Source organism: Rattus rattus, chromosome 10, assembly GCF_011064425.1.
Source record: "Rattus rattus isolate New Zealand chromosome 10, Rrattus_CSIRO_v1, whole genome shotgun sequence".
Classification (NCBI taxonomy): domain Eukaryota; kingdom Metazoa; phylum Chordata; class Mammalia; order Rodentia; family Muridae; genus Rattus; species Rattus rattus.
This window is the reverse complement of record NC_046163.1, coordinates 88,036,128-88,108,216: the sequence shown is the minus strand read 5'-3', so window position 1 is coordinate 88,108,216 and position 72,089 is coordinate 88,036,128. Positions and strand designations below refer to the sequence as shown.

Here is a 72,089-nt window from a genome sequence, read left to right as displayed (position 1 = left end):
AGCATCGTCTACTCCCTAATGTCAATGAGATTGCTTCAAGTTTCTCTTAATTTAGTTTGATGTTGGCTACTGTTTTGCTGTATATTATGTTTACTATGTTTATGTAAGGACCTTGAGTTCCTGATCTTTCTAAGACTTTCACCATGAAGGGGTGTTGAATTTTGTCAAGGCTTTCTCAGCATTTAATGAGATGATCGCGTTATTTCCCCCTCTGAGTTTGTTTATATAGTGGATTATATTGATGGACTTTCATATATTGAACCATTTATGCATCCCTGTGATGAAGACCACTTTATAAAGGTGGATGAATATTTTGATGTGTTCCTGGATTCATGATATTTTTGAGTATTTTTGCATTGATATTCATGAGGAAAATTGGTCTGAAGTTCTCTTCCATGTTGTATCTTTGTGTTGTTTTGGTATGAGTACAATTGTGGCTTCTTAAAACAAATTATATAGTGTGTTCTTTCTGTTTCAATTCTATGGAATAGTTTGAAGAGTGTTAGGTCTTCCTTGAGGTCTGATAGAATTTGCCACTAAACCTATGTGGTCCTGGGCATTTTTTTCTGGTTGCGAGACTTTTGATGACTGCTTCTATTTCTTTATGGGTTATGGAACTGTTTAGATAGTTTAATCTGATCATTATTTAACTTTGGTACATGATATGTCTAGAAAATTATCCATTTCATCCAGATTTTCCAGTTTTACTGAGTATAGGTTTTTGTAGTAGGATGTGAGGATTTATTTTTAATTTTCTCAGATTCAATTGTTATTTCAGCCTTTCCATTTCTGATATTGGATATTTGGACACTGTCTCTGTGCTCTCTGGTTAGTCTGGCTAAAGGTTTATTCATCTTTTTTATTTTCTAAAAGAACCAGCTCCTTGTTTTGTTGATTCTCTGTATAGTTCTTTTTCTTTCTATTTGGTTGATTGCACCTCTGAGTTTGATTATTTCCTGCCATCTGCTCTTCTTGGGTGTATTTGCTTCTTTTTGTGTTAGAGCTTTCAGGTGAACTGCCAGGTGGCTAGTGTACTCTCTCTCCAGTTTCTTTTGGAGACACTCAAAGGTATAAGTTTTACTCTTAGCACTGGTTTTATTGTGTTCCATAAGTTTTGGTATGTTGTGCCTTCACTTTTATTAAATTATAGAAAGTCTTTAATATTTTTTCTTGATCAAGTTTGAAATTTGCAAGTTCATTTGGAAGAATAGAAATCCCAGGATAGCAAAAACTATTCTCAACAATAAAAGTCCTTTTGGAGGAATCACCTTCCCAAACCTCAAGCTGTATTATGGACTTACAATGATAAAAAATTGTATGGCATTGGTAAATAGACTGGCAGGTAGATCAATGGATTAGTCGAAGAGTCAGAAATGAACCCACACATCTATGTTCACTTGATCTTTGACAAATGTGATGAAACCATTCAGTGAAAAGAACAAAGTATTTTCAATGAATGGTGCTGCTTCAACTGGTCATCAGCATGTAGAAGAATGTAAGTCAAACCATTCTTATCACATTGTACCAAGCTCAAGTCCAAGTGAATAAAGCACATTTGCATAAAAGCAGATATACTGAAATTAATAAAAGAGAAAGTGGGGGTGAACCTCAAATATATGGGCACAGATGAAAATGTCATGAACAGACTGGCTTTTACTCTAAGATCAAAAATAAGCCAATTGGATGTTGAAAATTTCAAAGCTTCTGTAAGGCAAAGGGCACTCTTAATAGGACAAAATGGCAAACAATGGATTGGGTAAAGATCTTTAGCTATCCTATATCTGACAGAGAACTAACTAATATATACAAAGAACTTAAGAAGTTAGACTCCAGACAAACAAATAATCCTATGAAAATGGGGTATAGTGCTAAACAAAGAATTCTCAGCTGAACAATATTTAACAGCCACTAAACACTTAAGAAATGTTCAACATCCTTGTTCATCAGGGAAATACAAATCAAAATAACCCTGAGATTCTACCTCACACTAGTCAGAATAGCTAAGATCAAAAATTCATATAACAGCAAATGCTGGTGAGGATATGGAGAAAGAGGAATACACCTACACTGTTGGTGGGATTGCAAGCTGTTACAACCACTCTGGAAATCAGTCTGGAGGTTCCTCAGAAAATTGGACATAGTACTACCTGAGGACCGAGCCACCACTCCTGGGCACAGACTAAAAATGATGCTCTAGCATATAAAGAGGAAACCTGCTCCATTATGTTCATAGCAGCCTTATTAATAATAGCCAGAAGCTGGAAAGAACCCAGATATCCTTCAACAGAGTAATGGATACAGAAAATGTAGTACATTTAAATAGTGAAGTACTACTCAGCAGTTTACAGAGGGGAAATACTGAATGGGAATAACATTTGAAATAGAAATAAAGAAAATACCCAATAAAAGGAAGAAAATAAATAAAATTAAGAAAAAATAAACTTGTGTCCATCTAAAAAATTAGACAAATATGGGTAGATTATTGAATCTACTCTTGAACCAAAATTAATATTTTATAGACATACTCTTACATTGATACAGAATTTTGTATATTGCTTTAAAATAGTTTCTTTTTGATACATTGTTATGCTATTTTGATACATATATGTACACGTAATGTGGTATTTGAGGTATTAAACTTACATAATTTTTAAAGAAGCAATATAAAGTTCTATTTCTTTTGCAAACTATTATGAATTATTAGGTATGGTTAACAAATACAAGTTAATAGTAAAAGTTATGGCCATATTAAATACTGGTCTAGTTAATTACAATAAAATATTTTAACAATTACTCAGCTAGTAAATAGTGAAGAACAAGCAATGTTTGACACATAAGATACACTATGGATCAATCATTGTTCTTCAAAAACCTCAGAGATCCACAGAATATGGCATTTAATGATGATATATTAACCAAAGGAGTTTTTGACACACAGGCATTTTCCTGGCATTGCCCCCAATCCACATCAAAGAAGACAATGGACACCAAAGAATCTCTATTTGGAGATGGTTTCAAATGTGGCAAGCTGCCACAAAAGCAAGGCAAAATACCTTGACTTCTTAATGCAGACAAAATACTACCCAAAATGGGCACTCATAATGCAAAAGAATTGACTGCTAGACTCTGCGAAGACAGGGTAAGCAACTCCTTCATTATTCCTGAGTCAGATAAGATCTGTCAGATATTCTCAGCTAGAAGGTTGAATATAGATGCTCCAACATTATAGAGAATCTTGAAGACTGTCCAAGCAAGCAGCCATTTTGTTAATTTTTAGTCTTGAAAGCTATGTATCTGAACTTCCTATATACTCTGGTAATATTTATTCCTTCTCAGGACTCTGATGGGTCTGAAGATTAGATAGTCATAGACTTACTGTATGTTTAAATTGATAAGTTTTCAGAAGATTTTTTTAAGATGGTAATTTAGATTTAGATACAGAACTCTGAACTACCAAGATAGGATAGGTGATAGAATACTATAATTTGCCAAATATAAATGGAATGTATATTTGAATTGTAAATCTTACCAACTAGTTTTCATAATTATTATTATTATTGTATCAAACTCATATTTGAAAGAAAAGGGGTCTTTCATTGAATCAAAAAAGAGATACAGAGAATATCTTATATTTGTTTGGGTGTGGCACCTGTCAATAATAAATCTAATTGCTTATGGCTTAGGCAGGAAATAAGAGGCAGAGCATCCAGAAGTATAAGGGACAGAGAGAGAAAGAGGGTGAGGCAGGGGGAGAAGGAGAAGAAGAGAGAAAGAGAGAGGGAGAGGGAGAGAGAGAGAGAGAGCAGGAGAGAGAGAGTGATGGGAAGAGGGAGACTGGGAAAGGGAGATGGAGGGGGAGACAGAGGCATGGAGAAAGAGACAGATATGGAGATTGAGAATTCTGGGATAGAGCCTGGCATGTGAAGATCAGCTCATGAAGATATGACAAGATGGACATAAATACAGATAACTACATGATACATGATATCCTAAATACAGATAACTAGCCATGTGGCATAATGAAGGTATGAATAATTGGATTATCTAAATTATAACCAAGTCAGAGGACAGCCAGGATACATGACACAGATATTTGTAAATGTATTTTGACTCTGAGTCTTATTTTTGAGAAAATGGGGGTGTGACGAAGAACCAGACCTAACTTCTACATTTGTAGTATATTAGGGACTCTTTTGCTTATATGTCCAGGAGCTATATAGCTGTATCTTCAGGTAGAACTCTTTCCAATCTTATTAGAAACCAGCAGATGAATTTCCAGAGTGGTCATACAAATCTTTATTCCCACCAGAAATGGAGGAGTATTTCACATCTTTTCCCCTTATTTCACATCTTTGTCAGCCTGTGCTGTCCCTTGAGTTTGTTCTTAGCCATCCTGAGAGGAATAATATAGAATATCAGAGTCAGTTTGATTTTCATTTCCCTGATGACTAAGGAATTTGATGATTTCCTTAAGTGTCTTTCAACATTTGAGATTCCTCTGTTCATTATTCTCTTTTTAGCTATATACTATGTACTACATTTTAAAATTGGGTTATTTGGGTTGTTGGTCTCTAACTTCTTGAGTGCTTTATATATTTTGGGTATTAGCCCAAATTCTGGGTATTAGTAAGAAGTGGGGTTACTGAAGATGTTTTCCGAATCTATAGGGTATCATTTTGTCCTAATGTCCTTTGCTTCACAGTAGCTTAACAACGTTATAGGGTTCCACTTATCATTTTTTTGATCTTCAACTCTGAGACATTGGTGTTCTGTTCAGGAAATTGTGTCCTGTACCAATGAGTTCAAAAGCTACTTCCCATTTTGTCTTTCATTAGATTTTATGTTGAGGTCTTTGATACACTTGGACTTGAATTCTGTACTGGGTGGAAATATGAATCTATTTCCATTCTTCTACATTCAGAAATGAAGTTAGATCAGTACTATTTGTTGATTTTTTTTCCATTTTATGATCTGGATTTCTTCTTCAAAAATCAAGCATTCCTAGGTATGTAGGTTTATTTCACAGCCTTTGATTCTATTCCATAAATCAACCTGTCTGTTTCTACAAAAATACCTTACAGTTTTCAATCAATATTACTCTATAATAGAGTTTGAGATCAGGAAAGGGGATTCCTCTAGTTTTGCGGTTTTTTTTTTTTTTTGAATTTTTATTTTTTTACTTTTAAGGATTGTTATAGCTATCCTGAGATTTTTGTTTTCTCATATAAAGTTGAGAACTGCTTTTTAAAATTCTGTAAAATGAGAGGGGCAGACACGCTTGGGAAGCCAGACGAGACTACATTCTGCCCACATTTCTGAATCCAGTGGAAAACACCTAACACCATCTGGGACCCCGGTACATGGGGGCTCCCAGAAAAGGCTGCGCAGGCCCTCCTGGTTGCTACCCTCACAGAGAGCTCAAAAGCAACCATCCATGAGCAAACTAGAGCCACGGGAACAGAGGTAAGACCAACATTTCTGCTCCAAGAGACCTGTCTGGTGGACTCAGGACACAGGTCCACAGAAGCAGCTGAAGACCTGTGGACAGGAAAGACTACATGCCGGAAAGCAGAACACTCTGTTCCCATAACTGGCTGAAAGAAAACAGGAAAATGGGTCTGCAGCACTCCTGACACACAGGCCTATAGGACAGTCTAGCCATTGTCAGAAATAGCAGAGCAAGGTAACACCAGAGACAACCTGATGGCGAGAGGCAAGAGCAGGCACCAAGCAACAGAAACCAATAATACATTGCATCATCGGAGCCCAATTCTCCCACCAAAGCAAACACTGAATATACAAACACACCAGAGAGCAAGATCTAGATTTAAAATAATATTTTATCATGATGCTGGAGGACTTCAAGAAAGACATGAAGAACTCCCTTAGAGAAACATAGGAAAACATAAATAAACAAGTAGAAGCCTACAGAGAGGAATCACAAAAATCCCTGAAAGAATTCCAGGAAAACACAACAAACAGTTGAAGGAATTAAAAATGGAAATAGAAGCAATGAAGAAAGAACACAGGGAAACAGCCCTGGATATAGAAAACCAAAGGAAGAGACAAGGAGCCATAGATACAAGCATCACCAATAGAATACAAGAGATAGAAGAGAGAATCAAAGTAGCAGAAGATTCCATAGAAATCATCAACACAACTGTCAAAGATAATGTAAAACGAAAAAAGCTACTGGTACAAAATATAAAAGAAATCAAGGATTCAATGAGAAGATCAAACCTAAGGATAATAGGTATAGAAGAGAGTGAAGACTCCCAGCTCAAAGGACCAGTACATATCTTCAACAAAATCATAGAAGAAAACTTCCCTAACCTAAAGAAAGAGATGCCCATAAACATACAAGAAGCCTACAGAACTCCAAATATATTGGACCAGAAAAGAAACTCTTCCCATCACATAACAGTCAAAACACCAAATTCACAAAATAAAGAAAGAATATTAAAAGCAGTAAGGGAAAAAGGTCAAGTAACATATAAAGGCAGACCGATCAGAATCACACCAGACTTCTCGCCAGAGACTATGAAAGCCTAAAGATCCTGGACAGATGTTATACAGACCCAAAGAGAACACAAATGCCAGCCCAGGTTACTGTATCCTGCAAAACTCTCAACATAGGTGGAGAAACCAAGATATTCCATGACAAAACCAAATTTACACAGTATCTTTCAACAAATCCAGCTCTACAGAGGATAAAAATGGTAAAGCCCAACATAAGGAGGCAACCTACACCCTAGAAAAAACAAGAAACTAAACATCATGGCAACAAACAAAGAGAAGAAAAGCACACAAACATAACCTCACATCCAAATATGAATATATCAGGAAACAATAATCACTATTTCTTAATATCTCTAAGCATCAATGGTCTCAACTCCCCAATAAAAAGACAGATTAGCAAACTGGAATCGCAATGAGGGCCCTGCATTCTGCTGCCTACAGGAAACACACCTTAGAGACAAAGACAGACACTACCTCAGAGTCAAAGGCAAGAAAACAACTTTCAAAGCAAATGGTCTGAATAAGAAAGCTGGACTAGGCATTCTAATATCGAATGAAATCGATTTTCAAGTAAAAGTCATCAAAAAAGATAAGGAAGGATACTTCGTATTCATCAAAGGAAAAAACCAAGATGAACTCTCAATCCTAAATATCTATGCTCCAAATACAAGAGCACTTACATACATAAAAGAAACCTTACTAAAGCTCAAGACACACATTGCACCTCACACAAAAGTAGTAGGAGATATCAACACCCCATTCTCATCAATGAACAGGTCATGGAAACAGTAATTAAACAGAGACGTAGACAGACTAAGAGAAGTCATGAACCAAATGGACTTAACAGATATTTATAAAACATTCTGTCCTAAAGCAAAAGGTTATACATTCTTCTCAGCTCCTCATGGTACTTTCTCCAAAATTGACCATATAATTGGTCAAAAAACAGGCCTCAACAGATACAGAAAGATAGAAACAATCCCATGTGTCCTATCCGACCACCACGGCCTAAAGCTGGTCTTCAATAACAAAAAGGGAAGAACGTACACATATACATGGAAGTTGAACAATGCTCTACTCAACAATAACCTGGTCAAGGAAGAAATAAAGAAAGAAATTAAAGACTTCTTAGAATTTAATGAAAATGAAGGTACAACATACCCAAACTTATGGAACACAATGAAAGCTGTGCTAAGAGGAAAACCCAGAGCTCTGCGTGCCTGCAGAAAGAAACAGGAGAGAGCATATATCACCAGCTTGACAGCACACCTAAAAGCTCTAGAACAAAAAGAAGCAAATACACCCAGGAGGAGTAGAAGGCAGGAAATAATCAAACTCAGAGCGGAAATCAACCAAGTAGAAACAAAAAGGACCATAGAAAGAATCAAGAGAACCAAAAGTTGGTTCTTTGAGAAAATCAACAAGATAGATAAACCCTTAGCCAGACTAATGAGAGGACACAGAGAGTGTGTCTAAATTAACAAAATCAGAAATGAAAAGTGAGACATAACTACAGAATCAGAGGAAATGCAAAAAATCATCTGATCATACTACAAAAGCCTATGTTAAACAGAATTGGAAAATCTGCGGTCAATGGACAATATCCTAGACAGACACCAGGTACCAGAGTTAAATCAGGAACAGGTAAACCACTTAAAAAACCCCATTACTCCTAACGAAATAGAAGCAGTCATTAAAGGTCTCCCAATCAAAAAGAGCTCAGGTACAGATGGGTTTAGTGCAGAATTCTATCAGACCTTCATAGAGACTTCATACCCATTCTATCCAAACTATTCCACAAAATTGAAACAGATGGAGCACTACCGAATTCCTTCTATGAAGCCACAATTACTCCTACACATAAACCAAAGACTCAACAAAGAAAGAGAACTTCATATCAATTTCCCTCATGAATATCGGCACAAAAAATATTCAATAAAATTCTGGCAAACCGAATCCGAGAGCACATCAAAACAGTCATCCATCATGATCAAGAAAGCTTCATCCCAAGTATGCAGGGATGGTTTAATATAAGGAAAACCATCAACATGATCCATTATATAAACAAACTGAAAGAACAAAATCACATGATCATTTCATTAGATGCTGAGAAAGCATTTGACAAAATTCAACACCCCTTCATGATAAAAGTCCTGGAAATAATAGGAATTCAAGGCTCATACCTAAACATAGTAAAAGCCATATAGAGCAAATCAGTCGCGAACATTAAACTAAATGGAGAGAACATTGAAGCAAACCCACTAAAATCAGGGACTATACAAGGCTGCCTACTTTCTCCCTACTTATTCAGTATAGTTCTTGAAGTTCTAGCCAGAGCAATCAGACAACAAAAGGAGATCAAGGGGATACAATTGGAAAAGAAGGAGTCAAAATACCACTATTTGCAGATGATATGATAGTATATTTAAGTGATCCCAAAAGTTCCACCAGAAAACTACTAAATCAACTTCAGTAAACTGGCTGGGTATAAAGTTAACTCAAATAAATCAGTAGCCTTCCTCTACACAAAAGAGAAACAAGCCAAGAAAGAAATAGGGAAACGAAACCCTTCATAATATACCCAAACAATATAAAATACCTCGGTATGACTTTAAACAAGTAAGTTAAAGATCTGTACAATAAGAACTTCAAGACTCTGAAGAAAGAAAGAAATTGAAGAAGACCTCAGAAGATCAAAAGATCTCCCATGCTCATGGATTGGCAGGATTAATATAGTAAAAATGACCATTTTGCCAAAAGCGATCTACAGATTTAATGCAATTCCCATCAAAATACCAATCCAATTCTTCAAAGAGTTAGCAAATACATCTGGAATAACAAAAAACCCAGGATAGCTAAAACTATCCTCAATAATAAAAGGACTTCTGGGGGATCACTATCCCTGAACTCAAGCAGTATTACAGAGCAATAGTGATAAAAACTGCATGGTTGTGGTACAGAGACAAACAGATAAACCAGTGGAATAGAATTGAAGACCCAGAAATGAACCCACACACATATGGTCACTTGATTTTTGACAAAGGAGCCAAAACCATCCAATGGAAAAAAGATAGCATTTTCAGCAAATGGTGCTGGTTCTACTAGAGGTCAACATATTGAAGAATGCAGATCGATCCTTGCTTATCGCCCTCTACAAAGCTTAAGTCCAAGTGAATCAAGGACCTCCACATAAAACCAGATACACTCAAACTAATAGAAGAAAAAGTGGGGAAGCATCTCAAACACATGGTCACTGGAGAAAATTTCCTGAACAAAATACCAATGGCTTATGCTCTAAGATCAAGAATCATAAATTGGATCTCATAAAACTGCAAACCTTCTGTAAGGCAAAGAATAATGTGGTTAGGACAAAACGACAACCAACAGATTGGGAAAAGATCTTTACCAATCCTACAACAAATAGAGGGCTTATATCCAAAATATACAAAGAACTCAAGAAGTTAGACTGCAGGGAGACAAATAACCCTATTAAAAAAATGGATTTCAGAACTAAACAAAGAATTCACAGCTGAGGAATGCAGAATGGTTGAGAAACACCTAAAGAAATGTTCAACATCTTTAGTCATAAGGGAAATGCAAATCAAAACAACCCTGAGATTTCACCTCACACCAATGAGAATGGCTAAGATAAAAACTCAGGTGACAACAAATGTTGGGGAGGATGTGGAAATAGAGGAACACTCCTACATTGTTGGTGGGATTGCAGACTGGTACAACCATTCTGGAAATCAGTCTGGAGGTTCCTCAGAAAATTGGACATTTTACTACCTGAGGACCCAGCTATACCCCTCTTGGGCATATACCCAATAGAGGCCCCAACATATAACAAAGACACGTGCTCCACTATGTTCATAGCAGCCTTATTTATAATATCCAGAAGCTGGAAGGAACCCAGATGCCCTTCAACAGAGGAATGGATACAGAAAATGTGGTACATATACACAACGGAATATTACACAGCTATCAAATACAATGACTTTATGAAATTCATAGGCAAATGGATGGAACTGGAAAATATCATCCTGAGTGAGGTAACCCAATCACAGAAAAACACACATGGTATGCACTCATTGATAAGTGCATATTAGCCCAAAAGCTTGAATTGCCCTTGATGCACAGAACACATTAAGCTCAAGGGGGATGACCAAAATGGGAATGCTTCACTCCTTCTTTAAAAGGGGAACAAGAAAACCCTTGGGAGGGAAGAGAGAGGCAAAGTTTAGAACAGAGACAGAAGGAACACCCATTCAGAGTCTGCCCCACATGTGACCCATACATATACAGCCACCCAATTAGACAAGATGGATGAAGCAAAGAAGTGCCGGCTGACAGGAACGAGATGTAGTTCTCTCCTGAGTGACTCAGCCAGAATACAACAAATACATAGGCAAATGCCAGCAGCAAACCACTGAACTGAGAATGGAACCCCCGTTGAAGGAATCAGAGAAATGACAGGAAGAGCTTGAAGGGGCTCGAGACCCCATATGTACAACAATGCCAACCAACCAGAGCTTACAGGGACTAAGTCACTACCCAAAGACTATACATGGACTGACCCTGGGCTCCAACCTAATAGGTAGCAATGAATAGCCTAGTAAGAGCACCAGTGGAAGGGGAAGCCCTTGGTCCTGCCAAGACTGAACCTCCAGTGAACGTGATCGTTGGTGGAGTGCGGTAATGATCAGAGGTTGGGGAGGGGAATACCAGTATAGAAGGGGAGGGGGAGGGGTTAGGTGGATGTTGGCTGGAAACCGGGAAAGGGAATAACAATTGAAATGTAAATAAGAAATACTCAATTTAATAAAGATAAAAAAATTTTGTAAAACACTGAGTTGAGATATTGATAGTAATTGTACTACATCTGTTGGTTGCTTTTGATAAGATGGTCATTTCACTCTGTATATGCTATGAATCCATAAGCATGAAGAGTACTTCACATCTTCAGATATTTTCTTCAATTTTTTTCTGACACTTGAAATTCTTGTGCTAGATTGATTAGAGTTACACCTGATAATTTACATCATTTGTCACAATAGTAAAATGTGATGTTTTCTAAATTCTTTTTCAGCCTATTTATGCTTTGTATAATGAAGGGATACTGATTTTCTTTTAGTTTACTTTGTATCCAATTTATTTGCTGAAGCTGTTTATAAGCAGTACCAGTTTTCTGGTAGAATGTTGAGGCCTCTTTTGTATACTATTATATCATCTGAATATACAGGGATATTTTGATTTTATTACTTCTAATCTAGAATCCCTTGATATCTGCTAGTGGTCTTATTGCTCTAGCCAGAACTTTAAGTACTATGTTGAATACATAGAATATACTATCATTGAGAATTGGCTGCTCTCTCTTTTCCCTGAATTTAGTGGTATTGCTTTATTTATCTCTACCATATTTGATGTTGGCTCTTGACTGCTGTATATTGCTTTTATTATGTGTTGGTGTGTGTGATATATCCCTGATCTTTCGAAGATATTTAATCCTGCCTCCCTGCTGGCTCCTGTTGGATAAATGATGTGTATTGTCTGTACTTGGTGCACCAAGCTGTCCATGTCTGTCAGTTTATGTCTGTGATTTTTGTTTACACGAATAACCAATTCTTGGTACCGTGTCGTTGCAGGCATGGGGCACCGACAAATGGAGGTTCCACTGAGATTTGAACTTTGAATCCAGTGATCCGAGATCGGGAAAGACAAGGTCTCCTGATGGACGTCCCGGGAAGCCGGCGCAGAAGCAGGGACGTATTGGGGTAAGATGGGCTAGAAAAGTCCTGGATGATTTGGGCTAGTGTGAGTAAAACTTGTAATAAAAAAGGCACAAGGTAATGGTAAAGTGTTTTTGCATATGCGTTCTTTTAGAGTTATGTTTTAGTCTTTGGACCCTGACTAGAGATAGTTGATGCCCTAGATATGAAAGAAAAGGAATGGGTTTAAGAGAAACAGTCCTCCTGGACTCTCTGCAGATGCTTTGGAGAAAGAGAAAAACTTTCAGAGCTCTCCTAGGAAGAGAAGGAAGGCAGGAGATGTCCTGCCTCTCTGCTGGCTCCTATTGGAGAAATGATGTGTATTGTCTGTCCTTGGTGCACCAAGCTGTCCATGTCTGCCAGTTTATGTCTGTGGTTTTTGTTTACACGAATAACCTGTGTGTGTGTGTGTGTGTGTGTGTGTGTGTGTGTGTGTGTGTGTGTGTTTCTTGTCAGTGCGGGCATGGGGCACTGACATTTAACATGATGTGGTTTTAGATTGTGTCACAGGCATTTATAGTGACTTTTTTACTTTCAGTTTGTTGATATGTTGGATGATCGTGATGGATTTTTATATATTGAACTATCCCCGTGGATTCGGTGTATAGTATTTTTGTTTACTTGGATTTTGTTTGCATTTTTCTTGAGTATTTTGTATGAATCCTCATAGGTGAAATTGGTCAAAAGTTTTCTAATTTTGTTGAGTCTTCATGTGCTCTCGCTGTCAGGGTGATGGTTTTATAGACTGAATTAGGTAATGTTCATTCTGTTTCTATTTTCTGGAATAGCTTGAAGATTATTGGTATTATCTTTTCTTTGAAAGTCTGGTAGAACTCTGAACCAAAACAATCTGGACCTGGGTTTGTTTTGTTTGTGTGTGTGTGTGTGTGTGTGTGTGTGTGTGTGTGTGTGTGTGTGTGTGTGGTGTATTTTGGGATTTTTCTTTATTTATTTTCGTTTGTTTGCCTGGTTGCTTGGTTGAAACATATTAACAATTATGCCATTGGGTCATATGAAACAGTAGTTCATTAGCCTGCTTTAAACTCCCTGCTGGCAGCTTTTTTGCACGCTTCTTGTTCTAATATTCTGGATTCAGGTGTGAAAGACAAACATATATAGCCTTTTATTTTTATATGTTCTAAGCAGCTCAGTGGCTGAACCACTTCCTACACTTCAGTGTTGCTAATGATTCCACTCTGATACTTCTCAGTTATTACTTATTAAAATCTGTATTTCATCTTTGTTACCTGAGACCCAGTCAAGGGAGGTGCTCCTGTGGCTGCTCTTCCCCAGATCTTACATGGCTGCTTCTCTGTCTTCCATAATTCCCATGCTTGCAATCTATTCCTTCCCTGTCATGGCAATACTAAAACTTCCTATTTCCAGTGGTTCTTTTGCTTAGGAATCTAAAGTTGCATCTCTGCCTCCCTGCCCAGCAACTGCCTGGTGGAAACTTTATTTACCAATTAGAAGCAACTTGGGGCGGGGGAAAGACTCTCAGCATCTTATAGACAGTTGTGCGAGTTCTCTTACAATTTTAAGAGCTGATTAATACAAATATCAATAGAACCAATTCACAAGTTATGATTAATGATAAACTGTGTGCAATTATCCTTCTTTTTTGTATTGTAAAATGGTAAATGGTCAAGTGTTTTGACTTTTACTCTTGTTGGGACATTGTATATGTATTGAGTATTTCTACTGAGAAGTATCTATCATTGGCAGAAGAATTGACCCTTGTTTTGGATGATGCTATAGAACAAATTACTTATTTGAGTTTATTCTGAGTATGTTGTCTAAACTCCAGTTATAAAGAATTACATGCTTACTGGATGATCTTTTCATTCTTCTGGTTCTTGGATAGAGGTTTTCTTCCATTATCAACATTTCAACATTTATTTTCAGGTTTCTTATGAAGTATCGTTACTTTTGCTACATTTACTTTCCTCTTGACAGATGTATTTGTTAAAATCTTTGTTCCTTGTTAGCTAACCCAGTAACCTACAATTTTGATTTCTAATACCCAGAGTTTTTCAGCTTTCAATAACATCTTTTTTCAGGATGATGCTTAGTTGATATTATTTTTGCCATAACTGTAGTCATTGTAATAAGCTTTACAAAAGCAAGTTCTGCCAATATAGCATTTGTTAAAATTACCAATTCTGTTGTGTAGGATGGATGCTGGAGTTTATGATATGGAAAAATGCCAATGTATTATATATTTGAATTTATTATAATAAGAAGTTTAAATATTCATATATTAGAAATAAAATGGTAATGATAATGAGATTATTGAATTGAGAATCACTTTGTACTAACTACCTCGTGATATATGTGTGCATCAAACTTCAAATATTACATTAATAATGATTTTTTAAAAAGTAAAAGAGTAAAAGAAGCACAACTGGAGATACTCAGATTGTAGAATCAACATGTGATTTCTTAATATACAAAACTATAAAATTTGTCAGAAGACATAATATAAGTATAATTTTAAAAAGACATGAATTTTTTTCTTTATTGAGTATTTCTTATTTACAGTTCAATTGTCATTCCCTTTCCCGGTTACCAGGCCAAAATCCCCCTAACACCTCCCCCTCCCCATCAATGTGGGTGATCCCCTCCTCATTCTCCCCCATTACCGCTTGCCCCACAACAATCATGTTCACTGGGGGTTCAGTTTTGGCAGGACCAAGGGCTTCCCCTTCCACTGGTGCTCTTACTAGGCTATTCATTGCTACCTATGAGGTTGGAGCCCAGGGTCAGTCCATGTATAATCTTTGGGTAGTGGCTTAGTCCCTGGAAGCTCTGGTTGGTTGGCATTGTTATTCATATGGGGTCTCAAGCCCCTTCAAGGTCTTCCAATCCTTTCTCTGATTCCTTCAATGGGGGTACCATTCTCAGTTCAGTGGTTTGCTGCTGGCATTCGCCTATGTATTTGCTGTATTCTGGCTGTGTCTCTCAGGAGAGATCTGCATCCGGTTCCTGTCTGCCTGCACTTCTTTGCTTCATCCACCTTATCTACTTGTGTGGCTGTATATGTATGGGCCACATGTGGGGCAGGCTCTGAATGGTTTTTGTTTCTGCCACTGTTTTAAACTTTGCCTCCCTATTCCCTCCCAAGTGTATTCTTGTTCCCCTTTTAAAGAAGGAGTGAAGCGTACACAAGTTGTTCATCTCTCTTGAGTTTCATGTGTTCTGTGCATCTAGGGCAATTCAAGCATTTGGGCTAATAGCCACTTATCAATGAGTGCATATCATGTGTGTTTTTCTGTGATTGGGTTACCTCACTCAGGATGATATTTTCCAGTTCCATCCATTTGCCTATGAATTTCATAAAGTCATTGTTTTTGATAGCTGAGTAATATTCCATTGTGTAGACGTACCACATTTTCTGTATCCATTCCTCTGTTGAAGGGCATCTGGGTTCTTTACAGCTCTGGCTATTATAAATAAGGCTGCTATGAACATAGTGGAGCACGTGTCTTTGTTATATGTTGGGGCCTCTATTGGGTATATGCCCAAGAGGGGTATAGCTGGATCCTCAGGCAGTTCAATGTCCAATTTTCTGAGGAACCTCCAGACTGATTTCCAGAATGGTTGTACCAGTCTGAAATCCCACCAACAATGGAGGAGTGTTCTTCTTTCTCTACATCCTCGGCAGCATTTGCTGTCACCTGAATTTTTGATCTTAGCCATTCTCACTGGTATGAGGTGAAATCTCAGGGTTGTTTTGATTTGCATTTCCCTTATGACTAAAGATGTTGAACATTTCTTTAGGTGTTTCTCAACCATTCTGCATTCCTCAGCTGTGAATTCTTTGTTTAGCTCTTTACCCCATCTTTTAATAGGGTTATTTGTCTCCCTGCAGTCTAACTTCTTGAGTTCTTTGTATATTTTGGATATAAGTCCTATATCAGTTGGAAGATTGGTAAAGATCTTTTCCCAATCTGTTGGTTGTTGTTTTGTCCTAACAACATTGTCCTTTGCCTTACAGAAGATTTACTCTTGTATGAGATCCCATTTGTCGATTCTTTATCTTAGAGCATTAGTAATTAATCTGGAATGGCCAAAATCGTTTTTGAGTGGCCATATTTGGATTGGTGGTCATGGGTTCTGTAAGCACGCATACTTATCAATCGAGGAGGAGCGTGCCAGTGAGTAGTTTCCATTTACAGCTTCTATATCAGCTTTTACCTTCAGGAAAATGTCTTTTTTGAGTGCCTTTCCTGATTTCTTTTGATGATTAATAGTGCTGTGGAAATACACATGAAATAAACCCTGTCTTCTTCCAGCTACCTATGTTTGTGGGGTTGCATAACAGCAATAATAATAGTAACCAAGACAAATATGAACAAATTAAAAGCAATAATTGAAAACATTGGATAAATATGACTCTGGATGTGGAAAAACAGATCAATTGAACAAAAATAGTATCCTATAGCGTACTCACTATTGGGCACTCAATACATAGAGATAGGCTTTGTAAGGTACATGCAAAGATTTCTTACTTTCTTCACGATGAATGTATAAAACATTGAAAATTACTTTTCTGTAAAGAAACTAGCATTGTAAGGCATGGAAATTTAAATGTATCATATCAGGTATGGATACTGTTATACTAATGGGTATTTAAACAGGAAACACTACATAGAGTCAAGCCAATAACCAGCCACTGAGAAGGAGATTATGAGAAAGAGGAAGACATCTGTTCAAAATACTTTCATGAAGGCATTTATATGTTGCTGGTGAAATATATGTATAGTCTCAAAAGGAATGGCTTACCTAAAAGAAATGAGAAAAAATGTGAGGATAGTGATAATGTAACATCATTTATATCATCAGTTTGTTAACCTCTGGCAAGGGTTTCAAATCAGGAATAGGGACAAAAAAAGCTTTAATGGTATGAATAATCTGTGTCTGAACTGAGGTGCTTTAAGGAAGTTTTACATAATCTAAAATGAAGGTTAATTGTGGATTGACGTTTTCCAAATAAAACATATCTATAGCTACTTTCAAATGTTTATTTTAATAACTATCCAACACAAGGATTAATTTGAATGTTTGTTTGAACTCAAAGTCAATCTACATCCTAATGGAAAATGAATAACAAGTAGCCACTGTGCATAGTAAGAAAATGAAGAGAGAAATTAGCTCATAAAGGTACTCATGCCATCTCATTCTTTCTTAATGAAAGAATTTTTAATGGTATAACTATGCTATAAATTTTCCTGCCGTTGCTTAAAATCATGAACTAGATAATTGTTTTATGCTATAGTCTAAGGATAACAATGTACAATAAAAAGTAAACAAACTTTCAAATATATTATGGATTTTTCAAAAATTCAAAAAATCAAAGAGATCATATTACATAAAGAAGTAAAGAATTTTTAGAAAAAAATATAAATATATATATATAAATGTATATATGCATATATAAAATGTGTGTCTGAGTGTGTGAGCATGTGTTGAACTTCTATAATAAGGAATAATAAACACATTTATTTGCTAACATATTTAACTACAAAAAGTAAAAAGATTTTAAATTAGTTTATTTTAAAAAGCAATTTAAACATCTTCCTTCTAGTCTGCAACACTGTCCAGGTCAAAAAGAACACTCCTAACCCACTTCCACACCCAAGAATCAGCCTATCTTCCAGGAAGTCTGTTGTAACCAGTATCACAGATGAGACTCCTACCCCATTACCTGCCCCAGCTGACACACCCATTGAGCGAAGTGGATGCAAGACCTATTGTTACTGCCTAAGACACATCTTTCTTCCACATTGCAACTCAAGCTAGGGCAAATTAGACATTCCTGATGCTCTCCCATAACCCAGAGCATGTCTGTGTACAAATAGGTCTGCTGTAACAAGGGACACAGGAGACCTGCCATAATTAGGGAAACAGGAGGCCCCCCTAACAAAAGAAAGCCCTGTTTGCATCCTAGGAGTCCTGCTATAATACAGATCACAGAGCTCTACCTCCATACAAGGGGGTACAGGCTTCAGTGAGAGACAACCAAGCCAGTTAACACCAGAGATAATCAGATGGCGAAAGGCAAGTGCAAGAATATGAGTAACAGGAACCAATGCAACTTGGCACAAACAGTACCCAGTTTTCTCAGTACAGCAAGCCCTGGATACCTTAACACATGAAAATAATATTCTGACCAAAAATACCATCTAATGAAGATGATAGAAGCCTTTAAGCAAGACATAAATAACTCCATTAAAGAAATACAGAAGGACATGGGTAAACAGATAGAAGCCTGGTTTCTAGCTGGTGCCTGAAACTCGAAAATCATGGCCCATAGCTACTTGCTCCCAAACCCCATGGGAAAGAGAGCTCATTGCCCATACATGTGGGCACACCTGAGACTGCAGGACAGGAGAGTCCGCCACTTCTGCCCACATTTTCTCATATCCCTGACCCAAGAGGAAACTGTATAGGGCCTCTGGGAACAGGAACAGAGGGGCATTCAAGCTGCAGGTGCCCTGCGGTCCAGACTGCACCTGAATCTGAAGAGACCCAGTCAAATAGTTTCATGCACCCAAATCCCATGGGAGGGAGAGCTAGACCTTCAGAGGGGCAGACATGCCTGGGAAACCAGAGGAGACTACTCTCTGCCCACATTTCTGACTCTAAACAAAATCGCCTAGTACCATCTGGGCCCCCTGTGCACAGGGACCTCGGAGAAGGAGGGGCAGGCCCTTCTGGTTGATGCCCTCATGGAGAGCTGAAATCGAGCCCTAAGGAGCGACTTCAGGCCCGAGACCAGAGGTAAGACCAAATTTTCTGCTCCAAGTGACCTGCCTGGCAGACTCAGGACACAGGCCCACAGGAACAGCTGAAAGCCAGTAGACAGGAACAACTACACACCTGAAAGCAGAACACTCTGTTCCCATAACTGACTGAAGGAAAACATTAAGACAGGTCTACAGCATTCCTGATACACAGGCCAGTAAGACACTCAAACCACTGCTGGAAATAACAGAACAAGGTAACACCAGAGACAACCTGATGGTGAAGGCAAGCACAGGAACCCAATCAACAGAAACCAAGACTACATTGCATCATCTGAGCCCATTTCTCCCACAATAGCAAACACTGAATATCCAAACACACCAGAAAAGCAAGATCTAGATTCAAAATCACATTTGATCATGATGATGGAGGACTTTGAGAAAGACATAAAGAACTTCCTTAGAGAAATACAGGAAAACACAAATAAACAAGTAGAAGACCTTAAAGAAGAAACACAAAAATCCCTGAAAGAATTACAGGAAAAAAAAAAAAAACAATCAAACGGGTGAAGCAATTGAAAATGGAAATAGAAACGATAAAGAAAGCACAAAGGGAGAGAACCCTGGACAAAGAAAACCAAAGGAAGAATCAAGGAGCCGTAGATACAAGCATCACCACCAGAACACAAGAGATAGAAGAGAGAATCTCAGGAGCAGAAGATTCCATAGAAATCATCAACACAACTGTCAAAGATGTTGTAAAACAGAAAAAAGCTACTGGCCCAAAAACATACAGGAAATCCAGGACACAGTGAGAAGATCAAACCTAAGGATAATAGGTATAGAAGAGAGTGAAGACTCCCAGCTCAAAGGACCAGTAAATATCAACAATATCATAGAAGAAAACTTCCCTAACCTAAAGAAAGAGATGCCCATAATCATACAAGAAACCTACAGAACTCCAAATAGATTGGACCAGAAAAGAAACCCCTCCCACCACATAATAGTGAAAATGCCAAATGCACAAAACAAAGAAAGAATATTAAAAGCAGTAAGGGGAAAATATCAAGTAACATATAAAGGCAGACCTATCAGAATTACACCAGATTTCTCACCAGAGACTATGAAAGCCAGAAGATCCTGGACAGATGTCATCCCGACCCTAAGAGAACACAAATGCCAGCCCAGGTTACTGTGTCCAGCAAAACCCTCAATTAACATAGTTGAAGAAACCAAGATATTCCATGACAAAAACAAATTTACACAATATCTCTCCACAAATCCAACCCTACAAAGGATAATAAATGGTAAAACCCAACACAAGGAGGCAAGCTGCACCCTAGAAAAATCAAGAAACTAATTGTTTTGAAAGAAAACAATGAAGAGACAAGCACACAAACATAATCTCACCTCCAAATGCAAAGATAACATAAAACAACAATCACTATTCCTTAGTATCTCTCAACATGAATGGACTGAATTCCCTAATAAAAAGACACAGATTAACAAACTGGATACATAATGAGGACCCAGCATTTTGCTGCCTACATGAAACACACTTCAGAGACAAAGACAGACACTACCTTAGAGTAAAAGGCTAGAAAACCACTGTCCAAGCAAATGGTTTGAAGAAGCAAGCTGAAGTAGCCATTGTAATGTCGAATATAATTAATTTTCAACCAAAAGTTATCAAAAAGATAAGGAAGGACACTTCATATTCATCAAAGAAAAAAATCTCCCAAATGAACTCTCAATCCTAAATATCTATGCTGCAAATACAGTGGCATCTACATACATAAAAGAAACCTTACTAAAGCTCAAAGCATACATTGCACCTCACACAATAATAGTAGGAGATTTCAATACCCCACTCTCATCAATGAACAGGTCATGGAAACAGAAATTAAACAGAGACATAGACTAAAAGAAGTCATGAACCAAATTGATTTAATAGATATTTATACAACATTCTATCAAATATATATATATATATATATATATATATATATATATATATATATATATACCTTCTTCTCACCACCTCATGCTACTTCCTCCAAAACTGACCAAAAAATTGGTGTGCATAATTTGTGCATTTGGTCTTTTGACTATTATGTGATGGGAGGAGTTTCTTTTCTGGTCTAATCTATTTGGAGTTCTGTAGGCTTCTTGTTAGTTTATAGGCATCTCTTTCCTTAGGTTAGGGAAGTTTTCTTCTATGATATTGATATTGTTGAAGATATTTATTGGTCCTTTGAGTTGTGAGTCTTCACTCTCTCCTATACCTATCATTGACTTTGTGAAATTCATAGGCAAATGGATCGAATTGGAAAATATCATCCTGAGTGAGGTAACCCAGTCACAGAAAAACACACATGGTATACACTCATTGATATTAGCCCAAATGCTTGAATTACCCTAGATACACAGAGCTCATGAAACCCAAGAAGGATGACCAAAATGCGGATGCTTCACTCCTTCTTTAAAAGGGGAACAAGAATACCCTTGGCAGGGAATAAGGAGGCAAAGTTTAGAACAGAGGCAGAAGGAACACCCATTCAGAGCCTGCCCCACATGTGGCCCATACATATACTAGATAAGATGGATGAAGCAAAGAAGTGCAGGCTGACAGGAACCTGATGTAGATATCTCCCGAGAGACACAGTCAGAATACAGCAAATACATAGGTGAATGCCATCATTAAACCACTGAACTGAGAATGGTACCCCTGTTGAAGGAATCAGAGAAAGGATTGAAAGATCTGAAGGGGCTTGATACCCCATATGAACAAGAACACCAGAAAACCAGAGGTTCCAGGGACTAAAGATGAACTGACCCATGTCTCCAACTGCATGTGTAGCAGAGGATAGTCTTATTGGGCACCAGTGGAAGGGGAATCCATTGGCCCTACCATGGTTGGATCCCCAGTACAGGGGAATGTTGGGGGAGTGGTGGTAAGGCAGGTAGGATGGTGGGAGCACCCTTATAGGCATAGGGGGAAGGGATAAGTGGCTTATAGACAGGAAACCAGGAAAAGCAATAACATTTGAAATGTTATTAATAACATAAATATATCCAATCAGTAAATAAATATATATGTAAGTAAATAAATATATCCAATTTAAAAAAAAAGAACTTACAGGGTAACCACCATCCCTGACTTCAAGGTGTATGATAAATAAAACAGTAATTTAAAAAAGACCCACATGGTATTTGTACAAGGACAATCAATCAATGGAATAGAATTGATGCCCCATAAATAAACCCACACATCTATGAACATTTGATCTTTGACAAACAAGCCAAAAAAAAAATACAGTGGAAAAGAGAAAGAATCTTCAACAAATGGTACATTTTAGTATCTAATGAGATAATCATAAAATTTTTTTCTTTTGTGTTTGTTTATATGTGCAGTCTGGACGTAGAAAGATCCAAATTGGTCCACTTTTATCCTTGTGCAATGTTTAAATCAAAGTGGATTAAGGACCTACAAACACACACACACACACACACACACACACCAAAACAAAACAAGATACACTGCATCTAATGGAAGAGAATGTTGTAAATGGTCTAGAACACATTGGCAAAGGGAAAAATTTCTAGAACAGAACAGCAATGGCTCAGGCTCTGAGATCACCATTTGACAAATGGCACCTCATGAAACTGAAAAGCTTCTGTAAGGCAAAGTACACTATAAGTAGGACAAAATGTCAATGCACAGATTTGTAAAAGATCTTTACTAACCCTACATCTGATAAATGTCTAATTTCCAAAATATAAAAGAATTCAAGAAGTTAGTCTCCAGAAAGCAAAATAACCCAATTAAAAAATAATGTACAGAGCTAAACAGAGAGAGGAACCTTGAATGGCTGAGAAGCATCTAAAGAAATGTTCAATAGCCTTAGTCACCAGGAAAAGGCAAATTAAAATGACCAATCAGAATGGCTAAGATCAAAAGCTCAAGCAATAACAGAAGCTGGCGAAGATTTGTCAAAAGAGGTACACTCCTCCACTGCTGGTAGGATTGCAAACTGGTACAACCACTATGAAAATTAATCTGCTTGTTCCTCAGAAAATTTGTAATGGTTCTACTTGAAGAACTGTTGAAAGTTACATACTCCATGGCATATGCTAACATGTTGCTCTACCATACTACAAGGACACATGTACCCCTATGTTTGTAGCAGCCTTATTCATAATAACCAGAAACTGGAATCAACACAGATGTCCCTGTATATATAAAATGGGGTTCATTTACACAATGGAATACTACTTAGGTATTAAAAACAATGAAATCAAAATTTAGGAAGCATATGGATGGAACTAGAAAATATTATCTTGAGTGAAGTACCCCAGACCCAAAAGGACATCCATGGTATGTACTCAATTATAAGTGGATATTAGTCAGAAAGTTCAGAATGTCCATGATATAACACACAGATCATATGAAGCTTAATAAGAAGGAAGGCCCAAATGTGGATACTTCTATCCTACTTAGAAGGGGGAACAAAATAATCCCTGGAGAGAGAGGGAGTGAGGGACCTGGGTAAGAGAGGGGAGAATGAGGGGAAAATAGGAGGGGTAGTATCAGGTAAGTGGTGAGACAGAAGTGATGCTCTTAGAGTCAGAAGAATGAATAGAAATAAGCAGCAGTCTTGGGTGGGGAAAGGGGATAGACACTAGACCATCAAAAACACCAGTAAAGTGAGAGGTTCCCAGGATCTAATGAGGATAACATTAGTCAAAATGTTCTAAGTGAGGAGATAGAACCGGAAGAGACCACCTACAGTAGACAGACATTGCCCCCTGTTGAGTGATGGGGCCTAACACTCTCTCAAAATATTTAACCCAAAATTGTTTCTGTCTAAAAGAAATGCAGAACAAAAAATTGAACAAAGACTGAAGAAAAAGCCATCCTGAGACAGCCCAATCTTGGGATCCATCCCATGTGCAGACATCAAACATTGACACTAGTACTGATGATAAGATGTGCTTGAAGACATGAGCCTGTTGTTGCTGTCTTCTGAAAGGACCTGCTATCACCTGAGAGATACACATGCGGATACTTACAGCCTGCCAATGGACTGAGGTCAGAGACCTTCATTAAAGAGTTAGGGGAAGGACTGAAGGAGATGAAACAGTTAGCAACACTATAAGAACAACAGCATCAACTAACTGGACCCCTCAGAGCTCTCGGAGACTAAGCCACCAACCAACGAGCAGATATGGGCTAGTTGTTGGTCCCTGCTACATATGTTGCAGAGAACTGCCTTGTTTTGCCTCAGGTGGAGGGGATGTAATTGGTACTATAGAGCCTTGATACCACAGAGAAGAGGGATGCTAGACGGGTGAGGAAGAAGTTTATGGGTGGGTGAGGGAGCACACTTTTAGAGGCAGAGCAGAAGGGTAATGAGTTTTGGGGGTCAAGTTCAGAGGAGACAGGGAATAACATTTGAAATGTAAATAAATAAATTATAAATGAATAAATGTTCAACGATAAAAAAGGCAATTTTTTACATCTTTATAATGTTATTTGATCAATGTGAAAAATGAGAAATAAAGCAAGGGTTTTGACTGGATTCCAGATCATTTATCACTGTTTTCTGGAATATAATCTTTCTATGAAACAGGTTTTGTTGTTGCTGTTGTTGTTGTTGTTGTTGTTGTTATTTTTTGATTCACTGAAAACTATCAAGTATAAATAGCAGCATATGACAAGTGCTCCGTAAATATTTGTTAAATAAATAAATGAAAAATAAACAGATTAAAGTGTAATACTAAATTCAAGTGAAAGTCATGTTTTGCGGATGGGACAATCACATTTTGTGCAAATCCTTAATTACAGAAAAGGGACAAATGAGATGGACTTTATTTTAATAAAAACGTGTTTCACAGATAAAATCTTGTTTTTTTGGTTTTGGCATCTACCATCTATGAACATATAATATGTCTGTATTAGTATTACTGAGTAATGACAGACAATTCACCAAAACAGGCTTCCCTTGTTCCTTATGCAACAGAACTGCAGTAAATGAATATCGGCCTGCTTGTCCCTCTTCCCTCCTCCTTTCCTTCTTTGTCATTTTGTCTGTCTCTGCTTTGGTCTTCATTATATTTTTCTTCAATGTGGATTAGGGTTTATGATATATATATATATATATATATATATATATATATATATATATAATTTCTTGCACTTAGAAGAATTGATTTTTTGTTTCTTTTAAGGAAAATATTAGCAGATATTTTTCTTGTTTTACCACTCACTGCTTTTCCTACATGCCACTCTACTAGGTGTGTTATATTCTTTTCTCATACAATATGCTTTGCTTTCTTTTGTATGCTTTTTCTGAGTTACAGTGTATTGTTTACTTGTCAGACACATTAAAATGTCAGTTTTAATGATTTTAAATTCTAATTTTATCTAATTTAAGTTTTTCTTAAATATGTTTTCAATTTTTTTGTTTTATCTTTTGAGATTAAAAAGTAATCGTGAAATTTTTTACTTCTCCTGCTCCTTTCATCCACTCCAATGCACTTTTCAATGTTGTCTTTCAAATCCATGGCTTCCTTTTCATGAAATGTTGTAATTCATATACATTTGCATTGAGCACATGCACACACACACATGTATGCATATACATGTACACATCAATCTACCCTACTTCTTCTGCAAAACAATGTTTTTTTTAATGTGCTCTTTCCTGGAACAGACATTCTCCCTCTGTTAGCATTCATTATTGGGCCTTAAAGCTTGCACACGCATGCACATGAAGAGACTCTCTCTCTCTCTCTCTCTCTCTCTCTCTCTCTCTCTCTCTCTCTCTCTCTCTCTCTCTCTTCCTCTCTCCCTCTGTGTGTGTGTGTGTGTGTTTGTGTGTTTGTGTTGTGTGTGTGTGTTTGTGTGTTTTGACTTTCTATTCTATGCTAGGTAACTAAAATAAAAAAAATCTTACTTTTTTTCTGCTGGTCCTCTTTCATTCTATCTTACTTCTCTGAGCTGGTAATCCTCAGGTTCTTTCAGAGGCTTGTCAGAACATACGTCTCCTCATTGCATGGACCTCAACTTAGATGAGTCTTTCATTGGCCATTTTCATCAATTCTGTAGCACCATTACTACAGCACACCTTGCAGGAATGGAATATTCCTATAGTTGCATCTATCACTCTTTCCCTCAATTTCTCCCCCTCTCTGCTTGATCCTTCCTGTTCATATCCCCATCATCAACATACTCCACTCATGAGGTCCATTATATTTCAATTCCCAGGAAGATCCATGTATTTCCCCTTGAGCGCCCCTTGTTACTTACTCTCTCTATGTCTTTAGATTTTATTTTGATTATCACATATTTCAAGACTAATATTCACTGACAAATGATATCAATGCAAGCCATGTTTGTCATTCTGAGTCTGGGTTACTTCATTCAGGATGATTTTTTTCTAAGTAACATTCATTTACCTACACATGCCATGTCATGTTTTTAATTTTTATTTTTTTATTCATTTACATTTCCAATGTTGTCCCATCTCCTGGTTTCCACTCCCGCAAATCCCTCAGCCCATACCCCTGTCCCTTGCTTCTGTGACACACACTCCAACACTCATGCCTCCACACCCTAGCATCACTCTATGTTGGGGCATGGAGCCTATATAGGACCAGGGGCCTTCCCGCTAATGGATGCCATATAAGGCCATCCTATGCTACATACTCAGCTAGAACCAGGAGTCCCTCTCATTGGTTAGTGGTTTAGTCCCTGAGAGCTTTGGGGCTTCTGGCTATTTGATATTGTTGTTCTTCCTACGGGGTTGCAAACCCCTTCAGCTCCTTCAGTCCTTCCACTAATTCCTCCTTTGTGGTTCATGTACTCTGACCTGTTGGTTACAAGTGTCAGTATACATGTTGGTTAGGCTCTGGCAGAGCCTCTCAGGGGACAGCTATACCAGACTTCTATAAGCAAAAGCTTTTTGGCATCAGTAACAGTGTCTGGGTTGGGTATCTATAGATGGGATGGATCCCTTGGTTAGGCAATCTCTGGATGACCTTTCCTCCAGTCTCTGCTCTACTCTTTGTCCTTGTATTTCCTTTAGACTGGAGCAATTCTGGGTTAATATTTTTGAGATGGGTAGGTGTCCCCATCCCTCAACCAGGGTCCATGACTATCCAAAGGAAATGGTCTCTACAAGTTCTATCACCCCATTTGTTGGGCATTTTGGCTAATGTCAAGAGGGTCCTGGGAACCTCTTGCTTTCCCAGCATATGAGACTTTCTAGTGGCTACAGCCAGTTTCCCATTCCCTAGTGATACATACTTCTGTTCAATTTCCTGACCTCTGTACATTTTTCCCCCATCTAACGAAATGTTCAACATCCTTAGTCATCTGGGAAATGCAAATCAAAATGATCCTGAACTTCTACTTCACACAACTCAAAACGGCTAAGATCAAAAACTCAGGTGACAGCAGATGGGGAGGATGTAAAAAAAGGAGGAACATTCCTCCATTGCTGGTGGCCATGCATGATGCTACAACCGCTCTGGAAATCTGTCTGGCAGTTCCTCAGAACATTGGAAATAGTTCTACCTCATGACCACTTCTCAGCATATACACAAAAGATGTTCCAACATATACCAATCTCCACTATGTTCATAGCAACATTATTTATAATAGCCAAAAGCTGGAAACAACCCAGATGTCCTACAACAGAGGAATGTATACATTTATGCAATGGAGTACTACTCCGTTATTAAAACCAATAACTTCGTGAAATTCGCAGGTAAATGAATGGGGTTAGAAAATATCATTCCGAGTAAAGGAACACAGTCAAAAATGAAGATACATGGTATGTCCTCAGGGATAAGTGGATATTAGTAAAAAAAAAAAAAAAAAAAAAAGCTCAGAATACCCATGATACAATTCACAGAGCATATGAAAATCAGGAAGAAGGAAGTCCAATGTGTGAATGCTTTAGTTCTACTTAGAAGGGGTAACAAAATGATCATGGGAGTTAGAGGTAGGGAGGAAACTGACGTTATGTTTTTAAAAGCTGGATAATACTTTACTGTTTAAACGTATTGTGGAAAAGTTTTCACCTTGCTCCATATCCTTTTTAGCTGTACTGTCACTTGTATCTTTGGTCTTAGCCATTCTGATACTTGTCAAATTGAATCTCAGAGTCATTTTAATTTGTATTTCTCTCATGGCTAAGTATGTTGAAAATTTCTTGAAATGTTTTTCAGCTATTTGACAAATATTGAGAATTCTGTTTAGATCAGTTCTAGATTTTTTAATTGGATTATTTGCTTTGCTGATGTCTAATTTCTTGAATTCTTTATACATTTTAGATATTTGCTCCCTGTCAGATGAGGAATTGAGGAAAATCTTTTGGGTTTTGTGGCCTGCAATATCGACAGTGTTCTTTGCTTTTCAGAAGATTTTAAATTCATGACATCCCATTTTTTAGTTGGCTATTTTATTGCCTAAAATATTTAATGCACCACTTATATATAAGTTTAACACTGATATGTAACAGATATGGATTCATTTGCATTGTTTTATATGTAAACACCCAGTTTGACAGGCACCATATGTTGACTTCTCTGAAAAATTCAGTTTTCATAATTGCGTGGAATTATGTTTGCTCTTCAACTCAGTTTCACTGTTCAACCAGTCTATTTTTGTGCCAATACCACGTGGTATTTTATATTACTATAATTCTATAGTACAATTTGAAATCAAGGATGGGGATACGTCCAAAAGTTGTTTATTTTTATGATTTTTATTATTGTATTATTTTGTTTCTTTATTATTTTTGTTACTTTTATGTTATTTTTATGTTAATAACAATACTACTACAGCATATCATATATCAAATATCACATACTACATATTGCATTTTGCATATCACATAATACATATTATATTCATAGGTCATATATCATATGTCACATATATCACTTATCATTTTGTGTTATATGTAATAAGTCACCTGTCATGTTATATGTCATATGCCTTTCATTACATCGCTAATTTTGTTTTATGTTACTTATTAATTATTTCATATGTCATATATTACATATAATGCATCATGTATCCCATAATGTATATTGTATATCATGTATCATATGTCATGTATCATATCGTATATAATATGGTATGTATCTTATACTATATACCACATTTCATATATTAACTTTCACAATCATGTATCATATATCACACTTCATATAAATATATTTTTATATCATTTTATTATTTCATTATCATTTATGTTTTAGTTATCCTTGACTTTTGTTTTTCCATATGAATTCGAGTATTTTTTCACAATCTGTAAATAACTGTGTTTATAACTCATAAAATTAGTTTGAAAAGGTTCTTTCTGTTTGTACTTTGTGCAATAAATTATGAGTATTATATTTAGCTCTTCTTTGAAAACCTGATAGAATTCTGTCTAAAATCATCTAACTTTGGGTTTTTTATTTTGTATATTTTTATTTGTTTTGCTTTCCCACATAGGAGACTTTTGATTACTGCTTCTATTTCCATACATTTATATGTCTATTTAAATTACTTATTTAACCTTGAATGAATTTGGTATGTAGTGTCTGTAAAGAGAATTGAGCAATTCTTTTAGATTTTTCCAATTCAGTGAAATACTATTTTTTTTAAATGTAATCTAATCTTTCTTTACATTTCTTAAATATTTAGTGTTATGTCCACCTTTTCATTTCTAATTTTGTCCATATAGATATTCTTGCTAGGACTGGATAATGGTTTGTCTCTGTTGTTTATTTTCTCAAAGAACCAACTTTTTGTTTCATTGATTCTATGTATTGTTATCATTATTTCTAGTCTATTGAATTCAGTCTTCAGTCTGATTACTACCTGATTACTACTCCTTTTACTTGTGCTTGCTTCTTGTATTTCTAAAAATTTTCAGTGTGCTGTTAATTTGCTATTTTATCTCCTGAATTTCTTTACCTAGCACATAGTACAGTGAACTTCTCTCTTAACACTGCATTCAATGTGTCCCATATGTTTGGCTATTGTGTGTATTTATTTTCATTGAGTTCTAGTTAGTCTTTAATTTCAATTTTTATTTCTGATTTGACCCTATAGTTCAGGAAAGAATTGTTCAGTTTCAATGAGGTTGTATATTTTCAATTATTTTATTTTGCTGTTGAAATCCAGATTTAAATCCTTGATGATCACATAGGACACTTAAGACAGAGGGCATTAATTAAGTTTTCTTGGATGAATTGAGACTTGTTTTGAAAGAAATTCTGTGAAAAATTTGGAGAAAGTTCCAAGAGGTTCTGAGATGGTATATTCATTTCTGTTTTATTGGAATGTTCAGTGGATATCTCATAGGTCAATTTGGCTCATGTATGTTTGCTTTAGCATTTTTCTGATTAGATTCTGTTGCAATGACCTGCCCATTGTTATGAATGGAATATTGAAGTCTCCAACGATTAATACATGAGAGTAGAGATGTGATTTAAGCTTCAATAGTCCTTTTTTTTATTTTAAACAAATGTGGTTTTCCTTGCATTTGGTACACAGATGTTAAGAATGAAACATCATCTGGTAAATTCTTTGATAAATATATGGAATTTCCTTTTTTGTCCCTTTTGATTAATTTTGATTTAAAGTTTAATTTGTTAAATATTAGAATGGCAACACAAAGTTTTTTTTAAAGGTCCACTTATTTGAAATATCTTTGTCCAACCATTTACAACACTTTCCCCTGTGGCAATGTCTATTTTTAATGTTGAGTTAATGTTTCTTGTATACAGCAGAAAGATGGGTCATATTTTCATGTCTATTTTGTTAACATGTATCTTTTTATTGGGATATTGAGAGATATTAAAAGCTAATTATTGTTAATTCCTGTTGTTTTGTCTGTGGTGGCATGTATGTGTGTAAGAGTGTGTGTGCGTGCGTGTGTGTGTGTGTGTGTGTGTGTGTGTGTGTGTGTGTGTGTGTGTGTGTGTAGTGCATCCTTCCCTTCATTTGGTTTGACTGATATAAGATTTTTCTTTTCCTGTAAAAATTGTGGGCTTAGATAAACTCCTTGAGTGAGATTTTTTTTTTTGTCTCCTGTAGTGTTACATGGGCAGCTAGCTATTGTTTGAGTTTTACTCTATTATGGAACATCTTGTTTCCTTCATCTATGGTGATTTAAAGTAGTATGCTGGTTACAGTAGTTTAGACTGGTAGCTATGGTCTGGAGTACATTTGTCCTGGCTCTTCTGGGTTTTTGAGTCTCCAGTTAATATTTGGGTATATTTATAAATTGAGTTCTGCCTTGATATGTTACTTAGTTTTTTCTTTGCAGTTTTTAATATTCTCTTTGTTATATATGCTTATTATTTTGATTATTATGTGGTGTGGTGATTTTCTTTTCTGGTGCAATCTATTTGGTATTCTGTATACTTCTTGTAGCTTTATAGAGAAAGGTGTCTCTCTCTTTAGGTTAAGAAATTTTTATTTTATGATCTAGTTGAAAATATTTTCTTGGTCTTTCTCAAGGAATTACTCTCTTCTATTACTGTTATTCTTGTTTGTCTCTTCATAATGTATAAGACTTACTGGATGTTTTATATCAGTAAATTTTAGATTTAGAATTTTCTTTGACTGATCTATTTTGTGATTAATGGCTGAGACTCCCTCTTTAGTGTCTTTTATTTAGTTGGTGATGTTTGTATCTTTAGTTTCTATTTTTTCACTCTGATTTTGCATTTTTCTAAATTTCCCCAGTTTTTGTTTTCTTTATTGTGTCTATTTTTATTTTCAGGTCTGGAACAATTTTATTTGGTTCTTTCACTCACTTGTTCCTTCTATCCTTTCTTTCTCTTTCTTTTCACATCCTTTCTTTTTTTCTTTTTTCTTCTTTTCTCCTTCTTGCTTTATTTATGTTTTTTATTTATTTTTTCCAATTATTAGTTTGACTTTTCATCGTTTCTTTAAGGGATTTATTAATTTCCTCATAAAGACCACCATCATTTTCATAAGATCAGCTTTAATTTTTTTTCTTGTGCTTCAACTGTGTTGGAATTTTTAGGACTTGCTATAGTAGATTCTTCTGGGGACAATTGCCCTTGCTATTATAGATTGTTGCCTTATACTGGTGTCTAATAATTTAGATTTGGGGTGATTATAGATTTAGGTGCAATTTATGAGTTTGTCTTTGGTGGATGTGTATATGTCTTCCCCTCACTTTCAGTTGCCTTTTTGGCCTTCTTACCTTTGTGTCCTGGAATTTTGGCTAAAGGCTTGACCTCTGGTACAACAGGAAGTTTCTCTCTCAGTTTGGTACTGGACTTCTAGCTACCAGCATGGTCTTTGTTGAAACAGGATATTTTTTTCCAGGATTGGGGGCAGGAACATAGGGATGAAGAAGAGAGGGAAACTGAGAAAGCATTCTAGAAACAGAGGAGGTTAGAGGATAGACGGCCTATCTGAAGCTCTGGCAGCTGGTTCATCTATGGTACAGCAGAGAGTCTCCGAAGGAGTTAGGGCTGAGATTCTGGAGGCTGTCATGGCCTCTCTTCCAACAGTGAGTGTCTGTCTGGTCTCTCATACCAGTTTTTCTGGCAGGCATGCCTGCCACTGAGCCGGGAATATTTGTCAGATGTGAAAGAGTCATGTCAAACAATTGTAGGGGACGAATCAGGGTTTGGGAAGGTATAAGAGAAGATTGGGTTTTGAGAACTAAACTGAGAGAATGGGTGAGCTCTGCAGAGAGGTAGATTGCTTACCTGTTCTGGCTGGAGTCTTCTGCTCCTGAGCAGCAGATATCAAATCTTACATAACTTAAACTTCTTTTTAAAAGAAAATTTCCATTAAAATGTGTGTGTGTGTGTGTTGTAGTGCATATAAAGAGATATATTTGAAAAATTCAGACAACTGGGTACATGGAGATATGTATCTATACACTAAAATATAGCAGCGTTTATATTTATGTAAATAACAATGAACATATACACAGAGAGATCCTAGGAAGAGAGGAATAGATATAAATAAGAATGAGTATATTAGTATAATATAAAGTTAAGTACCTGCATTCTGATATTGTTATAATTTCCACCCCTACAATTTATTTCTCTAAAACATTACAACTACCTTTAAAGTTAGCTTTTAGTCTGTAACATGGGAAAAGTATTTAAGGTGTTGAATTCTATTCAGGTTATTTTTCTTGAGGAAATTGAGGCTGTGCCTAAGCTTTAAATATACACAACACTGGATCACCGGAACAGAAATATAATGGTAAACTTATATAATGGTAAACTAGTAATGGTAAATACTAAAATGGTAAGTGCTTGTCCCTCTGAAATAACATAAATTTCAAAGGATAAAGCTTATTTAGATCATTAAGGGCTGTGTTTAATTCCAGGTTATCTTACTTGGCCTTAAGCTTATTCACAGAAATGAAGCTAGCATTCCTGACAGGAAGTTGAAACAATTTAAGTCATTTTGGAACACATAAATGTTGTGTTTCTTTGCAGACTCCATTGTGTGATGAAGACTTCAGGTAGATGCAAGTGAATTATGAAGCCTAACACCAAGATTATATAAGAGAAAAATATATAAGAACATGTACATATACAACCTTTATATGGAAGAATTTAATAGTAACCTAAAAAATCATCCTTCATTTAACCTGAAGTTTATTGTGTTCTGTTTGATTTATGCCTCTGAATACTCTAGAAATAAAACTTCTTTTTCTACATTCTTCCCTGTATTCAATCAAATGCTAAGAAGCATAGCTACTCATTAACTTCTTAGTGGACTATTTAGGAATTACAGTTAAATAGTTTGTATTTTTGCTGCTGTTTTACATCTTTTTGAAAAAACATAACTCTTATATGTTTATATGCTATTGACAAGGGATATTTGACAGGTAGTATGTTGGTTATTCAGTCACTGACTTCACCAACAAATCTCATGTTTAATATTTATAGTACTAATTAGAAAGGTTTGTATTGCTTATTAAAACCCAAGGAGTTTGAAACATATTTAGGAGCAAATTCTAAAGTCGATCCCTTGAATGCTAACTGGTATCCATACATGATGTCTTTTCATTGAAATCTACATACATCATTGTTGGATAGAAACATAAAGAAATTCATTGTCATGTTCCTTAACCTGAAACATTATAAAGTCATTTAAAGATAATAAAACTAGTAAAACTTTATATATGGGCAGTATGTCAGACATTTTAGTCAAAATACTTAATAATCATTACCAGAACAAAGTCAATATTATTGGACCTTATATTAAATTTTGATAATTGTATTCAAGTACTAAAACTTCTTGCCATTATTTATGGCCAATTTTAGGAATTTAATATCACAGATAGTAGTTTGCTCTACTATAAACTGTTGGTTAACATAATATATTGCTTATTTAATACCACTATTTACACAGATGTCAAAGGCCAATTCCAGTAGCACTTTCTAAGTGATTTTTCTCTATGTGATTGCAGAAATTGTATATTTTTCTCTGTTTCTTGGGATTTTCTATGCCTTTCGACATTTCTCTCTGTAGTCAGTCAAGATTGACACAAAAAGAAGAATTCCTTGGCTGAAGAATACAATATCAATCCTTAGTACAAAATAGTTTCTATGTGCGCTGTGATTTTATGACTAAATTTCCCTGATGTGGTTGCCTCATCCAAGTAGAACCACTAAAGTTTTCTTCAGGAAATATTCTCCTGTGCCAATGAGTTCAAGGGTTTTTCTGTATTTCTCTTTTAGTAGATTCAGTGTATCCAGTTTTATGTTGAGGTCCCCGATATACTTGAGGGATTTGACCTTTGTGCAAGGTGATAATTATGGATCTATTTTCATTTTTTCTACATAAAAACTGACAGTTAGACCAGTACCATTTATTCAAATTTCTTTATTTTTTATACTTTTGGCTTCTTTCTCAAAGAGAAAGTCTGTGTAAATATGTGGGTTTTTCTTTTTAGCATGTGTTGTTTATCATTATTCCTCTATAGTACACCATGAGGTCAAGGATAAGGATTCCTCCAGAAGTTTGTTGGTTTTTTTTAAATTTATTTATTTATTTATTTATTTATTTATTTATTTATTTTTTCTTTTGATAAGAATTGTTTACCTTGAGTGTTCTGTTTTTCCATATGAAATTGATAATTGCTCTTTCCATATTTGTGAAGAAGTGTGTTAGACTCTTGATGGAGATTGTGTTGAATCTATAAACTGCTTATGATAGGATGGACATTTTCACTAGGTTAATTCTGCCAATCCATAAGCATGAGAGATCTTTACATCTTCTTCCATCTTCTTCAATTTCGTTTTTGAAAGATGTAAAGTCCTTGGCATAAGACCTTCCCTTGTTTGGTTAGAGTTATACTAAGATATTTTATTATTATTATTATTTATGACTATTGTGAAGGGTATTGTTTCACGGTTTTCTTTCTCAGGCACTTTACCCCTTGTATAGGTTATTCTCTAGGAAGGTAACTAATTTATTTGAGTTAATTTTATAACCACACACTTCCCTAAAGTGTCAGTTGTAGAATTTCTATGATAGAATTTTTGGGGTCACTTATGGATCCTCTCATATCATAAAATCTGCAAATAGTGAAACCTTGACTTTTCTCTTTCAAATTTTTATGTTTTAGAAGTATATCTGCTATTTTATTGCTCTAGATAGAATTTAAAGTACTATAGTGAATAGATACAAAGAAAGTTGGCAACCTTGTCTTCTTGTGATTTTAATGGGATTGATTCAAGTATATCTCCATTGAATTTTTCATTGGCTCTAGGCATGGTATATATTTCTTTTATTATGTGTGGGATTGTCTTCCTGATCTCTTCAATAATTTTAACATGAAAGGGTGTTGGATTTTTGTCAAGTGCTTTGTCAGCATCTAATGAGATAAACATGTGATACTTTTCTTAGAATTTGTTTACATAGTGAATTACATTAATGTATTTTCATACGTTGAACCAGTCTTGCATTGCTGGGGTGTGGATTTGATGTGTTCTTAGATTTTATTGAGTATTTTTCCATCAATATTCATAAATGAAATTGGGCTGTAGTTCTCTTTCTTCTTTGGGTCTTTGTGTACTTTAGGTATCAGAATAACTGTGGCTTCACAGAAAGAATTAGGTAGTGTTCCTTCTGGTTCTATTTTACAAAATAGTTTGAGGACTATGGGTATTAGCTCTTTCTTTGAAGTTCTGGTAGATTCTATACTAAAACCAGCTGATTTTGAGGATTTTTTTTTTTTGGTTGGGAAGTTTTTAATTTCTTCTTTGATTTACTTAGGAGATATGGGATTGCTTAAATAGTTTACCTGCTCTTTATTTAAGTTTGGTATGTGGTATCTGTCTAGAAAGTCAACCATTTCATCTTGATTTCCATTTTTGTTGAGTATAGGCTTTTGTAGTAGGATCTGATGATTTTTTCAATTTCCTCAATTTCTGTTGCTATGTCTTCCTTTTCATTTCTGACTTTGTTAATTTCAATAATGTCTCTGTGCACTTGAGTTAGTTTGTCTAGGAGTTTATCTATCTCATTGATTTTCTCAAAGAACCAACTTTTGGGTTTGCTGATTCTTTGTATCATTCTGTTTGTTTCTAAAGTGTGGGTTTCTGTCCTGAATGAATTATTTCCTGCCACCTATTCCTCTTGGGTGTATTTGTTTATTTTTGTTCTAGAGTCACCAGGTGTGTTGGTAAGTTGCGAGTGTAGGTCTTTCCAATTTCTTTATATGGTCAGTTAGTGCTATGAATTTTCCTCTTAGCACTCATCGTTGTGTCTTATAAGTTTGGGTGTGCTGTGGCTTCATTTTCCTTGAATTCTAGAATGTTTTTAATTGCTTTATTTCTTCCATGATTAAATTATCATTCATTACAAAGTTGTTTACTTTCCATTGATATATAGACTTTCTGTTGTTTTTGTTGTTATTGAAGTTCTAGCCTTAGTCCACAGTGATCTGATAGGATGCATGAGATTGTTTCAATGTTCTTGTATCTGTTGAAACTTATTTCTGAAATGGTCAAATTTAAAAGGGTCCCATGAGTTGTTTAGAAGAATGTATATTCTTTTGATTTAGTGTGAAATGCTCTCTAGATACCCATTAAATACTTTTGGTTCATTACTTTTATTAGGTTTATTGTGTCTCTGTTTAATTTCTGTTTCAATGATCTGTTCATGGGTGTTTTGATCTTTAGTAACATTTCTTTTTTAAATGTGGGTATTCTTGCATTTGGGACACAGATGTTCAGAAATGAGACTTACTCTTGGTGTATTTTTCCTTTAATATGATGTGTCATTCCTCATATTATTTGATTTATTTTTCCTAAAAGTCTATTTTATTGGATATTAGAATGAAAAATTCTGCTTGTCTTTTAGGACCACTTGCTTGATAATTTTTTTCTAGACTCTTACTCTGAGGCAATGACTGTCTTTGTTGTTGAGCTGTCTTTCATATATTCAGCCTAATGCTTGATCCTGCTGGAGTATCCCCTCTGTTAGCTTGTCTTTTTATTGAGGAATTGAGTCTCTTGATATTGAAAGTTAGTGCCTATTATGTTTATTTTGGAGGTCCTTGTGTGTGTGTGTGTGTGTGTGTGTGTGTGTGTGTGTGTGTGTGTGTGTGTTTCCCTCCTTTTTGGGTTTGTTTGGTGATGATTAATTTTTTTCTTTTTTTTTTCCTTTTGTTCTACATATTTTACTTGTGTTGATATTTGTTTCTGCTATCCTCTATAGGACTGGATTAGAAGATATATTGTTTAAATTTTGTTTTGCCACGGAATAATTTGGTTTCTTCATCTATGATGATTGAGAGTTAGCCTGGGCTGTCATTTGTGTTCTCCTAGGGTCTGAACGACAGCTGTTCAAAATATTCTGGCTTTTAGATTCTCTGTTGAGAATCTGATGTAATTCTGAGAGGTCTGGCCTTATTTTTTAGTTGGCTTTTTTTCCCTTACCGCTTTTCATAATCTTTCTGTGTTCTTCACATTTACTGTTTAGATTATTATGTGACAGAGGTGTTTTCTTTTCTGGTCCAATGCATTTGGTGTTCTGTAGGCCTTTTGTACATTTATGGTCATCTCTTTCTTTAGGTTAGGATTTTTTAATGATTTTTTTTGCAGATGTTTTATGTGTCTTTAGCCTGGGAATTTTAGCCATCTTCTATTATTACTATTTTCAGCTTTGGTCTTTTTATTGTCTCCTGTCTTTCCTGGATGATTTGGGGAAGGTGTTAGGAACTTTTTATGTTTTGTATTTTCTTTGGCCATTTTGTCATTAGCATCCATAGTATCTTCTACACCTGAGATTCTCTCTTCTACATTATATATATTATGTTGGTGATACTTGCATTTGTAGCTCCTGATTTTTTTCCTAAGTTTTTTACTTGTAGAGATTTCTCCATTTGTGATTTCTTTATTGTTTCATTTTCATTTTGAGGTCTTGGATTGCTTTGTTCAATTCCTTTCCCTGATTGATCGTGTTTTCTTGTATTTCTTTAATTTGTTTCCTCTTTAAGGGCTTTTACCTGTTTAAGTGTGTTTTCTGTTTTGTTTTGTTTTTTTTAAGTGAGTTATTTATGGCCTTCTTAAAGGACTTCACTTTCTTCATGAGCTAGGATTTTAAGTCAGCACCATTCTTTTTAGGTATGTTGCAATATCCAGGGCTTACTATGATGGAAGAACTGAGTTCTGATGGCAGCAAAGAATATTGGCTTCTCTTGCTTATGTTTTTTGCTCTGCCTCTTGCCTTCTGGTTATCTCTGCTATCAACTGCCCTGGGTATCTCTGTCTGGAGCCACCCTCCCGTGTCCCTAGCTGCAGCAGATTTCCTGGAATACTATAGATTGTGGGGTGTTGAGAAGGGCAGACATGCCTGTCTTTCTCATAATACAATTTGCACTACTACCCCAGGGTTCGAGGCAGTAATAAATATTAAGTAAAATTATGCATGTTTGGGATGCTTTGTACTATAATGTTATACTGTTTAAGATTTCTGTTAGAATCTAGAAGAAGCAGCACCTAGAAGACCAATTAACTATAGGCAAAGTCTATCTATGCCATTAGAACTTCATATTGTCTTAGTACACATTTCTCAATGTCACATGTTTAAACATGCCTAAAAATTTACTTGTTCTCATTTAATTACAGTTACAAATAACACAGAATTTTAATTAGTCATTTTAATTAATTAAAATCATTGTGTTAAAAACATTTATTTATCAGAACATAGCATCTTTACAGATATGGGGACACATAATTTTAGTTGGCTAAGCTCTATTCCTTCTTCCCTATAATCTCAGTGGGTTTTGGCTAGGTTTCAAATTTCATCAAAATATTTTCTCCAAGTAGAATTTTGAAATTAATCTATTTTGTTGAATTCAGAGTCTGATTAAACAGCTAATTAAAACAAGTAGACATGAATTCCTGCTAAATCACAGTAGTACAAATGAATGCATGGCATAATCTAAGTATATTCACTGGCAAAAGATAAATGGGTCTCTCAGCAGATTGAGTAGTTAATATTGCTGATGTATTTAAAGCTGATTATTTTTATGTAAAGAGTAAAACACTTGTACAAGTTAGGGAATCACTGTGAGATTTAAGAATTGTTCTGTCTCAGATTTCTGAGAAAATTCTACTGTACTTTGTAGAATGGAATTTATACTGAGGAAATCCTATAAATATACAATTTATTTTGTCTATACTAATGACATTGCATGGATCATAAATAATATTTTTAAGAGACTACATGGCTACTCAATGAAAATTGTATGCATTGACCTTCTATGTATGACCAACTCCCTTATATAAATATTTTCTGTATATAAGCCTAAAAATCATTGTTATTTTTATGATAATTTTCCCTACTTTTGTGAATACTTGCATGGGATTTTGGTTAGGTCGTATTCCATCTGGAATTGTAGTAGGATGGTCATTCCACAATAATGATTCTTCTTCTATTTGCACATATGTGATTTCTCAATCTTTTATTGTCTCTAAATTTTATGAATTCTAAATTTTTTATTGTAATGCTCTTCACTTCCTTTATTATTTTCAATCTAAATTTTATTTGATACTATTATTGTCAAAGTACCTGTTATTTCAGAGAAAATTTTCATCTCAGAAGCTTACTGCTGAATATGCTAGCCTTTTCTAGCTCTTTCTGAACACTGGATGGCTGTTTCAACTCACATCTTTTGGCTAAAACTCCTCTCCAAGCTGACTAAGTCAATCTGCATTCTCTTGGTTTCTCACTGGATTGCTCTGTTTGGGCTTAAACTAACTCTGGAATTCTTTTCCCCAACTTCTGGCTCCTTCTCATAGTCTGGCATCCACTGAATTCTCCTGTATCTAACTTATTTTCTCTGCATCCTGTCTCTGTAAAACTGTTCCTGTGTAAACTGACTCCAAACTCCAGGAATGGAACAGCCTTAAACTCTACCTCATTCCACTGCCTTTGAACTCACTGACTTAACTGAAAGCAGATAACTTCACCTTTTAGGAGCTATCAATTATTAAGAGATTCTTGGCTAGATATAGAAATTACAGGTCCATTTCCCTTCATTTTGTCAAATTTTGTCTTGCATATATTGTTCAAATCTTGACAACAATGTCACATTTTCTCTGTACCTTCTCTGTTATGTCTGGAAACTGTTATTTCCTTGAAATCATCTACCACTTTGCACTCTTGAAAACTGTCTACCTCCTCCTCTACAGAGATGTATGAGCCTTACAGGGAAGGGTGTTATATACATATCACCTAATGCTAAAGATTCTAAATTCTCTCATTTTTTGAATGTTGGGCAATTGTGAGTCTTCCTTTTAATTATCTACTTCAAAAAGAATCTTTTCTGATGAGATTTGAGTGATAAAATTATCTATGAATATAGCGAAATGTCATTTGATGTTGTTTTGAAGTTATATTCACTTCGGGGAATAATAGGATAGGGTCTATGATCTAACTAGCCTCCGGTACTTAGCTTTATTAACAATGTCACAAATATATTTTATCTCATTGAGATAACCTTAAATAAAATAAGAGGTTGATTACTCTCCTACCATATGTGACACTGTTAAACAAGTGGGCATATTTTGCAGGCAGGTCACAGGATACAAAGCTAGATAAGATTGATAGTTACTTTTTTCCTCCAGCAAAGTTTTTATGAGAACTAATAAGTAGGGACGAAACTTTCAGCTGAATACCAACTAGATTTCTCCAGGTTCAGACATGAGTATTTGTTACGTTGAGTAGTAGAGTCTTAGCATCCAATTGTAGAGAATAATCAAGAACATTTATAGTAGTCTTGTAATATTTGCAGGCCAAAAGCTCAAAAAGATACAACTGCTTTTGATTATTTTTATTTTGTAGTATATGATGCCTGCTTGGTGTACTCTGTTATATGTATTGTATTATTATTTTTATTATTTTATTTATTTTTACTTATATTATATAATATATTTTACTAAATTTAAAATCACTTTATATGTGTATGTATTCCAGAAATCTTCTATACTATTAGATTTGCAGTGTTTTTCAAAAGGTTCTTAGTTTTATTTTGTCCCCATATTTCCACCTGTATCTTCTCTTCTGATCTTCAATCCTATTTCATGTTCTTGTTCTATTTTTATTTTTTCCTTTATGGCACTATAGTCAATTTATCCTTCCTTAGGAGATCTCTTCTCTCCCACCCTTGATAGAAAACTTTAGATAGAAAGCTATTTTTCTACTAAATCTCTCCTACTTTGTATAAAATCTAATTCTTAATGGATCAAGAACCTCAACATAAGACATAATTATCTGAATCTGATATATGAGAAAGAAGAATATAGCTTAAACTCATTGACACAAGGGATGGCGCAGGCATTCAGACCTGCAATGAACTAATTATACATGATGAAACTAAATGCTACTACATAGCAATAAACATGATTACACATGTGTATAGAAAGCTTCTTGAATATGGGAAAATACTTATCAATTAGACAGCTGACAGTGTTTTATTATACATAATATATGAGTAGCTGATAAATGAATGTAAAATGAAGTAACCCAATTTAAAAATGAGTCATAGAACTAAAAAGACAAAACACATATGATTAAGAAATATTGTTTAAAAAGTTTCAAAATCTATAGTGTGTTGAACAGTTTGTATCAACTTGGAACATGCTCTTAAGTCATCCAAGAGGAGGGAACCTCAATTAAGAAAATGTCTCTGTAAAACGTAAGGGGACTTTTGCTAAAGATGTCATATAACCAAGATCAGGCTACAAAAATGTACTCAGAGCTAGTAATCTTCGTTTTCCATGAGATAGTTTTGATACAATCACAAATTTTCAATACTGAATAATGTGACATTAGGTAATATGTTTTTCTAAACACTTTCTGTAGGTTTTATACAACATGCCATGATGTACCCACACATATTCTGCATATGCAGCTTAAGTGTTATTGTGAAAATCTTTAAGATTCTGTTACTCAAGTGGTATTAGTAACCAGTGTTGCTCAAGAACCAGTTCTGCCTATTGAAACAACCTTTTCTGATTCTCTCCGCAAACGACTCATTGCTGTCAGGCCTGAGTGTCCTCATCCTGGTCATCTTAATCATATTCAGCATATAAGACCTTATCACTGTTTTCCTTCAATTTCAGCTTCTTCTATGTTTAGAACCTTAATTTTCAGTATTTTCTGAAGTTCTCTTTCTTTATAAAATGGAATAATGACCTTTTCCTTCCACATTTTTCACAAACTACAAGGTCACAGGTGTATGGTCTAAACATTATGAGGTAAGAGTCATTTACTGTCCTTTTTTTCCCCCATCTTTATTAACTTGGGTATTTCTTATTTACACTTCAATTGTTATTCCATTTCCCAGTTTCCTGGCCAAAAACCCCCTAATCCATCTCCCTCCCCTCCTCTATTGGTGATCCTCTCCCCATCATCCCCTCATTACCACCCTCACCCCAACAACCACATTCACTGGCGGTTCAGTCTTGGCAGGACCAAGGGCTTCCACTTCCACTGGTGTTCTTACTAGGTAATTCATTGCTACCCATGAGGTTGGAGCTCAGGGTCAGTCCATGTATAGTCTTTGGTAGGGGGTTAGTCCCTGGAAGATCTGGTTGTTTGGCTTGCTGTTCATATGGGGTCTGAAGCCCCTTCAAGCTCTTTCAGTCCTTTCTAAGATTGCTTCAACCAGGGTCCCAATCTCAGTTCAGTGGTTTAATGATGGCATTCCCTTCTGTATTTTCTGTATTCTGGGTGTGTCTCTCAGGAGAGATCTACATCCGGTTCCTGTCGGCCTGAACTTCTTTGCTTCATCCATCTTGTCTAATTGGGTGGCTGTATATGTATGGGCCACATGTAGGACAGGCTCTCAATGGTGTTCCTTCTGCCTCTGTTTTAAACTTTTGCCTCCCTATTACTTTCAAGGGTATTCTTTTTCCCCTTTAAAGAAGGGTGAAGCATTAGCATTTTGTTCATCCTTTTTTTGAGTTTCATGTGTTCTAGCATCTAGGGCAATTCAAGCATTTTAGTATGCACTTATCAATGAGTGCATACCATGTGTATTTTTCTGTGATTGGGTTACCTCACTCAGGATGATATTTTCCAGTTCCGGCCATTTTCCTATGAATTTCATAAAGTCATTGTTTTTGATAGCTGAGTAATATTCCGTTGTGTATATGTAACACATTTTCTGTATCCATTCCTCTGTTGAAGGGCATCTGAGTTCTTTACAGCTCTGGCTATTATAAATAAGGCTGCTATGAACATAGTGGAGCATGTGTCTTTGTTAAAAGTTGGGGCATTTTTGGGTATATGTGCAAGAAAGGTATAGAAGGGTCCTCAGGTAGTTCAATGTCCAATTCTCTGAGGAACCTCCAGGCTGATTTCCAGAATGGTTGTACCAGTCTGCAATCCCACCAACAATGGAGGAATGTTCCTCTTTCTACACATCCTCCCCAGCATTTGCTCTCACCTGAGTTTTTGATTTTTCCCATTCTCACTGGTGTGAGGTGAAATCCCAGGGTTGTTTTGATTTGCATTTCCCTTATGACTAAAGATGTTGAACATTTCTTTAGGTGTTTCTAAGCCATTTGGCATTCCTCACCTGTGAATTCTTTGTTTAGTTCTGAACCTAATATTTAATAGGGTTATTTGTCTCCCTGCAGTCTAACTTCTTGAGTTCTTTGTATATTTTGGATATAAGCACTCTATCAGTTGTAGGATTGGTAAAGATCGTTTCCCAATATGTTGCTTGCCTTTTTGACATAACAACAGTGTCCTTTGCCTTACAGGAGCTTTGCAGTTTTATGAAATCCCATTTGCCGATTCTTGATCTTAGAGCATAAGCCATTGGTTCAGGAAATTTTTATCAGTGCCCATGTGTTCGAGATTCTTCCCCACTTTCTCTTCTATTAGTTTGAGTGTATCTTGTTTGATGTGGAGGTCCTTGATCCACTTGGACTTAAGCTTTGTACAGGGTGATAAGCATGGATTCAATCTACATTCTTCTAGCTGCTCACCTCCACTTGAACCAGCACCATTTGCTGAAAATGCTATCTTTTTTCCACTGGATGGATTTGGCTCCTTTGTCAAAAATCAAGTGACCACAAGTGTGTGGGTTCATTTCTGGGTCTGGAATTGTATTCCACTGGTCTATCTATCTTCCTCTGTACAAATACCATGCAGTTTATATCACTATTGCTCTGTAATACTGCAGAGTTCAGGGATAGTGATGCCGCCGTAAGTCCTTTTATTGTTGATGATAGCTTTAGATATCTTGGTTTTTTTTTGTTCTTTTTTTTTTCAGAGCCAGGGACCGAACCCAGGGCCTTGCGCTCCCTAGGCAAGGGCTCTACCACTGAGCTAAATCCCCAACCGATATCTTGTTTTTTTTTGTTTTTTTTTTTTAGTTACTACAGATTAATTTCCAAATTGTTCTCTCTAACTCTCTGAAGAATTGAATTGGTATTTTGATGGGGATTGCATTAAATCTGTAGATCGCTTTCGGTAAAATGGCCATTTTTACTATATTAATCCTGCCAATCCATGAGCATGGGAGATCTTTCCATATTCTGAGGTCTTCTTCAATTTCTTTCTTCAGAGACTGAAGTTCTTATCGTACAGATCTTTCACTTGCTTGGTTAAAGTCACACCGAGGTATTTTATATTATTTGAAACTTTTACGAATAGTGTCGTTTCACTAATTTTTTTCTCAGCTTGTTTCTCTTTTGTGTAGAGGAAGACTACTTATTTATTTGAGCTAATTATACCTAGCAACTTTGCTGAAGGTGTTTATCAGGTTTAGTAGTTCTCTGGTGGAACTTTTGGGATCACTTAAATATATTATCATATCATCTGCAAATAGTGATATTTTGACTTTTTCTTTTCCAGTCGCTATCCCTTTGATCTCCTTTTGTTGTCTGATTGCTCTGGCTAGATCTTCAAGAACTATACTGAATAAGTAGAGAGAGAGAGTGGGCAGCCTTGTCTAGTCCCTGATTTTTAGTGGGATTGCTTCAAGTTTCTCTCCATTTAGTTTAATGTTTGCTACTGTCTTGCTGTATATGGCTTTTATTATGTTTAGGTATGGGCCTTGAATTCATACTCTTTCCAGGACTTTTACCATGAATGGGTGTTGAATTTTGTCAAATGCTTTCTCAAAGTCTAATGAAATGATCATGTGCTTTTTATCTTTCAGTTTTTTTATATAGTAGACTATGTTGATGGTTTTCCATCCCTGCATGCCTGGGATGAAGCCTACTTGATCATGATGACTGATTGTTTTGATGTGCTCTTGGAATTGGTTTGCCAGAATTTTATTGAGTATTTTTGCGTCGATATTCGTAAGGGAAATTGGTCTGATGTTCTCTTTTTTTTGGGTCTTTGTGTGGCTTATTTATAAGAGTAATTGTGGCTTCATAGAAAGAATTTGGTACCACTCCATCTGCTTCAATTTTGTGGACTAGTTTGGATAGTATTGATATGAGGTCTTCTATGAAGTTCTGATAGATTCTGCACTGAACCCATCTAGACCTGGGCTCTTTTTGGTTGGGAGACCTTTAATGACTGCTTCTATTTTGTTCGGAGTTATGGGGTCGATTAAATGGTTTATCTGTTCCTGATTTAAATTTAGTACCTGGTATCTGTCTAGGAAACTGTTCATTTCCTGCAGATTTTCAAGTTTCATATAGGCTTTTATAGTAGGATATGATTTTTTTTGTTTTCCTCTGATTCTGTAGTTATGTCTCACTTTTCATTTCTGATTTTTGTTAATTTGAACACACTCTCTGTTTCCTCTCCTTAGTCTGACTAAGGGTTTATCTATTTTGTTGATTTTCTCAAAGAACCACCTTTTGGTTCTGTTGATTCTTTGTACAGTCCTTTTTGTATCTACTTGGTTGATTTCAGCTCTGAGTTTGATTATTTCCTGCCTTCTACTCCTCCTGGGTATATTTGCTTCTTTTTGTTCTAGGTCTTTTAGGTGTGCTGTCAAGCTGCTAATATATGCTCTCTCCTGTTTCTTTCTGCAGACACTCAGAGCTATGAGTTTTCCTCTTAGCACAGCTTTCATTATGTCCCATAAGTTTGGATATGTTGTACCTTCATTTTCATTAAATTCTAAGAAGTCTTTAATTTCTTTCTTTATTTCTTCCTTGACCAGGTTATCATTGAGTAGAGTATTGTTCAACTTCCATGTATATGTGGGATTTCTTCCCTTATTGTTGTTGAAGACCTCCTTTAGCTCGTGGTGGTCTGATAGGATGCATGGGATTATTTCTATCTTTCTGTATCTATTGAGGCCTGTGTTATGACCAATTATATGGTCAATTTTGGAGAAAGTATCATGAAGTGGTGAGAAGAAGGTATATCCTTTTGTTTTAGGATGGAATGTTCTATAAATAACTGTTAAGTCCATTTGGTTCATGACTTCTCTTTGTCTATGTCTCTGTTTAATTTCTGTTTCCATGATCTGTCCATTGATGAGAAATGGGTGTTGAAATCTCCACTATTATTGTATGAGGTGGAATGTGTGCTTTGAGCTTTAGTGTGTTTTCATTTATGTATGTACATGCCCTTGTATTTGGAGCATATATATTTAGGACTGAGAGTTCATCTTGGTGGATTTTTCCTTTGATGAATATGAAGTGTCCTTCCTTATCTTTTTTGATGACTTTTGTTTGAACATCAATTTTATTTGATATTAGAATTGCTACACCTGCTTGTTTCTTCAGACCAACTGCTTGCATTTGTTTTCCAGCCTTTCACTATGAGGTAGTATCTTCTGTCTCTGAGGTGTGTTTCCTGTAGGTAGAAGAATGCAAGGTCCTCATTGTGTATCCAGTTGGTTAATCTATGTCTTTTTTTGGGGGGAGTTGAGACCATTGATGTTGAAAGATATTAAGGAATAGTGATTGTTGCTTCCTGTTATATTCATATTTGGATGTGAGATTATGTTTGTGTGCTTTTCTTCTCTTTGTTTTGTTGCCAAGAAGATTAGTTTCTTAAACATTTTAAAACATTTCTCAAGCTTTGACCATGGTTTGTATTTGCTATATTTTACATGCCATTCAAGAACTTCTTTTGCAGTGTTTACACACTCCAACATGAAGTTTTACATTAATTTTTTCGGTCTGAACACTTTTATCAAATTTTACATTTTTAATTGAAATTTTATTTACATTTTTAATGTAAACTTGTCTTTTTTGAAAGTGAACATATTCTGGTGCTTCTGAGGCCTGGACCTAGTCAAGTTGCCTTTCTCACAATTCATCATCAAATCACAAGCAAAATAAGTCAGTGCAGCCTTACAAATTACAAAGCAAAACAGTATATATATATATATATATATATATATATATATATACACTCAAATGCATACAAACTTTAGGTAGAAACCTATTTTTCACACACGCACATGAAGATAATCATATGCAATTATTTTCCTTTGAAAATGTTTTTATATACCTCATCCTATTTGTTAACCTAGTTGGGAAATATATATTTAGGAAAATGTGTAGATTGTATTGTTACTAACTAGAGACGAAAGTTCAATATTGTACTGGAACTGAGACATTTGCAGTATCAGAAGCTCCTGTGAAGTTCTCCCTCATAAGCTTATCCTTCCCAGAATTCCATTATTCTGAATTATCAGTTTATTGCCAGCATTTTTACTTAAAATCAATGTAAGTTAGCTTCATGTGATTACTGAAATCTGTGTCTGTGTGTTTAAAGCCCAAAGCTACAGAAAGTGTCCAGGTGGTATAATGGACTTTCCACATTCTTTAACTAGATAACCAATTTTAATGTTTTACTATGTTTTCTTTGTGCCTTAATTTCTACTAATGTATATATATTATACATGTGTATATGTACATGTAAGTATGTGTATATGTATTTGCTGAACTATTGAAATAAAAAGAAAATCATGGTTTTAGGAAAAGAAAAGAAAAAAAAATTGCCTCTGTAAGATCTGGTTGTACTCTGGCCTGTAAAAAAATTTCTTTCCTTTTTTTCTTTAATCTTTTTTTTTTAACAGTTTAGTCTTTAGCCCCCTCGCAGTCCACTCTCTGAATGTTCCTCATCCCCTACCTCCCCCATCTCCAAGAGGTTCTCCCCACCCCCACACCACCAGACCTCCCCATACCCTGAGGCCTCAAGCCTTTCCAGGGTTAGGTGTATCTTCTCTCACTGAGGCCAGACTAGGCAGTCGTCTGATGTATACATGTTGGGACCTCCTATCAGCTAATGTATGTGACCTGGTTGGTGAGTCAGTTCCTGAGAGATCTCAGGGGTCCAGGTTAGTTGAGGCTTCTGGTCTTCTATTGGGGTCTTCCTCCTCCTCACCTTCTTCCAGCTTTTCCCTATTCAAACACAGGGGTCACAAGCTTCTGTCCATTGGGTGGGTGTATCTACACCTGATGCTTTCAGCGGTTATTTGGTCCCTTTGAAGGCAGTCATGTTAGACTCATGTTTGTAAGAAAAATATAGCATCAATAATAAATAGTGTCAGGCCTTGAGGTCTCCCCTCGAGTTGAATCCCAGTTTGGACTGGTCACTGGACCTCCTTTCCCTTAGGCTCTTCTCCATTTTTGGCCCTGCAGTTCTTTTAGACAGGAACAATTCTGGGTCAGAGTTTTTGACTGTGGAATGACTCCATCCATTTGTTATCCTGTCTGTCTATTAGAAGCATACTCTACAAGTTCTCTCTCCCTCTGTAGAGCATTTCATCTAAGGCCCCTCTCTTTGAGTCCTGAGAGTCTTTCACCTCCCAGGACTCTGGATATTATCTTAAGAAGCAATTGAAGCAGTAAAGCCCAGTTCATTTTTGGTGTGCCGTTCTTCGGCTAAACATCTGGGGTATCATAATAAGCAGGCTAGTTAGCCATATGGAATATGGAACAAGCCAGTAAGCAGGACCTCTCCATGGCCTCTGAAGCAGTTCCAGCCTCCAGGGACCTGCCCTGTTGTGACTTGTTTTGTGAAGTGTATGGCATACAAACATTTTCTATCAGCTTGCTTTAAGGATATGGTGTTTCACTGTAGCAATAGGACACTGTTGGTAGGACAAACCAACAATCAACAGATTAGGAAAAGATCTTTACCAATCCTACAACAGATAGAGGGCTTACATCCAAAATATACAAAGAACTCAAGAAGTTAGACTGCAGGGACACAAAAAACCCTGTTAAAAAATGGGGTTCAGAGCTAAACAAAGAATTGACAGCTGAGGAATGTCGAATGGCTGAGAAGCACCTACAGAAATGTGCAACATCTTTAGTCATAAGTGAAATGCAAATAAAAACAACCCTGAGATTCTACCTCAAACCAGTGAGAATGGCTAAGCTCAAAAACTCAGGTGACAACAGATGCTGGCAAGGATGTGGAGTAAGAGGAGCACTCCTCCATTGTTGGTGGGATTGCAGACTGGTACAACCATTCTGGAAATCAATTTGGAGGTTTCTCAGAAAATTGGACATTGCACTACCAGAGAACCCAGCTATACTCTCTTGGGCATATACCCAAAAGATGCTCCAACATATAACAAAGACACATGCTCCACTATGTTCATAGCAGCCTTATTCATAATAGCTGGAAGCTGGGAAGAACTCAGATGCCTTTCAACATAGGAATGGAGGCAAAAATATGGTACATCTACACAATGGAATACTACTCAGCTATAAAAAACAATGACTTTATGAAATTCATAGGAAAATGGATGGAAAATATCATCCTCAGTAAGGTAACCCTATCACAGAAAAACACACTTGGCATGTACTTATTGATAAGTGGATATTAGCCCAAATGCTCCAATTACCTTGGATGCATGGAACACATGAAACTCAAGAAGGATCACCAAAATGTGAATGCTTTACTACTTCTTTTAATGGGAAACAAGAGTACCCTTGGGAAGTAATAGGGAGGCAAAGTTTAGAAGACAGGCAGAAGGAACACCCATTGAGAGCTGCCCCATATGTGGCCCATACATACACAGCCACCAAACTAGATAAGATGGATGAAGCAAAGAAGTGCAGGCCGACAGGAACTGATGTAGATCTCTCCTCAGAGACAAAGCCAGAGTACAGCAAATATATAAGCGAATGTCATCATTAAACCACTGAACTGAGAACGGGACCCTGGTTGAAGGAATCTTAGAAAGGACTGAAAGAGTTTGAAGGGGCTTGAAACCCCTTATGAACAACAGTGCCAACCAACCAGATCTTCCAAGGACTAAGCCACTACCCAAAGACTATACATGGACTAACCCTGGACTCCAACTGCATACGTAGCAATGAATAGCCTAGTAAGAGCACCAGTGGAAGGGTAAGCCCTTGGTCCTGCCAAGGCTGAACCCCCAGAAAACATGCTTTTTGAGGGGAGGGAGGTAATGGGGGGAGGATGGGGAGGGGAACATCCACAGAGACGGGGAGGGGGAGGGGTTAGGGGGATGTTGGCCGAGAAACCGGATAGGGGAGTAAAAATTGAAATGTAAATAAGAAATACTCAAGCTAATAAAGATGAAAAAAAATTATGGTAATGTGGGTGGATGGGGAGAGGAACAGCCATATAGAAGGGGAGGGTGAGGCTTTAGGGGCTGATGGACAGGAAACTTGGAAAGTGAATAACATTTGAAATATAAATAAGAAATACCCAATTTAATAAAAATGAAAGAAAAATAAAGAAAAGAAAAAAATCACAAAAAAAGTTTGGTATAAGCATAATAAGTGTAGTATATTACAGCCCTATTTATTAGATGTATGTTAAGTAATCAGATATTAAATTTATTGTTTGTCTAAGGCAGCGAATTATATAGTGATCAAGAAAAAAGTTATAGACTTTATCATGATAAATATTTTAATGACTTACAGTGTAATATTTATTTATTCAAAAGACTTCTTACATAGAATAGAAAATTCTGAGAAGGCAAAAGATCAAAATCAATAAAAAAATGTTCTGTTGAGTGACATTTTAAATCATAAACAAGTAAATAGTTAAATAGTAAATGTTGCCAATAATGATCTTATTTTTGAGAATTACAGGACTTCCTTATATATTATTCCTATCAATAAGTCAAAATAAATTTATGCATGTAGTTAAAATGTAACATATATTATAAACTATCAATTTGAAGTATTTTAAAGTACTCATTTTGAAAATGTAGAAAAAGAAATGATTAAAGATTAAAATAAGTGAAAACATACATGCACACTTTATATATTTTCAATGTATAAGTGGGCAATTCTAACTTGATATGATATAATATAAAATCAATACCAAATTTTAAAGAGAGCAGAATAATGAAACTAGTCAACATGTCAATTATTTTCCTTTCCAGTGGTCACATTTTCTGTTTACCAAAGTACATAAGATTGTTATTTGAAATGTGGCTTCTTTTCCCATTGTTTTCTTTCTTCAGTAGGCTACAAGAAAACTCATTAAGTATGTGCCTCAAATTTTTGAATTGTAAAATGCTAGAGATGTGGAGCACATTGTAGTAAAAATTTAGACTACCTCACAAAGGTGGCTGTCTTCCATTTTTTTATGTCCTTGCTTTTATTGAATATTTTTTTTATTTACTTACATTTCAAATGTTATCCCTTTCTCAGTTACCCACCACAACCCCCCTATCCCATCCCCATCCCCCTGCTTCTATGAGGGTGTTCCCCCACCTATCCACCCACCCTCTCCTGTCTCCCCACCCTGACATTCCCCTGAACTAAGGGTGTCCAGCCTTGGCAGGACCAAGGACTTCTCCCATTGGTGCCCAACAAGGCCATCCTCTGCTACATATGCAGATGGAGCCATGGATCTTTCCATCTGTACTGTCTAGGTACTGGTTTTGTCCCTGGGAGCTCTGGTTGGTTGGTATTCTTGTTCTTATGGGGTTGCAAACACCTTCAACTGCTTCAATCCTTTCTCTAACTCCTCCAATGGGGACCTTATTCTCAGTTCAATGGTTGGCTGTGAATGTTCCCCTCTGTATTTGTTATGTGCTGGCAGAATAGTCACTATAAACACATATCTAAGTATTTTTTTAATCTTCACATGTAATGTTCTCAATTTACACTTAGTAAAGGTGATAGAACTTGAAAAGTCATTTATCTTTGTCTCCCAATATTTCAACTTCTTGCTTTACCTAAGTCCTCTGAAATCTTCATTGCTGTAGGAAAACATTTTAAAAAATCCTTTTGATCTATGTACCTTGATAGTTACTAATGTTAATGAAATGATTTTAAATAAAACCAGTGCTAAAATTCTTCCAAGATTTATGTAAAGAAGGAAGTGTAGAGAGGAATTCAAATTTCAACAGTAAATCACTGTGCAGGGTGGTTGTTTCCCTATTTCCATACTTACATACAGTTACTTCTATTGTTGCCAACTGCAATTTAGTAGTTGAGAGTTAGTTTTGATAATATAAAGTACTTCAGAGGGAAAATTATCCTGGAAATTACGTTTCTATTTCTTCTACTGTCTATTAATAAAGGAAAATATAGTAACTAACAGAATATCACAATATTGATAATATCCAATATTGGGAGTTAGATTATAGATATTAAAATGTGAACAATTTACATTGATTATATAATTTTATATATGAATACTGTGAAATTATAAAAAATATATATTGGCAAAATTATGCTCAAGGTTATCATTCTTATTGCTGCTGTTAATTTTGTCATTTAAGTGCATATTATGGAAAACAAATTATCAAGAAATTTTTATTTGAAAAATAAATACACAAGATGATTACATAACTTACATTATCTTATTAATTTAACATAATTATACATAATATTATTACTATATGTATTTACCAGTAGATATTTTATCCATTATTTCTTACTGCACTTACTTTTATAATTATCTTTCTTTACTATTTCACAAGTTGAGAGCTACATTGCAGTGACCATTAAAGATGAATTCTGTGAAGAACATCCGTAAGTTTTTCATCCTATTTAATAGATTATGGAATCAGACATATCAATTTGCAGACCTTTCAATAGAAAGTTGAATTTAATGGCTTCATGTAGATTTATATTCCTTACTTGTTAAAAAATCAAAAGTATGTATATATTCCTGTCTCTCTCCATTTTCTATTTTTTCTGCCATGCTTATCTTGCTAATGATTTTCCTTTCCATTTGATTTGGTGGCTGCATTATTTAATTGTCTCACTGAGAAAGAAGGAAGAAGACATAATGTATTTGAAATTTTTGTTGTGATAGTTGTTGTTAGGCTTTGATGTAGATTTACATTTTGCTTTAAGTGAACTTTAATGAAAAATGGATAACATGTTAAAACACAAACAAAATTTTACAAAATATTTGAATTTAATTTACACTTCACTTTACCCAATTGAATCAAAAATTCAAATTATTGCTACAAATTGATTGCTGGAAAACATTGCTGATTAACATAGACTTTTGGCATTCTTTATAGAATGGTGTGTATTAAAGAAAACAGCAAAATTCTGAATGTAAAGGAAATAATATAGCACAGGCAGCCCAATGGAGAAGTTAGAGGAAGGACTGAAGGAGCTGAAGGGGTTTGCAACCCCATAGGAAAAACAACAATATCAACCAACCACACCCCAAGAGTAAACCACCAACCAAAGAAGACACATGGAGGGTCCTGTGGCTCCAGCTGCATAAGTAGCAGATGATGGCATTGTCTGGCATCCATAGGAGACGCACTTGGTGCTGTAAAGGTTTATTTTTTCCAGTGTTAGAGAATGTCCGGGTGCTGAGGTAGGAATGAGTGTGTCGGAGCAGGAGCATTTTCATGGAAGAAGGGAGTAGGGAGGAGGAATGGGAGGAGGGAAAGAGTATACCATTTGAAATGTAAAATTAAAGAAAACTACTTTTGAGCACCACAAAAAAAAAAAAAAAAAGGAAATGATGAACAGGTTGTTTAGGTTTCATTCAGATTCCAGCCTACAAATAGATTTTAATACTATTATCAGATACATTTATTTCCATCTTCTCATTGATTAAACAATATAAAACTTACTGTGGCAAGAGTATGAAAACTTAATATGATTATGTGGATCACATATTAAAATACCTGCTTCATATTTGTTTACATACAGCTGCTTATATATTTGTTTACAATCAGAAAGTTTGGGCTTATGTAGAAATTATAAGCTGCATTTAATAAATACCAATTGTATTGTCATGGGAATACATTAGTCTGCAGTTATTAAAACTAAAAAGGAATTCTCAAATAATTGTATTAAGCCATAAGTTCAAGTAAAATAAATGGAGCATCAAGGAGAAATCTATGAATGTTCCATTCTACAGCCATATCCTACTCTATTTACTTTTATTTCATGAAATTTAATTTCATAGTTTGACTCCATGTATTTCCATTTAGTCTCTGTATTTCTCTTTTATAATTAATTCTGTTTTTTATTTTTACACTCAAGATTTCATTCCCCTCCCGGTCCACCCTCCTACTTTCCACATCCCATACCTCCTCCAGCCCTGCCCCACGCCCCAGGTCTCCACTAGGATGTCCCCACCCAACCCACACCACCAAACCACTAAATTCCCTGAGGCCTCAAGTCTCCTGAGTACTAGAAGCATCTTCCCTGACTAAACCCAGACACAGCAGTCCTCTGCTTGATATATATATATATATATATATATATATATATATATATATATATATGGGTACTCATCTTAGCTGGTGTATGCTGCCTTGTTGGAGAGATATTGGGGTTCCAGGCTAATTGAGACTGCTGGTCCTCTTACAGGGCTGCCTCTTCCTCAGCGTTTTCCAGCTTTTCCCTAATTCATCCACAGGGTTCAGCAGCTTCTGTTCGTTGGTTGGGTGCACATATCTGCATCTGACTCTTTCAGCTGCTTGTTGGGTCTTTCAGAGGGCAGTCATGATAGTTCCCTTTTTGTGAGTGCTTCATAGCTTCAGTAATGCTGTCAGGCCTTGGGGCCTCCCCTTGAGCTGGATACACTTTTGGGCCTGTCCCTGGAGCTTTTCTTCCTCAGGCTCTTCACCATTACCATCCCTGCAGTTCTTTCAGACAGGAGCAAATGGATCAGAGTTTTGACTGTGGTATAGCAACCCCATTCCACACTTGATACCCTGTCTTTCTGTTGGAAATGGGCTCTACAATTCCCTCTTCCCTCTGTAAGGACACTTCATTTAGGGTCCCTAAATTGGATTCCTGAGAATCTCTCACCTCCCAGATCTCTGGTACATTCTAGAGGGTCCACCCAACCTCCTACCTCCATAGGTCTTCTGGTTCCATTCTTTCTGCTGGCTCTCGGGGCTTCACTCTTTTCCCCCACTCAATACTAGATCATGTTCCCCTCTCCCCACCCTTGTCCTAGTTCCCTACTCAGTCCATCCCTCCTGCTCCCTTGTGATTGCTTTCTTCTCCCTCCCAAGTGGGACTGAGGCATCCTCACTTAGACAATGCAGCTTGTTGAGCTTTCTGAGTTCCGTGGACTGTATCTTGTGTATTCTGTACCTTATTTTCAGCTAATATCCAAATATTAGTGAGTACATTCATGTTCTTTTGGGCCTGAGTTTCCTCACTTAGGATGATATTTTCTATTTCCATCCATTAGCCTACAAAGCTGAGGATTTCCTACTTCTTAATGGCTGGGTAGTATTCAATTATGTAAATGAAACACGTTTTCTGTATCCATTCTTCTGTCGTGGGACATCTGGGTTGTTTCTATCTTCTGGCTATCACAAATAAGGCTGCTATGAACACAGTGAAATAGGTGCTTCTGTGACATTTTGGCACATCTTTTTGGTATATACCCAGGACTGGTATGGCTGGGTCCTCAGGTAATACGATGTCCAATTTTTTGAGGAACCTCCAAATCGATTTCCAGAGTGGTTGTACCAATTTGCAATCCCAGCAACAATGGAGGAGTGTTCTCTTTCTCCACATCTTCTTTAACATGTGTTGTCACTTCAGGTTTTGATCTTAGCCATTCTGATTGGTGTAAGGTTGAACCTCAGGGTCATTTGATTTGCATTTCTCTGACCACTAAGGAATTTGGACATTTTTTAGGCATTTCTCAGCCACTCGAAATTCCTCTGTTGTGAATTCTCTGTTTAGTTTTATACCCCGTTTTTGACTGGTTTCTTTGTTTTTTTTTTTTTAGTGGTTAGTTTCTTGTGCTCTTCATATATTTTGTATAATAGCCCTCTATCGAATGTGGGGTTAGCGAAGATTTTATTCCCCAGTCTTCAGGTTGACAATTTGTCTTATTGACTATGTCAATTGCCTTCCAGAGGCTTTCCAGGTTCATGAGCTGCCATACATTAATTCTTGATCTTAGAGTGTGAGTCTTTGGCTGGGTCAATGAGTTCAAGGCTCTTTCTCATTTTCTCTTGTGTTAGGTTCAGTATATATGGTTTTATGTTGAGGTCCTTGATTCGCTTAGACTTGAGATTTGTGCCAGGTGACAAATTTGGGTCTATTTTCATTTTTCTACATACAGACAGCCAGTTAGACCAGCAACATTATTGAAGATGCTTCCTTTTTTCCATTCCATATTTTTGGCTTCTTTGTCCAATATCAAGTGTGCATAAGTTTGTGGTTTTATTTTGTGGTCTTCAATTCTATTCCATTGATCAACTGTCTGTCTCTGTACTAGTGCCATGCATTTTTTTTTATCACTATTGCTCTATAGTAGAGCTTGAGGTCAGGAATGGTGATTCCTCCAGATGTTCTTTTATTGTTAAGAATTGTTTTTGCTATTCTGTTTATTTTTTTGTTTTGTTTGTTTTTTTTTGTTTCTTTGTTTGTTTTAGTTTTTTGGGTTGTTGTTGTTTTTTGTCTGTTTGTTTGTTTCTTTGTTTGTTTTTTTTTTTTTTTTTTTTTTTTTTTTTTTTTTTTGCCTTTCCAGGTGCATTAGGAATGGATTTTTCCATGTATTTGAAGTATTGTATTGGGATTTTGATGGGGATTCCAGATCACCTTTGGTTGGTTAGCCATTTTTATTATGTTAATTCTTCCAATCCATAAGCATAGGAGATTTCTTCACTTTCTGAAATCTTTGATTTTTTTTCTTGAGAGACTTGAAGTTATTGTCATAAAGATTTTTCACTTGATTGGTTAGTATTACTGTAAGACATTACATATTATTGTGGCTATTGTAAAGGGAATTGTTTCTCTAATTTCTTTCTCAGCCTGCTTATCATTTGTATAAAGGAAGGCTACTGATTTAGTTGAGTTAATTTTATACCCAGCCACTTTGCTGAAATTGTTCATCAGCTAAAGAAATTCTCTGGCAGAATTGTTGGGGATGGTTAAGTATATGATCATATCATCTACAAATAGTGGTACCTTTATATCTTTTTTGCCAATTTATATCCCTTTGATCTCTGGGTTGTTTTAATGTTCTAGTTAGCACTTCAAAGACTATATTGAATAAATGTGGGGTTGGTAGGCATCCTTGTCTTGTACCAGATTTTAAGTGAATTACTTCAAGTATCTCACCCTTTACTTTGATACTGGCAGTTGGTTTACAGTAAATTGTTTTTATTATGTCTAGGTATGGACCTTGATTTCCAGACCTTTTTGATACTTTAACATGAAGGGGTGTTGTATTTTTTCAAATGTTTTTTCTGCATCTAAAGAGGTGATCATGTGATTTTTTTTCTTCTTTGAGTTTGTGTATATAGTGGATTACATTAATGGGTTTTCACATATTAAAACAACTTTGCATCCCTGGGATGAAGCCTGCATGATTGTGGTGAATGATTGTTTTGATGTGTTCTTGGATTCAGTCTGCATGGATTTTATTGAGTATTTTTGCATCAATATTCATAAGCAAGATTGGTCTTAAGTTCTCTTTTTTGGTTGGGTCATTGTGTGGTTTAAGTATCAGAGAAAATGTTGCTTAATAGAATAAATTAGGTAGTGTTCTTCTGTTTGCATTTCATGGAATAGTGTAGGGAGGCGTATTGATTTTGGGCATGGCCGCTTTGTGACTGCATAGCTCAAGGTGGCTGCTCTGTGACTCTGGGCTGATGGCCACAGATGCTCATCCCTAGGTGGCTGCTGTAAGATTATGAGATTGTTGGACAAAAGCCTCTCCCAGGAAGACCCCGGGAACAATCACAGGATGTTTCAGCCTGAGCAAAACACCAGATGTCCCTGAGCAGATTCCTGAGAAGGGTTAGACCTTTTCAAAGAACATGTCCCTGGAAGACTGTTGCCTCTTTGTTTAAGGAGGATATCTTGCAGTTTAGTGATTCACCCTATATCCCTGGGCACTTCCCAATACTCCTCCACCCTAATCTTCAGTTCCCCCTTCTATTCCTGTCTCAGAGCTTTAAATGCTGTACATTTCTCTCAATAAACGAGACCTTGACAACGGAACTTTTCCTTGGTCTCCTTCTTTTCTCCACCCCCTTGACTTACAGGTAGAAAGCCTCTTTGGGACCATGAATAACTGGGTTCCCGCTGGCGGAGGCAGAATAGTACGACAATTATTGGTATTAAGTCTTCTTTGAATGTCTAGTAGAATTCTGAACTAAATCTATCTGGCTCTGTGCTTTTTTGGTTGGGAGGTTATTGATGTCTTCTATTTCCTTATGGGGTATAAACCTGTTTAGTAAGTTTACCTGCTCTTGACTTAACTTTGGCTTTTGGTATCTGTCTAAAAAAAACTGTCCATTTCACCTAGATTTTCCAGTATTGTTCAGAATAGGCTTTTGTTATAGGATCTGATGATTTTCTGTTTCTGTTGTTATGTCTCCTTTTTGTTTACTGACTTTGTGAATCTGGATATTGCCTCTGTGCCCTTTATTAGTTTGGCTAGGGGTTTAATTCCCTCAAAAAACCACCTTTGCTTCTGTTGATTCCTTGTATTTTTCTCTTTGTTTCTATTTGGTTGACTTCAGGCCTGAGTTTGACTTTTTTCCTACCTTCTATTCCTTTTGGGTGAATTTGCTTCTGTTTATTATAGAGTTCTCAGGTGTGCTGTTAAATTGCTAGTGTGAGATCTCTTGAATTTCTTTACAAGGGCACTTAGTGATTTAAATTTCCTCTCAGAATTGCTTTCATTGTGTCCCATAAATCTGGCTATGACGTGTCAACATTTTCATTATTCTCAGAAGTTTTTAATTTCTTTTTTTTTATTTCTTCCCCAAACAAATTATCATTGAGTAGAGAGTTGTTCAGTTTCCACATGAATGTGGGTGTTCTATTGTTTCTGATGTTATTGAAAACCAGCTTTAGGGCAGGGTAGACTGATAGGGTGCATGAGATTATTTCAATCTTCTTTTACTGATTGATGTTTGCTTTGTGACCAATTATATGGTTGATTTTGGAGACAGTATTAGGAGGTGCTGAGAAAAAGGTGTATTCTTCTGCTTTAGGGTGAAATGTTCTATAAACATCTGTTAAATCCATTTGGTTCATAATCTGTATTAGATTTAGTGTGTCTCTGTTTTGTTTCTGTTTCAATGATCTTTCCGTTGGTGTTGAAGTCTCCTATCACTATGGTGTGGGGTTCAATGGGTGTTTTGAACTTTAGTAAAGTTTCTTTTTGGAATGTGGGTGCCCTTGAGTTTGGTGCACAGATGTTCAGAACTGAAAATTTCTTTTCGTGGGTTTTTCCTTTGATGAATATAAAATGTCCTTCCTCATCATGCCTGATAACTTTTGGTTGAAAGTTTATTTGATTGGATATTAGGATGGCAACTCCAGCTTGTTTCTTGGGACCATTTACTTGGAAGACCTTTAGCCATCTTTGTACTCTGAGATAGTCTCTGTCTCTTATTGAGGTAGGTTTCTTGTGTGCATCAAAATGCTGGCTCTTGTTTACTTATCAAGTCTGTTAGCTTGTCTTTGTACAGATGAGTTGAGTCCATAAACATTGAGGCATATTAAAGCTAGATGATTGTTGGTTTCTGTTATATTTGTTTTCGTAGGTGGTTTCATGTGCTTGTGGTTCTCTCCTTTTGGCTTTTTTGTGAGATGCTTAATGTCTTGTCTTTTCTTTGGGTAGGTACCTTCATTTTGTTGGCCTTTTCTTTCTAGGATCTTCTAGGAGGGTTGGATTGCTACATAGATACTGTTTGAATTTCCTTTATTCCTGTAATATTTTGGTTTCCCCATCTATGTTGATTGAGTTTTTGCTGTGTGTAGTAGCCTGAGCTGGCATTTGTGTTGTTTAAGAGTTTGTATGTTCTCTGACCAGTCTCTTCTGGTTTTCATAGTCTCTGTTGAGAAGTCTGGTGTAATTCTAGTAGGTCTTCCTTTGTACATTACTTGGCTCTATTACCTTGCAGATTTTAATATTCTAACCTTGTTCCATGGGTTTAGTGTTTTGATGATTATGTGATGAGCAGATTTTCTTTTCTGGTCCCATTTGGTTGGTGTCCTATAAGCTTATTGTACCTTTATGGCCATCTCTTTCTTTAAGTTGGGGAAGTTTTCATCTTTGATTTTGTTGAAGATGTTTTCAGGACCTTTGAGCTGGGAATCTCTAGCTCCATTCTCCTCTATTCCAATTATTCTTTGATTTTTGTCTTTTCATTGTGTCCTGAATTTCCTGGATATTTTTGGGGTAGAAGTTTTTATATGTTTAGAATTTTCTTTGACAATTATGTCAATCTCCTTTTTATATATTTTTCTTTCTCTCTTTCTTTCTTTTATTCTTTCTTTTTTTAAATTGGATTTTTTATTAATATTTTGAACATTATTGCCTTTCCCGGTTTTGTGGCCATAAGCCCCCTATCCCATACTCTTTCGCTTCTTCTATGAGGGTTTTCCCCCACCCCAATCACCCCCTTTCCCACCCCTCTGACATTACTCATGTGTCAATCTCTTCTAAGGTATCTACTGCACCTGATATTCTCTCTTCTATCTCTTGTATTCTGTTGGTGAGACTTACATCTGTAATTCCTGACCTCTTTCCTAGGTTTTTCAGTTCCAGATTTGCCTCCATTTGTGTGATTTTTTATTTTTTTATTGTTTCTACTTTCACTTTTAAGTCTCGGACCATGTTATCCAATTCCTTTACCTGTTCAATTTGTTTTTCTTTATTTCTTTAAGGAATTATTTTTTGTTTCCTCTTCCAGGGCTTTGACCTGTTTACTTGTTTTTGTTTTTTTTGTTTTTTGTTTTTTTTTGCCTTTCTTTCAGTGAGGTATTTATATCCTCTTAAAGGACTCTAGTATCTTCATAAGATAGAATTTTAGGTCAGCATCCTGCTTTTTCAGGTGTGTTGGTATATGCAGGGCTTGCTGTGGTGGGAGAACTGAGTTCTGATGATGGCCACATATATTGGGTTCTGTTGCTTATGATCTTACATTTGCCTCTTGCCCTCTGGTTGTCTCTGTTGTTTACTGGTCTGGGTGACTGTCTGGAGTCTGTCTCTTTGTCCATGGATTGCCACAGGTCTCCTGTTGGGTGTGCTGCACTGGCTGTAGCAGTTCTTCTGTGGGGTCTTTCAACTGGAGGGTATTCAGATGGGCAGAGAAGCTACAGATTTGTTGCCTTGACTTCAGTAGGTCTCCTGGGAGGTCTTTAGACTCTTGGTTCTTTGGAGGAGCATTCAAATTCTTATCCTGTGTGAAGCTGTTCTGGGGTTTAAGGCGGGTTGTGGACTGTGGTTTCTGTTTGCAGCAGACTCCAGAGTTGCTTTCAGTGTTTTGGGTCAGTTTCTCTGTATGCCACAGAGCGCCAGGGAGGTATCGACTGAGGTGTCAGTTGCCCATGTGCCCTGTATACAGAGATACTCCTGGGATGCCTTCAAGCTGTGGAGTCCTGAGTGCATTGGACCTCTTGGGATGCCTCCATCTATGGTGTCAGATACCATGGGTGCAGGAGATCTCCTTGGATACTTTATTAAACGGTATCAAATGCTCTGAGTGCTGACAATCTTCTGATATGGCTTCTTCTGGAGAGCAGACTAGCTAGGAGTGAAATGCTCTGAGTGCAGTGCATCCTCTGGTATGCCTCAGAAGATAGCCTCTTCCTGGGAACAGCAGCTATGGGACAGTGGGAGGGTGCTTACCAAATGGTCTGATTGAAAGAGGATTCTCTGGTATGCCTCAAGATATAGCCTCTTCCAGGGAGCAGACTAGCTAGCTGTCTGTCCCAGCACAAAGGACCAGGTGGAAGCTAGCCTCTGAATTTCTATGCTTCAAACAACCTCAACAGTTGTCATTTTTTGTCAAAGACAGTGTAGCAACAAGTTAGTCCCAGCACTTGGCAGTCAAGGGGAGGTAGATTTCTGTGAATTCAAACTAGACTTGTTTGCACATGAAGTGCCCAGTTAGACAGGGTTACATAATTAGGTCCTGTCAACAAGAAAAAGAAAAAAATGAAAAAATGCATTCTAAGACTTAGATTTATTTTAAATTATTTGTTTGGCAAGCTGAAGAGGGATGATACAGAAAAATTCATTACATATAGTAATCAAAATTCCCACTATTCATGGATTGACATGTTTGACTATTTTTGTGTCTTCTATTTCTTCACATTCTGTCCAGAAGATGTCCTGAGATACTCGAAATTTTTATGGACACAATTTCCTAATCTTCCATCTAACTGACATTTGTTTCTTTTTCATACAAATGAGCCTGCAGAGGACCAAATCAAATTCAATATTTTTTCAATATTTCTGAATGTTATTATTTTGATTCAGTTATTTTTTTCTGAGGCAGTCCCATAGTAGTAAATATTTGTACTGCTAAGTTTTACAAATAGAAGTAATGTTTAATTAGACACATTAGATTATATACCACAGAATTATGTATTGAAAATTTTGAGTGAAAACAAAAGGATTCAAAAGCACGTAAACCGGGATGATATTTTGAAAAGCTAAGTAGGATTGGGCAGTCATGATGGTCTATGCTTGTAATCGCAATGTTGAAAAGCAGAAACTGCTTTCATTGGTTCCATCTATTCCTGGCCTTTCTGACAGTCAGAAGTCGGTCTACAAGTATAGCAGAGTATCATTATGAAGCATATTTCTCCTTTCTTTCTTTCTTTCTTTCTTTCTCTCTCTCTTTCTTTCTTTTTATTTCGTTTCTTCCTTCCTTCCTTCCTTTCCTTCTTTCATTCTTCAATGAATATTTGATTCTTTTGTTGTTTTCTGTGCCATCCATCCTCTGTTTTCTGGTATCCAGTGAGTGTCAAGTTGGAATTTCTCCTAGGACATTGGTCTCAAGCTGATCAAAATACTAGGTTAGCTATCCCACAATTTCTGTCCCCATTTATGCCAGCACATTATACTTATGGTACAACTGTAGATCTGTTATACTCTGTAGATCCAGGACAAATTGGTTCTGTGGTTTCTGGTCCAGCTGGAAATGCTCAAAGTGTTACAGCTCTCAGAAGCAAAGCCCACGCAAGGTACAAGATCTCCCTGCTACTGTGGCAACACCAATGCCAGAAGCAGAGGATGGTTACAGCAGGTGGGGAGGGCAGTGAAGGGCAGTGGCATTAGCCTACTTTGCCAGGTAGGTCCAAGATCCAGCAAAAAAAAAAAATGCTTCGGGAGAAAAAACTCTTCCTCAAAGTGTTACAACTCAGTAAATTAGCCACTCTCAGGACATTCTCAGTGAAATAACTTTTGCACTTTATTGCATCTATATAAGAACTTTATAAACATGGAAGAGTAAGATGGGATACAGGAGTAGATGGTTTTGCTCAGCTTAAGATGCTAGTGGTGCTCTATTTGTATGGGGTAGGACTTCAGGTGTTTTCCCTAGTAATTGATTGCCATGGCCCTGTCAGTGGAGTGTCATCATTACCTTTTCCAAAGCAAATAGAGTCAGGCAGGGAGTTGGCCCCACTTCTACCATTTTCAATTCTGAGTTTCACGGAGTTTGTGATCACATAACCTTACCAGTTGTTCTGTCTGGTAGCACAATCCACTTGCCCCACATAGATCAAAGCTTTCGTGGCTGGCTTGGGGTCCTAATCCCTCTACGGGAAGCATTGTTCAGCTACAGGAGATGGCTGATTCAGGCTTCATATCCTCCCTTACTGGGAATCTTAGCTAGGATCACACTAATTGATGTCTGGGAGTTTCCATTTCAGTTTCTACCTTGCCCTCAAATTGCCTCCCAATTTGAGTTGTCTCTCCCAGTAATCCATCCTCCCCCATATCATTCCTCCTCTTTCTATCCTCACCTACCCTGATTACACCTGCAATATCTATTCTGTTTTTACTTCCCAGGGAGATCCATGCATCATACCTTGAGCATTCCTTGTTATGTAGCTTCTCTGGGTTTTTATATTACAGCATGACTGCTCTTTGATTTAAAGTCAATATCCACTTATAAATTATTATATACCTATATTAGTGTTTCTGTGTCTGAGTTACCTCACTCAGGATGGTTTCTTTACAGTTTCATTCATTTTCCTACAAAATTCATGATGTTTTTGTTTTTAGTGGATGAATAGTATATGAATGTATAGATGTATCTTATTTTCTTTATCTATTCTTCAGTTGAGGACGATCTAGGTTATTTCCAGTTTTTTAATATTTTGAATAAAGCTGCTATGGCTATAGTTGAGCAAGTTTCCTTGTGATGTAGTGGGGTGTCTTTTGGGCATATGGACATTGTTGATATAGATGGGTCTTGAGGTAACTGGTGTCCAAATTTTCTGAGAAACTGCCATAGTGATTTGTAAACTGGCTGTACAAGTTTCAGCTCTCATGAGCATGCATTACTGAATTTTGGTAAGCTTTCATGTTTTCTAGATAGCTATGAGTTTGTTTTGTCCACTATTAGGTGGAAACTTTATTTATTTATTCTTCTATCATACAATACACCCCAACAACAGTTTACCTTCTGTCCACTTCTTCCTATTCCTCCCTATCACATTTTTCATATTCATTTAATGTCTTAAGTTTCTCTTCAGAAATAGAGAGGCCTCTCAGCATATTAAGATACAACAGAAGTAGCCACAAACCATATCAACGCCAGACTCACAACTCTGTAAGAAGAAAAGGGTCCCAAGTGTAGGAAAAAGAGTTAGATACACACCCACTCTCACATTTAGAAATTTAGTAAAACACAAATGTCACAATTATAGCATATTATAACAGACATAGTAAGGATGCATGTAGGCTCTGTGATTGATGTTCCAGCCTATTTGAGACCCCACAAACCCTGCTTCGTTAATTCAGTCAGCTATATTTTCATGTTGTCCTTGGTGCCAATTCTTCAAGTACTCAAGTTCCAAAGGGAACAATCAGATGGAGAGATGTTGGCTCTCTCTTCACCTAAGGTTTGCTTAAAAGTCTCTGCATCTGCTCTCATCAGATGACCTAGAAAGTCTCTCTGATGATGAATGATCTAGGCACTTATATGTGAGTATAGAAGAATATCATTAGGATTTTTTTTTCATTCGTTGTCTGTTCTGTCTCTGGACTCTTTCGAGAAGTATGCTAGCCAAGCAGGCATGGACTCTCTCTGTTGGCACGGGCCTGAAATTAGACCAGTTATTGGTTAGTCACTTCCCCTAATTCTGTGTCTTCATTGCTTCAGGAGATCTTACAGGATGGACAGTTTGCAAAAGAAAGGTTTTATGACTGGGTCGATGTATCAGTCTCATAGTGGATACAGAGAATGACCATCACAGACTCCATATCCTCTATTACCATTAGTCCTTGATAGGATCACACTCCTACCAATCTGAATTTCTACTGAAATGTGTTTCCACATTGCTCCCCAAATGTCCTCCAATTCCAGTCATCTCTCAGTATATTCTCCTCAGTATATTTTCTCAGTATATTTCCCATCTCCCAAACCTGTTCCCACTGTTTCCGCCCCCTAGCCCTCTCACAAAATCCATTGTATTTCCCCTTCCTAGGTAGATCTATGTAATCCCCTTTGAGCTTACCTTGTTATTTTGCTTTACTGGTTGTACAGATTGTAGCATAATTACCATTTACTTAATAGATAATAGCTATCAATATGTAAGTATATACCAAATTTATCTTTCTGGGTCTGGGTTACTTCACCCAGCATGATTTTTTTCTAGTTCCATCCATTTGCCTGAAATATTATGATCTCCTTTGTTAAACAGCTCAATAATAGCCCAATCATATAAGACCACATTCTATTTTCCACTCTTCAGTTTCGGTATATAGTCTGTTTAGAGGTTTAGGTTATTATAAATAAAGACAACATGAAATTACTCTTTACAGTAAGATAGATTGTCCATAGAGTATATGGTATAATTGGGTTTTGAGGTAGATGGACACCTGGTTTTCTGAGGAATTATCACATTGATTTTCATAGTGGTTGTACTCCGATTAGCAATAGAGGAGTGATCTGCTTGACACACTTACTAGCTGTCACTGTGCTATTGATCTTAGAGATTCTGACAAGTTTAAGGTAGAGTCCTAAAATATACTTGTTTTCATTTCCCTGATAGCTAAGGGTTTTAATTATTAGCCATTGAGATCCCTCTATTTAGAATTTTCTGTCTAGTCCTATAACCCATTTCTAAATTAGATTGTTTGGTTTGCTGATTTCTAGTTTTTTGAATTCCTTATATATTTAAGATATTATCCATTTGTTAGATATGGAATTGGTGAAAATCTTTTTCTAATTTGTAGGCTACCAGGAAAATTTTACCCTTTTGTGTGTGTGCTACTCAGCACTAAATATGAGGATGCTTAGTGAAGTATTTCATGAGAGATTAAATTAAATTGACATCTGTAAATTCATGCCATCCAAACATAGAATTTAATATATATGTAATATATACATACATACATACATGTGTGTGCGTGTGCGTGTGTGTGTGTGTGTGTGTGTGTGTGTGTGTGTGTGTGTATGTGTGTGTGCTGTTATTGAGTCAGTCTTTATAGTGGAAATTTCTGGTTTCTACACCAACTCATTTGTGTCACAGAAAGTAAACACTTGTGAAGGCACATGATATGTAGAAATAATATAAATCGAACCCCATAAACAGTGAGAGGAGGGTCTTGTATTGCTATGCTGTGCAACGCTTCGCTGGTCTACATTGGTCTTTGTTGATATTCACTTAGTAGAGAGATGAATGTCAAAGAACTTATTGTGGTAGTCCAGGTGCTATGGCTGACTTGTGCTCATTGGGCAGAGTCCTGCTATTTCTGCTAGATTATGCCACCTCTACTGATTCACATTTGATGTTTCTATTGAACTGGACTGATGTTATCCTTACACTGAAGTGCCGAATCACCCCCAAGGAACTACTTTTAAACAGACACCCAATACCCTTTTCCTATTAACCTTCTTTTATACCTACCACTGGTTGGTGGGTTAGAAGGGAGGTTGAAGTGTTTAAGAATGTTAAATAAAATAAGTTTTGACAAAAAAGTCTAAGTCTACAAATCTCCATTTGCACTTGTGACATATTGGGATGAACGTCTATTACATACCTTCCTCTAAACTTACCTTGCTAAATATTCAATACTACGTGAAGCTTTCCCTTGCATCATCTATTTTTTCAGAAAACTTCAATTAGAGAATTCAAGGTCATACATAGTACATTTTACAGGATGTCTGCTGTCTTCCATGAGTGCTTACTAAGAAATAATATGACTTTTGGCCTTAATTATATTGTGTGCATGTGGTGAGGCATTACTTTATTGATCTCTCATTCAGTTTATTTTGCATTTCACTGTCCGTGCACTCAGTGTAGATGTGCAGTTGCTTGTTTTATCACTAGTTCTTTGTAAATGATTTTTTCATGTGTAAAGATTGCACAGCAAATAAAAGATTCCATGGTTAAAATTAAGCGTTATTGATTCCCATATTTTTCATCATGGTTGCATTTTTCTTGGGAGAAGACAATTATATCCAGAAGTTACAGCAATTATCCTGAATACCTAATATTATTAAGGTGGAAATTTGAAAAGTTATTTCCATTACTGGATTTTGTTTTTTCTATATATAAAATATGACATATGTTATGTTTTGGATAAATTCTGTTGTCGTTTATAAAAACTCTGATATATATATATATATGCAATTTTATAAAATGTTCTTGAAAATAAAATTCCTGATACATTATATATTACATTTGTATATTATTTACATTTTTTACATTATGTACTCATTATATAACTATATTAAAGCATATATAATATACAAAGTATAGTGTTATATTATGTATTTTTCATTTTAACTGCTTTCCAGTTAATATTAAAGCATAAGCATTTACAATTTTTTAGATATTGTAGTAAATCACTGTCAAAGTTATCAAATAGTAGCTCTTACCTTTTGAAGGAACAACATTTAGTTTATGCTTCTTATTGTTGGTAAATACTTCAAAATAATATACATATTAGAATGTATTTTCTATCTACCATATTAATTCATAATGATTATTTTATTATAAATATATGCTGTTGGGTGGATAAATTATCATAAAAATCTTACTTTTTTTATTCTTAACTCTGATCAAACTATAGTTTAGAACATCATCAGTCTCTCACAATTGTGTCTCTAGAATTGAAAAATAAAACTCATGACTGCTATTTTTATTAAATTACAATTCAATATACAGCATCTTTCAATAAGCTTTGATGATATCTGCTGGGTATAGTACTAAAAAGCATGCTAGCCAATTTAGGTTGCACACCTTACTCTGTAGTTTGTGTAATATAGGTTATATCATTATATCAGTTTAAATGCAGTGGGATGGGTCTGGAAACACATTTCTCTGAAAACTCTTCACACTCACAGGCACACCCATGCACACTCGCACACACATACACATACATACACACACACACACACACACACACTTACGTGCACGCACACATGATCAAAAATTATGAAGTCATCTTGAAATTAGTAAAACAAACAAACCAAAAAGCTAGAGCCTAACTAAGAAATGGATAGCCTGATTGTTCCCGGTTAATTGAGGCTGAATACATCAATAACCAGAGTAATTCTACAATGGCTATCCCTTATGAGGGATGAGGGGTGAAAACTAAAATACTCAGGTGACAAGACTGGAGTTAGTAAGTGAAACATTTTCTAGAAGCTACTGATCTCTAAACCATGATGAAATCTTAGAAACTCTTGGGCTACCATCTGTGTAAGAACAGCAATGATAGCAACAGATCAAAGCAACTGGGAAGCAAGAGGAAGGGTCACATCTCTTATTATTTTATTCATGATATTATTAATATTAATTCATTAATAATTAATATTATTCATATTCACCGTTTCTTCTTTTCCACATTATCTTCTTCTTCCTCCTCCTCTTCCTCTTCCTCTTCCACCTTTTATGTCTCTGCCATCTTCTTCTTCACCTGCTCCCCTCCTTCTCTTTTACCCCTTTGCTGCTGCTCCTCCTCCTCCTCCTCCTCCTCCTCCTCCTCCTCCTCCTCCCCTCCTCCTCCTCCTCCTCCTCCTCCTCCTCCTCCTCCTCCTCCTCCTCCTTCTCCTCCTCCTCCTCCTCCTGGTACTGCTTCTCTTCCTCCTCTTCCTCTTCCTCTTTTTTCTTTATGGACTGCTACTAAAATGTTCTGCCTACAATTAAGTGAAGATTTCCCCACTATTCAAGGCAATCAAGAAGATTCTTCTAGAGAACACCCTTACTCATTTGATTTTAATTTGATATTTGAGCCTACAATAACACTCACCAAACCTTCTAGGCATGTTTACTCAATAGAATGTTTCCAATTAAGATGGAATCATGAAAATGATGTCATGTTTTCAATAAAGACTGAAATTTAATGTGGAAAAAAGCCTCCTGCCTATTCCATAATTAAAACGTCCAAATAAAAGTGTTCCTATTCTAAGAAGCAGACATTACAATATAGTAAATAGTCAAGTAAATGTATTTACTCTACATAGTTTCTGTTTACTTATCATAGTTTTTCTGGTCTAAATAGTCACACAAATTCTCCTGGTTTGGAAAGAATGTGCACTCCAAACAGTGAGTTGCATCCAAGGACATATTATTTGTAAAAAGGTCTAACATCTCTTAAGCTATTTCAACAAGATACTCTAGTATCATTGTGATTGCATTAACAATGTATGGTTGTTGCTATTATTATATTATCGTTATTTTACAAATTATCAAATGATTTCTTCAAAGATACAGATTAGTGATTACTAATCCAACAGAAAAGCTACACTGTAAATTCTATCCTTCCTCACTATTGAATTATGTATGATATATGTTTATAAATTTACGTGGCATTTTCACATAATTTCACAAGAAACTAAAATGTAGAGGTGATTATCCTGTCAGCTTTGGCTCAATTATATACCTTAATACACAATGCTGCCATTTCTAGTAGCAGTCTGCTTCTTTACATGGTGAAATCATTGTATACCTCAGCATTATTTGACTTCTGCTGTCCCAATTTCTATGGCTAGTAAACCATACCAGAGTCTTTTTTCTTCAAACATTTTGTAACTTTTGTTCAAGTACTCTACTTGATCTCTCTCTCTCTCTCTCTCTCTCTCTCTCTCTCTCTCTCTCACACACACACACACACACACACACACACACTCTTATCCTTACCAAATACCAAATACTGAGATATTGTGTATTTTTAAAAAACAATATTCCAACATACAATGGAGATGAATTATTTGATCTCAAAATTACTTAGAATTGTTTTAGTTAGTACCTAAATATATGTTTTTTGTTTTTTTAAATCATTATCAACTTGAGTACTTCTTATTTACATTTCGATTGTTATTCCTCTTCCCGGTTTCCAGGCCAATATCCCCCTAACCCCTCCCCCTCCCCTTCTATATGGGCTTCCCCTCCACATCCTCCCCCCATTACCGCCCTCCTCCCAACAATCACGTTCACTGGGAGTTCAGTCTTGGCAGGACCAAGGGCTTCCCCTTCCACTGGTGCTCTTACTAGGCTATTCATTGTTTTATAGCTATTGCTTTCATTAATTTATAATCTAATTGATTGCCTGTCAAAGATTATAAGCATCATTTCAGTCATTCATATTTGTTTTAGATCTTTCAATATGGTAGAGTATATGGTGGGATTTTTTAAAAAATAAATGCTCTGCACTACACTGAAAGCTGCTTATGCTATGGTTCTGAATGTACTCTAACATTATCTTACAGTCAAGTATTCTGACAATGATAGTCAAATCTTCATATCTAATTAATAGTTATTATTAGCATATTTTGTCTTGTATTATTTAGAGGACTGGGACCAAGTCATTAAAATGATAGGATAATTTAATCATTTAATTTTTATATCAGCTTTATTGTAGAAATATAAAACATAAAATGTTGTTGATTTGGCAAATGTTTTTCCATGGTAAATATGTATTCAGGCTTATTAATAATTTTTGTGTTGCAGTTTAATTTGCTATGATATTTTCATAATAATATTAGTGCTGAATAGCATAGATACATATATAATTGATATTTTTTCTTTTCTATTCTACAAAATTCCATATGTAAACAAACTTATTTGGATCATTTTGTATAGTTTTGCAATATTTAATTTGAGCATGTAACATGTTTTGTTTTTTCATTTTGTTTTGTTTTTATTTTTCACTGACAGTAACCATTCTGTTTGTATAACTTGTCTTTTTCCATTTTAACCT

General features: G+C 36.1%; 1 pseudogene; it reads right to left on the bottom strand.

Moving 5' to 3' along the window:
* Nucleotides 1-42,607: 42,607 nt before the first annotated feature.
* Nucleotides 42,608-47,814, bottom strand: LOC116910884 (annotated as a pseudogene).
* Between the last annotated feature and the right edge of the window lie 24,275 nt (nucleotides 47,815-72,089).